Source organism: Coregonus lavaretus (assembly GCF_964263955.1).
Source record: "Coregonus lavaretus genome assembly, chromosome: 26".
Lineage (NCBI taxonomy): Eukaryota > Metazoa > Chordata > Actinopteri > Salmoniformes > Salmonidae > Coregonus > Coregonus lavaretus.
This window is the reverse complement of record NC_140013.1, coordinates 40,572,150-40,644,238: the sequence shown is the minus strand read 5'-3', so window position 1 is coordinate 40,644,238 and position 72,089 is coordinate 40,572,150. Positions and strand designations below refer to the sequence as shown.

General features: G+C 44.2%; 2 protein-coding genes across 2 annotated transcripts; both read left to right on the top strand.

Annotated features, from left to right (window-relative positions):
* The first annotated feature begins 7,926 nt into the window (after positions 1-7,926).
* On the top strand, positions 7,927-20,001 carry LOC311101406 (protein phosphatase 1D-like). The gene is made up of 6 exons (XM_084142539.1): positions 7,927-8,577; positions 14,361-14,589; positions 17,410-17,534; positions 18,748-18,929; positions 19,182-19,406; positions 19,577-20,001. The coding sequence occupies exons 1-6, from the start codon at positions 8,040-8,042 to the stop codon at positions 19,997-19,999; spliced, it is 1,722 nt and encodes a 573-aa protein (XP_083998665.1). The 5' UTR covers positions 7,927-8,039; the 3' UTR covers positions 20,000-20,001.
* Positions 20,002-33,229: 13,228 nt separating this feature from the next.
* LOC311101751 (amyloid protein-binding protein 2-like) lies at positions 33,230-62,653 on the top strand. The gene is made up of 13 exons (XM_084142934.1): positions 33,230-33,370; positions 49,775-49,863; positions 51,121-51,272; positions 51,558-51,681; positions 51,862-52,030; positions 52,156-52,245; positions 52,799-52,866; positions 55,140-55,245; positions 55,535-55,659; positions 56,292-56,377; positions 59,584-59,774; positions 59,941-60,106; positions 61,569-62,653. The coding sequence occupies exons 1-13, from the start codon at positions 33,233-33,235 to the stop codon at positions 61,829-61,831; spliced, it is 1,767 nt and encodes a 588-aa protein (XP_083999060.1). The 5' UTR covers positions 33,230-33,232; the 3' UTR covers positions 61,832-62,653.
* Positions 62,654-72,089: the final 9,436 nt, after the last annotated feature.

Below are 72,089 nucleotides of genomic sequence, written 5' to 3'. Positions count from 1 at the left end.
GTTCCGGCTCCACGCACCAAGCCAGGGGTGCGCATCGTCAGCCCGGTCCGGCCCGTTGCTGCTCCACGCACCAAGCCAGGGGTGCGAGTCGTCAGCCTGGTAAGGCCCGTTCCGGCTCCACGCACCAAGCCAGGGGTGCGTATCGTCAGCCCGGTCCGGCCCGTTACTGCTCCACGCACCAAGCCAGGGGTGCGAGTCGTTAGCCCGGTCCGGTCCGTTCCTGCTCCACGCACCAAGCCAGGGGTGCGTATCGTCAGCCCGGTCCGGCCAGTTGCTGCTCCACGCACCAAGCCAGGGGTGCGCATCGTCAGCCCGGTCCGGTCCGTTCCTGCTCCACGCACCAAGCCAGGGGTGCGCGTCGTCAGTCCGGCACAACCCGTGCCTGGATCACCGGTGCCTGATCAGGTACCGGTCGGCTGCTCCACACCGGAGCTGAAGCTATCCGCTCCTACTATGTCCAGTCCAGCTCCAGCCAGCGGGGCCAGATCGGACCAGGGGCGCTATGGGGGGATTATTGGAGGGTGGTGGGCAAGCCCGGAGCCAGAACCGCCGCCGAGGAGGAATGCCCACCCAGCCCTCCCCTGTTTTGTTCAAGTTGAGGCGCGGTCGCAGTCCGCGCCTTTAGGGGGGGGTACTGTCACACCCGGGCTCTGGGACTCTATATGTTGAGGCAGGGTGGGGTCATTCTATGTGGTGTATTTCTATGTTGGGAGTTCTGGTTTGTTTATTTCTATGTTGGCTAGAGTGACTCCCAATCAGAGGCAACGAGTGTCAGCTGTGGCTGGTTGTCTCTGATTGGGAGCCATATTTAAACTGTCTGTTTTCCCTTTGTGTTTGTGGGATCTTGTTCGAGTTGGTTTGTGTTTGACCGTTGACTGTCACGTTATCGTTTTGTTGTTTTTTGTCGTTTATTCACTAATAAATGAAGTATGTTCGCAACTAACGCTGCGCATTGGTCTACTCCATACGACGATCGTGACACCGTCAACTATTCCTCTTCTTCGTGCATGTAAAAAGTGCAGTCGGAAAGTATTCAGACCCCTTGACTTTTTCCACATTTTGTTACGTTACAGCCTTATTCTACAATGGATTAAATTGTTCCCCACCCCCCACCCACATCAATCTACACACAATACCCCATAATGACAAAGCAAAAACAGGTTTTTAGAAATTTTTGCAAATTTATTACAAATAAAAAAAACGGAAATATTACATTTACATAAGTATTCAGACCTTATACTCAGTACTTTCTTGAAGCACCTTTGGCAGAGATTACAGCCTTGAGTATGACGCTACAAGCTTGGCACACCTGTATTTGGGGGAGTTTCTCCCATTCTTCTCTGCAGATCCTGTTTGGTGGAGTGCAGCAAAGACCCTTATGTTATACACCCTTATGTTATACTAGTGGATACACCCTTATGTTATACTAGTGGATAATAATAATAATAATAATAATAATATGCCATTTAGCAGACGCTTTTATCCAAAGCGACTTACAGTCATGCGTGCATACATTTTTTGTGTATGGGTGGTCCCGGGGATCGAACCCACTACCTTGGCGTTACAAGCGCCGTGCTCTACCAGCTGAGCTACAGAGGACCACACACCCTTATGTTATACTAGTGGATACACCCTTATGTTATCCTAGTGGATACACCCTTATGTTATATTAGTGGATACACCCTTATGTTATCCTAGTGGATACACCCTTATGTTATACTAGTGGATACACCCTTATGTTATACTAGTGGATACACCCTTATGTTATCCTAGTGGATACACCCTTATGTTATATTAGTGGATACACCCTTATGTTATCCTAGTGGATACACCCTTATGTTATACTAGTGGATACACCCTTATGTTATACTAGTGGATACACCCTTATGTTATCCTAGTGGATACACCCTTATGTTATACTAGTGGATACACCCTTATGTTATCCTAGTGGATACACCCTTATGTTATACTAGTGGATACACCCTTATGTTATCCTAGTGGATACACCCTTATGTTATACTAGTGGATACACCCTTATGTTATCCTAGTGGATACACCCTTATGTTATACTAGTGGATACACCCTTATGTTATACTAGTGGATACACCCTTGTGTTATCCTATTGGATACACCCTTATGTTATACTAGTTGATACACCCTTATGTTATACTAGTGGATACACCCTTATGTTATACTAGTGGATACACCCTTATGTTATCCTAGTGGATACACCCTTATGTTATACTAGGGACATGGTGTTTCCATATCTAGAGCTGACAGTGAGGACTTGTGAAGAGCAGAATCAACAACTCTGCATCATCAAAACAGTTCCTTTGTGAGAAGGTGTTAAAGTTCACAGTTAGTCATTGTTATGTAAATGCTAGCTGAAGAGTACCAGTGGCCTGGCTTTGGCCCCAAGTGAGAGCAGGGGAGAGACAGGGAGATGAGGAGACAGACTTCCAGTGTGTGAAGATAGTCCTGAGGTGAGGGGTGCACTTCTCCTCCTCTCGTCTCTCTACCTCTCCTTCCTCCCCCTGTTCAGGAGTTAGAGCGGGACTGGGTCTGGAGAGATGAGTCTCTCCCTCTGCCTATGGACCCTGGTTGAAAGTAGTGCACTATATAGGGAATAGGGTGCTATTTGGGATGCACACAGACATTGGCCAGGTCTATCACCATCTTATCCTTCCTCTTGGCCAGAGCAGACAGGCCTTTAGTGAAGTGAAGACTTCTCTGGCTCTGTCTGCTCCCTGGGACACCATGGCTGACAGGAAACTCAGGCACTGATTGACAAACCTGGCCCAGAGGAGACAACAACACTATGTTAGATTGAGACACACACACACACTCAAACGATCTGGATTTTGTTCAAACAAAACGTGCTTCCTGTTCCAACGTACCTGTGGTTTTCTGAGTGTAGGGATGTCTGTATGAGTTTCATATAGCTGGAGAGAGTCTTCTTAACTACAGTGGATCCCACCGTGCTGACGTGAGAGAGAATGAACAATGCTGTTCATTGACTACAGCTCAGCATTCAACACCATAGTGCCCTCCAAGCTCATCACAAAGCTCAGGACCCTGGGACTAAACACCTCACCTCTGCAACTGGATCCTGGACTTCCTGACGGGCCGCCACCAGGTGGTGAGGGTAGGCAGCAACACATCCACCACGCTGACCCTCAACACGGGGGCCCCTCAGGGGTGCGTGCTTAGTCCCCTCCTGGACTCCCTGCTCACCCACGACCGCGTGGCCACGCACGACTCCAACACCAGCACAGTCATGAAGAAAGCACGACAACGCCTCTTCCCCCTCAGGAGGCTGAAAAGATTTGGCATGGGACCTCAGATCCTCAAAGTTCTACAGCTGCACCATAGAGAGTATCTTGACTGGCTATATCACCGCCTGGTATGGCAACTGCTTGGCATCCGACCACAAGGCATTCGAGGTTAGTGCCCAGTACATCACCAGGGCCGAGCTCCCTGCCATCCAGGACCTCTCTACCAGGCGGTGTCAGAGGAAGGCCCTAAAAATTGTCAAAGACCCCAGCCATCCATGTCATAGACTGTTCTCTCTGCTAACGCACAGCAAGCTGTACCGATGCGCCAAGTCTGGAACCAACAGGACCCTGAACAGCTTCTAGGGGCGGCAGGTAGCCTAGCGGTTAAGAGCGTTGGGCCAGGAACCTAAAGGTCGCTCGTTTTGAAACCCCGAGCAGGCAAGTTGGAAAAATCTGCTGTTCTGCCCTTGAGCAGGGCAGTTAACCCCCAACAACAACAACTGCTCCCTGGGCGCTGAGGATGTCGATTAAGGAAGCCCCCCGCACCTCTCTGATTCAGAGGGGTTGAGTTAAATGCGTAAGAGACATTTCGGTTGAATGCATTCAGTTGTGCAACTGACTAGGTATCCCCCTTTCCCCCAAGCCTGCTAAATACTTAAGCGAATAGCTACCCGGAGTATCTGCATTGATCCTATTGCTGCATTGATCCAATTGCAGGAACTCTTGACTCATCACATGCGCTACTGTTTATTATCTATCTTGTTGCCTAGTCACTTTACCCCTACCTATATGTCAATGGCGGTTGGTGCCATTTAAGATGAAGGAGGATGATTATAATTTTTTTGCATGGCCTTATTTCTATTCCAGCCTACTGGATGACTGTCATTCATATTCCATTCACCCAGCTCAATGTAACGTCAATTGGTTTAGGCTACTACATGTTCCCTATACCCCATCATGAGGTTGCTACAACCTAGCCTATGAATGAAAGTTTACAACGTAGGAGCACAGGTCGAGAGATTTTTTGAGTAATCAAGGTGACAGACACTGAAACATTCAATACCGCCTTGCACACTCTTGTCTCCATCTAGCTGATATAGGGTGTAATCATTAGTCCAACAGTTGCAAACGAGAGTTTCTATTAGACAAATTCAGGCATGTTTATCCCCTTTTCATTCAGTTTACTTCCATTTAAGAAACGTTTTTCAACAGAATCGTCGGAATGAATACACCCGATGACATGCAAACAGTTCACTTTCATAGCAGCCGCATACAAACAGCATGATCCCTTTGATCTTTGTATAATTACTTCTCGAATCTACGCGCTCTCCTCCTCTCACCTTTTCCCTTCGCTTGTGGACTTCAGTGCACAACACATCAGCTGTCTGTGACCAGGCGAAAAAACATTTTCAAGCCAAACATTCATATCATAACCGCTAACTGCCACACACAGCCTACATCGTTGTCACCATATTAATATCATAGTCAACATAGCTACTAGAACTAACGTGTTAGTAAACCCGCTACAATCATGCAGTAGTATGCAGTCAGCAGCAAGCAGTTTAGCAGTTACTCCGGCGGGCCCCGTGGCAATAAATTAATAAAACCAAAAGCTTACCTTGAATTGGAAGATTTCCAGTGTTGGATAGCAATAGCCAGCTAGCTAACATAGCAGTCCTCTCTGTTTGAGCCGGGTGTTTTAGTAGGCTAAACTAGCTTAGTGAAATTGAAATACTATATCAATTAATTTGTTCAAAACTGTTCAACTATTGTCTTTCTCTTTGAGTCAACTACTCACTACATTTCATGCACTGCAGTGCTAGCTAGCTGTTGCTAATGCTTTCAGTAATAGATTCATTCTCTCCCTTTCCCAGTCTGCTGTTCCCACATGCTTCAAGATGGCCACCATTGTTCCTGTACCCAAGGTAACTGAACTAAATGACTATTGCCCTGTAGTACTCACCTCTGTCATCATGAAGTGCTTTGAGAGACTAGTCAAGGATCATATCACCTCTACCTTACCTGTCACCCTAGACCCACTTCAATTTGCTTACCGCCCCAATAGATCCACAGACGATGCAATCGCCATCACACTGCACACTGCCCTATCCCATCTGGACAAGAGGAATACCTATTTAAGAATGCTGTTCATTGACTATAGCTCAGCATTCAACACCATAGTACCCTCCAAGCTCATCATTAAGCTCGAGGCCCTGGGTCTGAACCCTGCCCTGTGCAACTGGGTTCTGGACTTCCTGACGGGCCGCCCCCAGGTGGTGAAGGTAGGAAACAACATCTCCACTTCGCTGATCCTCAACACTGGGGCCCCACAAGGGTGCGAGCTCAGACCCCTACTGTACTCCCTGTTCACCCATGACTGCGTGGCCAAGCACGCCTCCAACTCAATCATCAAGTTTGCAGACGACACAACAGTAGTAGGCTTCATTACCAACAATGACGAGACCACCTACAGGGAAGAGGTAAGGGCTCTGGGAGTGTGGTTCCAGGAATATAACCTCTCACTCAACATCAACAAAACAAAGGAGATGATCGTGGACTTCAGGAAACAGCAGAGGGTGCACCCCTCTATCCACATCGACGGGAACACAGTGGAGAAGGTGGAAAGATTCAAGTTCCTTGGCGTACACATCACAGACAAACTGAAATGGTCCACCCACGCAGACAGTGTGGTGAAGAAGGCGCAATAGAGCCTCTTCAACCTCAGGAGGCTGAAGAAATTCGGCTTAGCACCTAAAACCCTCACATTTACATTTACATTACATTTTAGTCATTTAGCAGACGCTCTTAGTGAGTGCATACATTATTTTATTTTTTTCATACTGGCCCCCCGTGGGAATCGAACCCACAATCCTGGCGTTGCAAACGCCATGCTCTACCAACTGAGCTACATCCCTGCCGGCCATTCCCTCCCCTACCCTGGACGACGCTGGGCCAATTGTGCGCCGCCCCATGGGTCTCCCGGTCGCGGCGGGCTACGACAGGGCCGAGCTCCCTGCCATCCAGGACCTCTCTACCAGGCGGTGTCAGAGGAAGGCCCTAAAAATTGTCAAAGACCCCAGCCATCCAAGTCATAGACTGTTCTCTCTGCTAACGCACGGCAAGCTGTACCAATGCGCCAAGTCTGGAACCAACAGGACCCTGAACAGATGCACAATTGAGAGCATCCTGTCAGGCTGTATCACCGCCTGGTATGGCAACTGCGCCGCCCACAACCACAGGGCTCTCCAGAGGGTGGTGCGGTCTGCCGAACGCATTACCGGGGGCAAACTACCCGCCCTCCAAGACACATACAGCACCGATGTAACAGGAAGGCCAATAAGATTATCAAAGACTTCAACCACCCGAGCCACTGCCTGTTCACCCCGCTATCATCCAGAAGGCGAGGTCAGTACAGGTGCATCAAAGCTGGGACTGAGAGAATGAAAAACAGCTTCTATCTCAAGGCCATCAGACTGTTATATAGCCATCACTAGCACATTAGAGGCTGCTGCTGCCTATTGAAATCACTGGCCACTTTAAGAAATGGAACACTAGTCACTTTAATAATGTTTACATATCTTGCACTACTCATCTCATATGTATATACTGCATTCTATTCTATAATATTTTACTGTATCTTAGTCCATGCCGCTCTGCCATTGCTTGTCCATATACAGTTGAAGTCGGAAGCCAAATACATTTAAACTCAGTTTTTCACAATTCCTGACATTTAATCCTAGTAAAAATTCCCTGTCTTAGGTCAGTTAGGGTCACCACTTTATTTTAAGAATGTGAAATGTCAGAATAATAGTAGAGAGAATTATTTATTTAAGCTTTTATTTATTTCATCACATTCCCAGTGGGTCAGAAGTTTACATACACTCAATTAGTTTTTGGTAGCATTGCCTTTAAATTCTTTAACTTGGGTCAAATGTTTTGGGTAGCCTTCCACAAGCTTCCCACAATAAGTTGGGTGAATTTTGGCCCATTCCTCCTGACAGAGCTGTTGTAACTGAGTCAGGTTTGTAGGCCTTCAGTTCTGCCCACAAATTACTTGTCATCCACAAAGTAGATGTCCTAACCGACTTGCCAAAACAATAGTTTGTTAAGAAGAAATTTGTGGAGTGGTTGAAAAACGAGTTTTAATGACTCTAACCTAAGTGTATGTAAACTTCCGACTTCAACTGTATTCTTAAATCCCATTCCTTACTAGTTTTGTGTGTATTGGGTATATGAATATGTTGTGAAATTGTTAGATATTACTGCACTGTTGGAGCTAGAAGCACAAGCATTTCGCTACAACCTCTATAACATCTGCTAAACACTTGTATGTGACAAATAACATTTGATTTGATCCTTTGGTTGGGTGGACAACATGTCAATTCATGCTGCAAGGTATTGTTACTGTGTAGGCCTATATATTTTCCTCGTGGTATTATTTTTCTCTGCATTGTTGATTAGGGCCGTAAGTAAGCGATCGGAACCACTGTTTACAGCTGTTGTTTATGAAGCATGTGACAAATAGATTTTAATTTGATTTACACATCCAGTAGGTGGCGCATTATTTTTTCCGGACATTACCCCCAGTTGATATAGGTCTGACGTCAATGCGTTCCTGAGCGTGCCTAAAAGGCTTGAAAATAAACAAAGACCGAAAGCGGGTGATTGATCATTAAGCTGCCATAAACTTAATTTAAAATACTTTTGAAGCCATTTTTAGGTACTACAAACGCCCAGCATCTGAAGCAAGACGTCTCTACAGCCATGGAAAACGCATTGTTGATGCGAGTGAGTGTTTTCTCCGACCAGGGAGGAAGGAAATACATGGAGGATGTTACCGAGGTTGTAATGGAGCCCGAGCCGGGGGAAGACGAGCTGAACTCGGACGAACAAGACGAGACCAAAGGGAATAGCTCGACGGTCCACACTGTGCCGGAAAAGCCTGAAAACGAGCAGCAAGATCGGACTGCACACAACGCACTGAACGATCCTCGATCTGCCTCTACTAAAGTTGCATGGACACAAAATGGGGACCAAAGTTGTGCAGCCGCGGCACTGGCAGTATCGAAAGTGGAGAGTTTACCGGCTGCGATCAAGAGCGATCACCACCCCCAGCGCTCAGTGGCTTTCTTCGCGGTGTTTGATGGCCACGGAGGCCGCGAGGCAGCGCAATTCGCACGGGACTATTTGTGGGAATTCATCAAGAAACAGCGGGGCTTTTGGTCCAAGGATGACGAGGAAGTGTGTGCAGCTATTCGGAAAGGTTTCGTTGCCTGCCACCATGCAATGTGGAAAAAACTACGTGAGTTAAATAATCATCCATGTGTCTAGATAGCTAGTTTTGTATATTGGGATTTGTGTTTTCGCATCTCGTACATTTTAGCTAGCAAGCCTCTAAACGAGCAAACGCTAAGAATTAAATGGCCACCACAGGCTCGATGTGGCTGAATGTGTGGTTTGGGTTCTCTGGCTTGGCTAGCAAAATAAACCTACCATCGCTTTGCCACCTGTCTGTAGTAGAGCAAAGAAAGAGACATCCCATGATTCCTCTCTAAACCCCCAACCTATCAGGTCACACACAAGCGGGCTCGGTGAATTAGTGACGGGAAGTTCGGCTCTATTTACTGAGTCGTTCAGTCAAAAGAACGAATCTTTCGACTCATTTCGTTAATTTGAGTCAGTAATGCCCAGAGCACGTAGGACCCCCCTACCGGCGAACGATGAACTGAAAACTCCCAACGAGTCATGATTCTTCACCATAGGGGGCTTGATTATTGGAGCTGTTATTTGTGACAGACTTGCAAACGTGTGCTTTAAACAATGTACATTTGTTGATTGCTAGGCATACAAATAAGATTATTTCTTGATACATTTGAAACGAGGTCTAGTTGTGTCCGCAACCGGACTAGATTGTGAACGACTCTTGTTGACAATTGGCGGAATGTATTGCTCTGCCTGCGGTGAGCACAGCTGCAGTGAGGGTGATGAGTACAATGTCGTTCGGGAACTGCAGCCCCCCCAAAACAAGTTTGTTGAGCAGAGGCTGTGTATGTTTTGTGTCTGCAAAGACAGTTGGTAGTCGGAGCAGGTGTTTGGAGCCGCCGAGCCTGAGGAATGTGTTTAATCCTACTGTAAAATAGCCGATCTCAGTCCTCTTTTAATAAAGTCAACTCTGGTTGACTACATTTACGTCATTTAGCAGACGCTCTTATCCAGAGCGACTTACAAATTGGTGCATTCACCTTATGATAGCCAGTGGGACAACCACTTTACAATATATATATATCTTTATTTTTTTTTTATTTTTTTTTTTGGGGGGGGGGGGGGTAGAAGGATTACTTTATCCTATCCCAGGTATTCCTTAAAGAGGTGGGGTTTCAAGTGTCTCCGGAAGGTGGTGAGTGACTCCGCTGTCCTGGCGTCGTGGGGGAGCTTGTTCCACCATTGGGGTGCCAGAGCAGCGAACAGTTTTGACTGGGCTGAGCGGGAACTGTGCTTCCGCAGAGGTAGGGGGGCCAGCAGGCCAGAGGTGGATGAACGCAATGCCCTCGTTTGGGTGTAGGGACTGATCAGAGCCTGAAGGTACGGAGGTGCCGTTCCCCTCACAGCTCCGTAGGCAAACACCGTGGTCTTGTAGCAGATGCGGGCTTCAACTGGAAGCCAGTGGAGTTTGCGGAGGAGCGGGGTGACGTGAGAGAACTTGGGAAGGTTGAACACCAGACGGGCTGCAGTGTTCTGGATAAGTTGTAGGGGTTTAATGGCACAGGCAGGGAGCCCAGCCAACAGCGAGTTGCAGTAATCCAGACGGGAGATGACAAGTGCCTGGATTAGGACCTGTGCCGCTTCCTGTGTAAGGTAGGGTCGTACTCTGCGAATGTTGTAGAGCATGAACCTACAGGATCGGGTCACCGCTTTGATGTTAGCGGAGAACGACGGTGTTGTCCAGGGTCACGCCAAGGTTCTTTGCACTCTGGGAGGAGGACACAACGGAGTTGTCAACCGTGATGGTGAGATCATGGAGCGGGCAGTCCTTCCCCGGGAGGAAGAGCAGCTCCGTCTTGCCGAGGTTCAGTTTGAGGTGGTGATCCGTCATCCACACTGATATGTCTGCCAGACATGCAGAGATGCGATTCGCCACCTGGTTATTAGCTATATGGAATTGTTTTAAGAAGGTCATAACAAGGATCATTTTGCTATTTAACTTAGGATTTTAAGACCCCTTGAAGTATATAAAAAAACATTTTTGATGAACATTTTTATTTGGCCTTACTGCTATTAGCCCATACAAACGCATTGAATAACAGATTCACTACATGGAAGAACAGATAGTCCTTACTGCTATTAGCCCATACAAACACATTGAATAACAGATTCACTACATGGAACAACAGATAGTCCTTACTGCTATTAGCCCATACAAACACATTGAATAACAGATTCACTACATGGAACAACAGATAGTCCTTACTGCTATTAGCCCATACAAACACATTGAATAACAGATTCACTACATGGAAGAACAGATAGTCCCACTACATTTTTTAAAAGGAAGTTTGTTCTGAAGTGTATCATATTTGAGAGAGATATAAGAAAGATCAGGAAATATATATATATAACATGTATTTAACCCCTTATTTTTGTCACTAAACAGTCTCCATATATACTTCCATTCCTTTTTTCAACTGGTACAGGGGGACCTTCAAACAAGTCTTGTGAGGCCCATCCTAGAGCAAAACAACCGGTACATACACTACCAGTCAAAAGTTTGGACCCACCTACTCATTCAAGGGTTTTTCTTTATTTTTACTATTTTCTACATTGTAGAATAATAGTGAAGACATCAAAACTATGAAATAACACATATGGAATCATGTAGTAACCAAAAAAGTGTTAAACAAATCCAAATATATGTTATATTTGAGATTCTTCAAATAGCCACCCTTTGCATTGATGACAGCTTTGCACACTCTTGGCATTCTCTCAACCAGCTTCATGAGGTAGTCACACGCTGCTATTTATTGCTGACCAGCAGATGTCACTGTCAACAGATACTGAAGTAATGAACCGTTTTTCAGCACAATTTGGTGAAAGCGCTGAAGTTCATAAAGCCTCGGTTTCCCATCACTAGTTATGGCAGGGGAAACTGTGTTGCAGTAGTCAAGTGTGTGGTGCGGGAATAATGACGAGCGAACCCGGGGAGCTTTGTGTTCACATTGCCCTAAAAAGGGAACCGGACTCAGACCTGGTCTCAGTTCGGTTCGCTTCGGAGGGCTCTTTTTGAGGGGTCTGAGTTCCATTGGAGTGTTCATACTGCACACATTTAGTTTTTAATTGTCTGAAAGGGACGGAGTGTGAAAACACCCAGCACTAGCAGGTCAAACGAACAACTAAAATGAACGAGTCACTCAAAAAAAACGAGTCATGACTCTCGAGTCAGTAAAAAGAGTAGTTAAAAAATAACTAATCGTTCACGAACTGCACGTCACTACCGTGAATGGGATTTTCCCATGGTGCCGTCCTCTGTTTGCCTTCGATACACATGACAATGGTTCAGCTGCTTGTTTGGAAAGAGTTGGCGACGGTTGTTTTGACCTCGACGGCATAACAAATCCGGTTTATTACTGGACTAGGCAGGCCAGGCAGCATGTGAGATCTGATATTGTTGGTTGTAAAGGAGAGTCTGCATGATGCATCATATCTATTGGATTTGGAAAGACCAATGCGCCCACCCCCACTGAGGTATGATGAATGTTCCCCCCTCTTTTTTATTATTTGATGAACAAGTCTCTTGGCCTATCAGCTGTGAGGGCAGTTGTATTTAGGGCGGTCATCAGCGATTCGCTCGGGTTCCTTCGACTGCCCTGTCAAGTCACTAGTACAGTGTACTCTACACACAAGGAGCATCCTGGGAAAACCCAAGGATGGATGTGCACATTTTTGTTCCAGCCCAGTATTAACACACCTGATTCAATTTATCAACTAAATCAAGCCCTTTGATTAGTTGAGTCATGTGTTTGTTAGTGCTGAGTGCTGACCTGGAACAAAAATGTGCAGCAACTATTTGTTATGTCTATGGATGTGTCCCAAATGGTACCCTATACTCTATATCAGGGCTGCCCAATCCTGTTCCTGGAGAGCTACCCTCCTGTAGGTTTTAACTCCAACCCTGTTCCTGGAGAGCTACCCTCCTGTAGGTTTTCGCTTCAACCCCAGTTGTAACTAACCTGATTCAGCTTATCAACCAGCTAATCATTAGAACCAGGGGTTGCAGCGAATAGAGACAGTAGCTCTCCAGGAACAGGGTTGGAGTTAAAACCTACAGGACGGTGGCTCTCCAGGAACAGGGTTGGAGTTAAAACCTACAGGACGGTGGCTCTCCAGGAACAGGGTTGGAGTTAAAACCTACAGGACGGTGGCTCTCCAGGAACAGGGTTGGAGTTAAAACCTACAGGACGGTGGCTCTCCAGGAACAGGGTTGGAGTTAAAACCTACAGGACGGTAGCTCTCCAGGAACAGGGTTGGAGTTAAAACCTACAGGACGGTAGCTCTCCAGGAACAGGGTTGGAGTTAAAACCTACAGTACGGTGGCTCTCCAGGAACAGGGTTGGAGTTAAAACCTACAGTACGGTGGCTCTCCAGGAACAGGGTTGGAGTTAAAACCTACAGGAGGGTAGCTCTCCAGGAACAGGGTTGGAGTGAAAACCTACAGGACGGTGGCTCTCCAGGAACAGGGTTGGAGTGAAAACCTACAGGACGGTAGCTCTCCAGGAACAGGGTTGGGCAGCCATAATTCACTACTTACTTGTTTGTAATCTGGAGAAGCATCTGGCTCTCATCCTGACCCTGTATTGTGTGTTCCTCTGATCTCACTGGCCTGCTGTTCTGCCGGTCTGTCTGTGAAGATGGCAGACAAAGTTGTGTCTTTTTAGTTTAAAGGTCATGAACAGTCAATCATGTTTTTCATGAAATGTGATGATATTTGAAGGAAACCAGATCAACGTATGAAAAATGACTGTTGCTTCTACATTGATGAAGTTTGATCATAAGTTACTGGTCCCCTCCCTCCATGTCAAACACTTGGATTCATTATTAAGCGGACAAGGTGACATCACCTTCATTTTCATTTGAATACACCAATGGTAACTAGATATTCTCTTACCTAATTTAAATAAGTACCGCCTTGTAATCAACATCGGAGAAGGCAGGTTTGCAGAGGGGCGTGGTTTATGTAGCTAGATAGCTACTTTACTGGTGCCAACATTTGACTGTAGGGTGTCAGCAAATATAATTAAAAGTTTACCCTATTCATCTATGGCAAAGATACTTATATGTTTCCCCTTTCATCTGTGTCTGGTGTTAGCTAGTTACTGGCTAGCTAGGTCTTCAGCCAGCATGGAACAAAAGGGGGGGATGGGTCGTTCAAAACTCTGACGCAGTTGTCAAGTCAACATATCCGTCAGTGCTGCTGTGAACCACATCACAAGAAACAAACGGGAGATGTAAATGAAAAACATTATATCATTGATGCAATTTCAATGTTTGAGTTGCTTCGTGTATCACTAAATTTGCTTGAGATACATTTACTGCAACACTGCTCACTGCACCCAAGTTGCTTGACAAAGGCGTTTCAAAGAGCCGTCAGTCAAGGCGAGCTCATGAATATAAGCCCCCTGCCCTCTCAGCCTGTCTTTTCAAACTTCCTGGTAGTTAGACAAAAAAGTCCTTTTCAGAATGACTGTTCAGGACCTTTAAAAGTTTAGTTCCTACCTAACTGTTGTTGTGTTCAGGGGCCATATTATTGCAGGCAGAGACCTCAGGGAAGTAGGTTAGTCTGACTCCGAAGGCTTCTTCTAAGGCTGGGCAGGTTCCAACACTCTCTCTCCCTCCCTCTCTCTCCCTCCCTCACTCTCTCTCCCTCCCTCCCTCCCTCTCTCTCCCTCCCTCTCTCTCCCTCCCTCCCTCACTCTCTCTCCCTCCCTCACTCTCTCTCCCTCCCTCACTCTCTCTCCCTCCCTCTCCCTCCCTCCCTCCCTCTCTCTCCCTCCCTCTCTCTCCCTCCCTCCCTCTCTTTTCCTCCCTCTGCAGCCGATTGGCCCAAGACTTTCACGGGGCTTCCCAGCACCTCAGGCACCACGGCCAGTGTAGTGGTCATCCGGGGGGACCGCATGTACGTGGCCCACGTAGGAGACTCTGCCATAGTGCTAGGGGTCCAGGACGACCCCACTGACCAGTTCATCAGGGCCGTGGAGGTTACACAGGACCACAAGCCTGAGCTGCCTAAGGAGAGAGAGCGCATCGAAGGGCTGGGGGGCAGGTAAGGCTAACTACTACATACTGCACTACTAGGTTAGTTGTCCAGCCAGCCAACTCGAGAACTAACTAACTCAACAATGTAATGTTTTGTTTGTCTGGCGGACTATCCTAACCAACACATAATACTGTGCTAAGGCCCCCAACTGCAACACAACCACAACACAACCGTACCCTCATGTGACTGTGCATCCAAAACAACAGCCCCTATGACAGGGGAATGGGGTCGAGCCAAAGACCATGTCTCTCTCTCTCTCTCTCTCTCTCTCTCTCTCTCTCTCTCTCTCTCTCTCTCTCTCTCTCTCTCTCTCTCTCTCTCTCTCTCTCTCTCTCTCTCTCTCTCTCTCTCTCTCTCTGTCTCTCTTCTCTCTCTCTCTCTCTGTGTCTCTCTCTCTCTCTCTCTCTCTCTCTCTCTCTCTGTGTCTCTCTCTCTCTCTCTGTGTCTCTCTCTCTCTCTCTGTGTCTCTCTCTCTCTCTCTCTCTCTGTGTGTCTGTCTCTCTCTCTCTCTCTCTCTCTCTCTCTCTCTCTCTCTCTCTCTCTCTGTGTCTCTCTCTCTCTCTGTGTCTCTCTCTCTCTCTCTCTGTGTGTCTGTCTCTCTCTCTCTCTCTCTCTCTCTCGCTCTCTCTCTTGCATAAACCACATTGTCTACTCTACTCTACTGCAAGCTCACAATCAGATAAAGCATTGTAGCATCTATGCCTGTTTGGTGTAAAACAACAGAACAACTCTCTGACTGACTGGGTAACTAGACTAGAGGGACAGACAGCCACTGGAGAACTAGACTAGAGGGACGGACAGGCACTGGGTAACTAGACGAGAGGGACGGACAGGCACTGGGTAACTAGACTAGAGGGACGGACAGGCACTGGGTAACTAGACGAGAGGGACGGACAGGCACTGGGGAACTAGACGAGAGGGACGGACAGGCACTGGGGAACTAGACGAGAGGGACGGACAGGCACTGGGTAACTAGACTAGAGGGACGGACAGGCACTGGGTAACTAGACGAGAGGGACGGACAGGCACTGGGGAACTAGACTAGAGGGACGGACAGGCACTGGGTAAACAACACACTACTCTAGAACCATCTCCTTCAGGTAAGGAACACACAGGCTTGCGTCCCGAACTGTCCTGGTCAAAAGTAGTACACTACAAAGAATGGGGTGCAATTTGGGGACATAGCCAGTGACGCCCACAGAGGGAGTGAGTGAGCTTGGAGTGATTTCCAGTGACTTTAAGACTCTTGCCAGATTAGTCATTGGCATCGCAGCAGTTTACTGTCAATAAACGGTGCTGCTCACATACCATAACAGGGTTACTGGATCAACCAGACAGTTGAAATAAAGGTAGGTTATTTTTGGAACACTTTATACTACTTCTGTGAATAAGCCATTAAGGGAGCATTTATAAGGCATGTGTTAATGGTTTATTGAACATTTGTAACACCCCATTCCTTATACAGAGCCTGCCACTATGAAGATAATAGAGGCTTTTTGTGACACTGACCGGCTGAATCATAACTACTACTCCATTACTACCTTACTAAATGCCTGTGATAACGCTCCTGTCTGTCTGTCCCGCCTATCTCCAGAGTGATAACTCTCCTGTCTGTCTGTCCCTCCTATCTCCAGAGTGATAACTCTCCTGTCTGTCTGTCCCTCCTATCTCCAGAGTGATAACTATCCTGTCTTTCTGTCTGTCTGTCCCTCCTATCTCCAGAGTGATAACTCTCCTGTCTGTCTGTCTGTCCCTCCTATCTCCAGAGTGATAGCTCTCCTGTCTGTCTGTCTGTCCCTCCTATCTCCAGAGTGATAACTCTCCTGTCTGTCTGTCTGTCTGTCCCGCCTATCTCCAGAGTGATAACTCTCCTGTCTGTCTGTCTGTCCCTCCTATCTCCAGTGTGATAACTCTCCTGTCTGTCTGTCTGTCCCTCCTATCTCCAGAGTGATAACTCTCCTGTCTGTCTGTCTGTCTGTCCCTTCTATCTCCAGAGTGATAACTCTCCTGTCTGTCTGTCCCTCCTATCTCCAGTGTGATAACTCTCCTGTCTGTCTGTCTGTCCCTCCTATCTCCAGAGTGATAACTCTCCTGTCTGTCTGTCTGTCCCTTCTATCTCCAGAGTGATAACTCTCCTGTCTGTCTGTCCCTCCTATCTCCAGAGTGATAACTATCCTGTCTTTCTGTCTGTCTGTCCCTCCTATCTCCAGAGTGATAACTCTCCTGTCTGTCTGTCCCTCCTATCTCCAGAGTGATAACTATCCTGTCTGTCTGTCTGTCCCTCCTATCTCCAGAGTGATAACTCTCCTGTCTGTCTGTCCCTCCTATCTCCAGAGTGATAACTCTCCTGTCTGTCTGTCTGTCCCTCCTATCTCCAGAGTGATAACTCTCCTGTCTGTCTGTCCCTCCTATCTCCAGAGTGATAACTCTCCTGTCTGTCTGTCCCTCCTATCTCCAGAGTGATAACTCTCCTGTCTGTCTGTCCCTCCTATCTCCAGTGTGATAACTCTCCTGTCTGTCTGTCTGTCCCTCCTATCTCCAGAGTGATAACGCTCCTGTCTGTCTGTCTGTCCCTCCTATCTCCAGAGTGATAACGCTCCTGTCTGTCTGTCTGTCCCTCCTATCTCCAGAGTGGTAACTCCTGTGTCTTTCTGTCTGTCCCTCCTATCTCCATAGTGATAACTCTCCTGTCTGTCTGTCTGTCCCTCCTATCTCCAGAGTGATAACTATCCTGTCTGTCTGTCTGTCTGTCCCTCCCTCCTATCTCCAGTGTGATAACTCTCCTGTCTTTCTGTCTGTCTGTCTGTCTGTCCCTCCTATCTCCAGTGTGATAAAGAAGTCTGGGGTGAACCGGGTGGTGTGGAAGAGACCCAGGCTGACTCACAACGGGCCCGTCCGGAGGAGCACTGTCATAGACCAGATCCCTTTCCTGGCTGTGGCCAGAGCTCTAGGTATGTTGTTGTGGTTGTCTCAAAGATTAAGTTCCTCTAATGTATTTCTATGAGATGTAAATACACTGCTCAAAAAAATAAAGGGAACACTTAAACAACACAATGTAACTCCAAGTCAATCACACTTCTGTGAAATCAAACTGTCCACTTAGGAAGCAACACTGATTGACAATAAATTCCACATGCTGTTGTGCAAATGGAATAGACAACAGGTGGAAATTTTAGGCAATTAGCAAGACACCCCCAATAAAGAAGTGGTTCTGCAGGTGGTGACCACAGACCACTTCTCAGTTCCTATGCTTCCTGGCTGATGTTTTGGTCACTTTTGAATGCTGGCGGTGCTTTCACTCTAGTGGTAGCATGAGACGGAGTCTACAACCCACACAAGTGGCTCAGGTAGTGCAGCTCATCCAGGATGGCACATCAATGCGAGCTGTGGCAAGAAGGTTTGCTGTGTCTGTCAGCGTAGTGTCCAGAGCATGGAGGCGCTACCAGGAGACAGGCCAGTACATCAGGAGACGTGGAGGAGGCCGTAGGAGGGCAACAACCCAGCAGCAGGACTGCTACCTCCGCCTTTGTGCAAGGAGGAGCAGGAGGAGCACTGCCAGAGCCCTGCAGAATTGTTGTAGGGAGGTCATACAGGCACGTGGAGGCCACACACACTACCGAGCCTCATTTTGACTTGTTTTAAGGACATTACATAAAAGTTGGATCAGCCTGTAGTGTGGTTTTCCACTTTAATTTTGAGGATGACTCCAAATCCAGACCTCCATGGGTTGATACATTTGATTTCCATTTTTGTGTGATTTTGTTGTCAGCACATTCAACTATGTAAAGAAAAAAGTTTTTAATAAGATTATTTCATTCATTCAGATCTAGGATGTGTTATTTTAGTGTTCCCTTAATTTTTTTGAGCAGTGTAGTTTATGATTAGTGAATGTCATAAAGCAGTTATTTTGTTAAGTACTTCTCCCTATTAGCTAAAATCTACTTTTTTTTCAAAGTCTTCGAGCTGTCGTGCTAGCTGTTCGGTCCGAACAGATTCACAAATCATGGGAATTTGATGTGCCATGCAGACGTTGCATAGTGTGAGAGACTTGCTAGCAAACTAAATAAATACCCCAATGTGCACAGACGTCAATTCAACGTTGGTTCAACGTCATTTCATTGAAATGGTGAATAACCTTTATTGAATTATCTTCTGTCCCTATAGGGGACCTGTGGAGCTATGACTTCTACAGCGGAGAGTTTGTGGTGTCCCCGGAGCCAGACACCTGTGTGCTGACCCTTGACCCCAATAAACACCGTTACATCATCCTGGGCAGCGACGGGCTGTGGAACATGGTGCCCCCCCAGGACGCCGTCTCCATGTGCCAGGACAACGATGAGGCCATGGTGAGTTGTGGTGCAACGTCCTGTTCAGTAGGGCAAACCGTAGCAAAAAATGTTTTGCAACGGAAAACTAAAGAAATCAGTGTTTCTTATTGGTTTAGGTAGTACCTCCCTGATTCACTCTGTTTTGAAACGTTTTTTTTCCCCTACTGAACATGGCCCAGGGATTTTCAAACTGGGCCACCGAGGCTTGTGTTCAGCCTTGTCTGATTAGTTAACGACTGTAAATATCACCCCTCCCCCCCACCCTCCTAGGCGCCATGCGGGGTGTCCAGCGCTCGCCAGCTGGTGAGCCATGCCCTCCTGAGGTGGCGCCAGAGGATGCTGCGTGCGGACAACACGTCGGCCATCGTGATCGCCCTGCAGGAGCCCGGTGTCCCCCAGGAGCCCCTCCACCATGAGGAGGTGCTGCTCAACCTGGCCGAGGGACAGCACTGTGGCCCCACATCGGGCTCCCGCTCCAACACACCACTCATCAAGGTAAGACTGTGTCCCAAATGGTTTCTATTCCCTATATAGTGCACTGCTTTTGACCAGAGCCCTATGGGGGAAAATAGGGTGCCATTTGGGACAAAAGCTAAATCATAATGACTACTTTATTACTACATGACTACTGTATTAAATGCCTCTCTCTCTCTGTCTCTCTCTAGGTTCCAGACATGGACATGCCGTCTGCTGTGTGTGAGCTCCTCCCGACCCTGGAGAGACGAAACGGCCTATCAGGGAGCAGCCTGTACGCCCTGGCCCTATCAGATCCTTTCGGCCCGCCTCTCTCCGACTCGGACGACGACTCCCGCACCGGGTTTCCCTCGACGACCGACAACCCCGCACCGGGGGAGGAGCTTAGTGATGTCACCGCCAGGACGCCCGGCGCCAAACGGACGCTGGATGAGACGTCGCCCAACCCCGTCCCGTCCGCCAAGAGGACCCGGAGGAAGAATGGCGAGAGAACGCCGGCGGGGGCAAAAGACAGTGGAGGAAAGGACCAGAAACAGTCTCCGACTCCGCCCCCCACCAACGTGTCCCCAGCGCTACTCCAGCAACACGGCAAGACCACCGTGTGTGTGTGCTGAGAGAGACACTCACACACATACATACTCTCTCACACACACACTCTCTCACACACACACTCTCTCACACACACACACACATACTCTCTCACACACACACTCTCTCACACACACACTCTCTCACACACACACACACATACTCTCTCACACACACACTCTCTCTCTCTCACACACACACTCTCTCACACACACACACACATACTCTCTCACACACACTCTCTCTCTCTCACACACACACTCTCTCTCTCTCTCACACACACACTCTCTCACACACACACTCTCTCTCTCACACACACACACACACACACACATACTCTCTCACACACACACTCTCTCTCTCTCTCACACACACACTCTCTCTCTCACACACACACACACATACTCTCTCACACACACACACACATACTCTCTCACACACACACACACATACTCTCTCACACACACACACACATACTCTCTCACACACACACACACATACTCTGCAGATGGACGGACCCTCCTCGTCATACATACAAACATGGATACAAGACAGACAATAACATTCTGCTTCTTCTCCAACCTTTTTTACAAACGACTACTGACTGATAGACCAGTCACTTTCAGTGAGGTCACTACAATGAGGTCATCATGCCAAATGTCCATGTGTCAGTCAGTCCAGTGTTCCAAGAGAACTGAATTCTGTTCACTTTGTCTCCGGTAAGTAACTCCTGTGACGAAAACAAAAGGTAACATTTTCTGGCTGCAAAACAGCTCTTGCAATATAACCACAAAATGCATTTGGGGGTCTACGGGCACATCCAAACAGAGTTTGGAATACTGCATCTGGCGATTGCATCGCATTAAAATGCATTTCCCCAGCCTTTACTTGAAGTCCACATAAAGTTACAAGATACTGTATCTCCCACTCTCACTATGATGTGAAGTAAGGATTGATTTTGTTCAGTGTTGTTTTGTGGACAGAAAATCATCCCAAAGTATGAATTTGTCCAATCTGTAAATATAATCTTGACGTGGGTTCATTCATAAGTACATGTGTTACTTACTTTAAGTAAAGCGATATATTTTTATACATTGTTTCATTTTACTATTGTAGAAGGTACAGAAGAGGATAACGTACCATTTTGGATGAATTTCCTAAATTCACCCTTAGACCTAGTTATTTCGATATTGGTCATAATCTTGATATTCTCTTGATATTGGTCATAATCTTGATATTCTCTTGATATTGGTCATAATCTTGATATTCTCTTGATATTGGTCATAATCTTGATATTCTCTTGATATTGGTCATAATCTTGATATTCTCTTGATATTGGTCATAATCTTGATATTCTCTTGATATTGGTCATAATCTTGATATTCTCTTGATATTGGTCATAATCTTGATATTCTCTTGATATTGGTCATAATCTTGATATTCTCTTGATATTGGTCATAATCTTGATATTCTCTTGATATTGGTCATAATCTTGATATTCTCTTGATATTGGTCATAATCTTGATATTCTCTTGATATTGGTCATAATCTTGATATTCTCTTGATATTGGTCATAATCTTGATATTCTCTTGATATTGGTCATAATCTTGATATTCTCTTGACATTGGTCATAATCTTGATATTCTCTTGATATTGGTCATAATCTTGATATTCTCTTGATATTGGTCATAATCTTGATATTCTCTTGACATTGGTCATAATCTTGATATTCTCTTGATATTGGTCATAATCTTGATATTCTCTTGATATTGGTCATAATCTTGATATTCTCTTGACATTGGTCATAATCTTGATATTCTCTTGACATTGGTCATAATCTTGATATTCTCTTGATATTGGTCATAATCTTGATATTCTCTTGATATTGGTCATAATCTTGATATTCTCTTGATATTGGTCATAATCTTGATATTCTCTTGATATTGGTCATAATCTTGATATTCTCTTGATATTGGTCATAATCTTGATATTCTCTTGATATTGGTCATAATCTTGATATTCTCTTGACATTGGTCATAATCTTGATATTCTCTTGATATTGGTCATAATCTTGATATTCTCTTGATATTGGTCATAATCTTGATATTCTCTTGACATTGGTCATAATCTTGATATTCTCTTGATATTGGTCATAATCTTGATATTCTCTTGATATTGGTCATAATCTTGATATTCTCTTGACATTGGTCATAATCTTGATATTCTCTTGATATTGGTCATAATCTTGATATTCTCTTGATATTGGTCATAATCTTGATATTCTCTTGATATTGGTCATAATCTTGATATTCTCTCACAGCATTTAATCCCCCTATCCTTCATGAATTACTTTTCTGATCTTGGTTCTAAATTGGATTTAAATTTGTTGTGTTTTCTATTGTGTATTCTTAAAAAAAATTTGTTTTACTCAGATTGAATGAGATCAATTGAACGTTCATCCCAAACTGAAGGTGCTGTTACAGTTTAAACCAGTAACCGAATTAACCATACTGAACAAAAAATATAAACGCAACATGAAACAATTTCAAAGATTTTACTGAGTTACAGTTCATATGAGGAAATCAGTCAATTGAAATAAATTAATTAGGCCCTAATCTATGGATTTCACATGACTGGGAATACAGATATGCATCTGTTGGTCACAGATATCTAAAACAAAATGGGCTTCACAATGGGCCTGAGGATCTCATCACAGTATCTCTGTGCATTCAAATTGCCATTGATAAAATGCAATGGTGTTCGTTGTCCATAGCTTATGCCTGCCCATACCATAACCCCACTGCCACCATGGGGCACTCTGTTCACAACGTTGACATCAGAAAACCTCTCATCCGGGTTCGATCCCAGGCAGTGTCACAACCGGCCGTGACCGGGAGTCCTATAGGGCGGCGCACAATTGGCCCAGTGTCGTCCGGGTTAGGGGAGGGTTTTGCCGGAGGGGGCTTTACTTAGCTCATCGCGCTCTAGCGACTCCTTGTGGCGGGCCAGGACTTCGGTCGTCAGTTGAACAGTGTTTCCTCCGACACATTGGTGCGGCTGGCTTCCGGGTTAAGCGGGCGGGTGTTAAGAAGCACGGTTTGGCGGACGTATGTTTCAGAGGACGCATGACTCGACCTTCACCTCTCCCTTGCCCGTTGGGGAGTTGCAGCGATGAGACAAGATCGAAAAAGGGGGTAAAATACACACACAAAAAAATTATAATAAGAAGCCGTACACGTGGTCTGCGGTTGTGAGGCCGGTTGGACATACTGTCAAATTATCTAAAATGATGTTGGAAGTGGCTTATGGTAGAGACAATGAACATTCAATTCTCTGGCAACAGCTCTGGTGGACATTCCTGCAGTCAGCATGCCAATTGCACGCTCCCTCAAAACTTGAGACATCTGTGGCATTGTGTTGTGTGACAAAACTGCACATTTTAGAGTGGCCTTTTATTGTCCCCAGCACAAGGTGCACCTGTGTAATGATCATGCTGTTTAATCAACTTCTTGATATGCCACACCTGTCAGGTGGATGGATTATCTTGGCAAAGGAGAAATGTTTCAGAACAGGAATGTAAACAAATTTGCACAAACTTACGTTTTTTGTGCGTATGGAAAATGTCTGGGATATTTTATTTCTGCTCATGAAACATGGGACCAACACTTTACATGTTGCGTTAATATTTTTGTTCAGTGTAATAATTAATTAATTAATAGTTGATGAAGGTGAACTGTATAATATAGTCAGTCAGGATGTTGTTCCCGCTGTCAGATGAGATCAGATGACACCTTGTGGCCGTTACCTGTAATTGCAATACTTTGCCTATTTTTCCCTTTTGCTGCATTTACCCCAACGACAGTATCTGCATACCAAATGCAGACAATTTAACTGTGTAGGCCAGCATTTCCAAAACTAGGGGTCGCGACCCCATATAGTGTGTCCTGATTTGAAAATGGGGTCACGAGATAAATAAAATCGGGCTTTGTTCATAGAACCGGAGTTACGTCAGTAACCTCCGGTAGCCTCCAGATGAGGTTGTAATAAACAGAGCAGTTTCTGTTTTCTTCCTACAAGTGTGGCTCTATCTTTTGAACCATTTAAGCTACAAAATATTATGACCCAATCATATGTCTTCTGTTTCCCTCTGCAATGTCCACAAGCCTCATTAGAACAGAATGGACAAGACCAGGCACTAAATCAGATTGGAGGGGGGAGAAGAACATCAATGATGATGTTGTTTTCTACACAGAAGATCATACACAATGATCGCCTGATGATCTTCTGAACTTCCCAATACCTTTCCGGTGCGTTTCAGTCACTTCAAACCATACTTCCTTCAGATTGAAATACTGTCAAAAGTTCTGTCAGATTGATTTTTAATAGACTGACATAGCCCCAATTTTCAAAAAGAGAAATGATTTCTATGAGTTCTGATGCAGGGGTCTTATCAGAGAAAATGGTTGTGGCGAACTAGCTAGTTGTCAATACACTGAGTGTACAAAACATTAAGAACACCTTCCTAATATTGAGTTGCACCCCTCCTCCCCCTTTGCCCTCAGAACAGCCTCAGTTCGTCAGGGCATGGACTCTACAAGGTGTTGAAAGCGTTCCACAGGGATGCTGGCCCATGTTGACCCCAATGCTATAGCTTTCACCTGGATTCACCTGGTCAGTCTATGTCATGGAAACAGCAGGCGTTGATAATGTTCTATACACTCAGTGGGTTGTTGTTTTTAGTTTTGAGGGGTTTGAATTCAGGAAGAGCACTTATAAGCTAATACGTTTAATTTGATTCTCATTTTGATTGACTTGGAATAGGACTGAGGCTAGATACAGTGTATATATGACTTATTGACATCTTTTGAATGATATCAATGTTCTATTTGAAAAGCAGTCAGAAGCTTCGTCTTCAGTTACCTACACGGATATGACTTTCATGTATGAATGATGTGATCAAGTTAAAGCATTGTTTTACCTGTTTTCATGTATGAATGATGTGATCAAGTTAAAGCATTGTTTTACCTGTTTTCATGTATGAATGATGTGATCAAGTTAAAGCATTGTTTTACCTGTTTTCATGTATGAATGATGTGATCAAGTTAAAGCATTGTTTTACCTGTTTTCATGTATGAATGATGTGATCAAGGTAAAGCATTGTTTTACCTGTTTTCATGTATGAATGATGTGATAAAAGTTAAAGCATTATTTCATTATGTGACCTGTTGTCCTCACGTAGCTGCTGTTCTGATTACAGTGCATCAGACTTTTGACAGTACTGGTGTTTTTAGAAAGGTCTGCCGACTGCCACATTTGCTTGATGACAAGCTCTTGTTAAATTATTCATTATTTTTAGTATGTCGTTTTTCTAGACCAAAGTGCAATTTTAACTGGACAATTTGTAGCGTTTTTTTGTTTGTTGTTTTCATTTCATAGTGATACTGATGCAGGTGTGTGACATTCTCTGAGAACATATTTTCTGTTACTTTGTTGGTGATTGTTCCTAAAAACATTATGCCCAAAACATTCTTTCTGATAGGTGTCCCAAATTGCACCCTATTCCATATGTAGTGCACTACTTTTTGACCAGAACCCTGGTCAAAAGTAGTGCCATATATATATATATGGTACAATTATGAGATGCGTCCTTTGTTTTTCCAGGTGAAGTGAGTCATTTTACAGGTTCATTCAGTTATGGCATCCTGTCCTGCTTGACACTGACAAAGCTGTGCTGACAGCAATTCGTGCATGTGTACAGTGTTCCTGTGGAAAAGAAACACCACTTGTTTTGAATTGAAAATATATTAAATAAAAATGTTTTCTGAGTGGTGTCTTCTTGACTTATTGGGGGTTTAAAAGTACACCATGTAGCTCAAGTGGATTTTGTGATTAATATTACCTCCAAGTCTCCAGCCTTTATTACACATCACCAATAACAACTACTGTATATACACTTTTATAAACATGGAATTTAAGATTGAAATCTAGTTTAAAGAATACCAGTTGCAACACATTTTGGCACAGGACCAAACGAGACATTTAGTATTTACGCTACCATTCAAAAGTTTGGGGTCACTTAGAAATGTCCTTGTTTTTGAAAGAAAAGCTATTTTTTTTGTCCATTAAAATAACATCAAATTGATCAGAAATACAGTGTAGACATTGTTAATGTTGTAAATGGCTATTGCAGCTGGAAACGGCTGATTTTTAATGGAATATCTACATAGGCGTACAGAGGCCCATTATCAGCAACCATCAGTCCTGTGTTCCAATGGCACATTGTGTTTGCTAATCCAAGTTTATCATTTTAAAAGGCAAATTGATCATTAGAAAACCCTTTTGCAATTATGTTAGCACAGCTGAAAACTGTTGTGCTGATTAAAGAAGCAATAAAACTGGCCTTCTTGAGACTAGTTGAGTATCTGTAGCTGGTGCATCCTGTAGCACTAACTCCAAAAAGTTTTGGGACACTGTAAAGTCCATGGAGAATAAGAGCACTTCCTCCCAGCTGCCCACTGCACTGAGGCTAGGAAACACTATCACCACCGATAAATCTACAATAATCGAGAATTTCAACAAGCATTTTGCTACAGCTGGCCATGCTTTCCATCTGGCTGCCACTACCCCGGCCACCAACTCTGCACCCTCCGCTGCAACTTGCCCATGCCCCCCCCGCTTCTCCTTCACACAAATTCAGACAGCTGATGTTTTGAAGGCGCTGCAAAATCTGGACCCCTACAAATCAGCTGGGCTAGACAATCTGGACCCTTTCTTTCTAAAACTAGCCGCCGAAATTGTCGCAACCCCTATTACTAGTCTGTTCAACCTCTCTTTCATAACGTCTGAGATCCCCAGAGATTGGAAAGCTGCCGCGGTCATCCCGCTCTTCAAAGGGGGTGACACTCTAGATACAAACTGCTACAAACCTATATCCATCCTGCCCTGCCTTTCGAAAGTATTTGAAAGCCAAGTTAACAAACAGAACACCGACCATTTCGAAAACCACTGTACCTTCTCCGCTATGCAATCCGGTTTCCGAGCTGGTCATGGGTGCACTTCAGCCACGCTCAAGGTCCTAAACGATATTATAACCGCGATTGATAATAGACAGTACTGTGCAGCCGTCTTCATCGACCTGGCCAAGGCTTTCGACTCTGTCAACCACCGCATTCTTATTGGCAGACTAAATAGCCTTGGTTTCTCAAATGACTGCCTCGCCTGGTTCACCAACTACTTCTCAGATAGAGTTCAGTGTGTCAAATCGGAGGGCCTGTTGTCTGGACCTATGGCAGTCTCTATGGGGGTGCCACAGGGTTCAATTCTTGGGCCGACACTTTTCTCTGTGTATATCAATGATGTCGCTCTTGCTGCTGGTGACTCTCAGATCCACCTCTACGCAGATGACACCATTTTGTATACATCTGGCCCTTCATTGGACACTGTGTTAACAAACCTCCAAACGAGCTTCAATGCCATACAACACTCCTTCAGTAGCCTCCAACTGCTCTTAAACACTAGTAAAACTAAATGCATGCTTTTCAATCGAACGCTGCTGGCACCCGCCCACCCGACTAGAATCACCACTCTCGACGGGTCTGACCTAGAGTATGTGGACAACTACAAATACCTAGGTGTCTGGTTAGACTGTAAACTCTCCTTCCAGACTCACATAAAGAATCTCCAATCCAAAGTTAAATCTAGAATCGGCTTCCTATTTCGCAACAAAGCCTCCTTCACTCATGCTGCCAAACATGCCCTCGTAAAACTGACTATCCTACCGATCCTTGACTTTGGCGATGTCATTTACAAAATAGCCTCCAACACTCTACTCAGCAAATTGGATGTAGTCTATCACAGTGCCATCCGTTTTGTCTCCAAAGCCCCATACACTACCCACCACTGTGACCTGTACGCTCTTGTTGGCTGGTCCTCACTACATGTTCGTCGTCAAACCCACTGGCTCCAGGCCATCTATAAATCACTGCTAGGCAAATCCCCGCCTTATCTTAGCTCATTGGTCACCATAGCAGCACCCACCCGTAGTCTGCGCTCCAGCAGGTATATCTCACTGGTCATTCCCAAAGCCAACACCTCCTTTGGCCGCCATTCCTTCCAGTTCTCTGCTGCCAATGACTGGAACGAATTGCAAAAATCTCTGAAGCTGGAGACTCTTATCTCCCTCAATAACTTTAAGCATCAGTTGTCAGAGCACCTTACCAATCACTGCACCTGTACACAGCCCATCTGAAATTAGCCCACCCAACTACCTCATCCCTATATTGTTATTTATTTTGCTCTTTTGCACCCCAGTATCTCTATTTGCACATAATCTCTTGCACATCTAGCATTCCAGTGTTAATACTATTGTAATTATTTTGCACTATAGCCTATTTATTGCCTTACCTCCATAACTTGCTACATTTGCACACACTGTATATATACACTGCTCAAAAAAATAAAGGGAACACTTAAACAACACATCCTAGATCTGAATGAATGAAATAATCTTATTAAATACTTTTTTCTTTACATAGTTGAATGTGCTGACAACAAAATCACACAAAAATTATCAATGGAAATCAAATGTATCAACCCATGGAGGTCTGGATTTGGAGTCACCCTCAAAATTAAAGTGGAAAACCACACTACAGGCTGATCCAACTTTGATGTAATGTCCTTAAAACAAGTCAAAATTAGGCTCAGTAGTGTGTGTGGCCTCCACGTGCCTGTATGACCTCCCTACAACGCCTGGGCATGCTCCTGAGGAGGTGGCGGATGGTCTCCTGAGGGATCTCCTCCCAGACCTGGACTAAAGCATCCGCCAACTCCTGGACAGTCTGTGGTGCAACGTGGCGTTGGTGGATGGAGCGAGACATGATGTCCCAGATGTGCTCAATTGGATTCAGGTCTGGGGAACGGGCGGGCCAGTCCATAGCATCAATGCCTTCCTCTTGCAGGAACTGCTGACACACTCCAGCCACATGAGGTCTAGCATTGTCTTGCATTAGGAGGAACCCAGGGCCAACCGCACCAGCATATGGTCTCACAAGGGGTCTGAGGATCTCATCTCGGTACCTAATGGCAGTCAGGCTACCTCTGGCGAGCACATGGAGGGCTGTGCGGCCCCCCAAAGAAATGCCACCCCACACCATGACTGACCCACCGCCAAACCGGTCATGCTGGAGGATGTTGCAGGCAGCAGAACGTTCTCCACGGCGTCTCCAGACTCTGTCACGTCTGTCACATGTGCTCAGTGTGAACCTGCTTTCATCTGTGAAGAGCACAGGGCGCCAGTGGCGAATTTGCCAATCTTGGTGTTCTCTGGCAAATGCCAAACGTCCTGCACGGTGTTGGGCTGTAAGCACAACCCCCACCTGTGGATGTCGGGCCCTCATACCACCCTCATGGAGTCTGTTTCTGACCGTTTGAGCAGACACATGCACATTTGTGGCCTGCTGGAGGTCATTTTGCAGGGCTCTGGCAGTGCTCCTCCTGCTCCTTCTTGCACAAAGGCGGAGGTAGCGGTCCTGCTGCTGGGTTGTTGCCCTCCTACGGCCTCCTCCACGTCTCCTGATGTACTGGCCTGTCTCCTGGTAGCGCCTCCATGCTCTGGACACTATGCTGACAGACACAGCAAACCTTCTCACCACAGCTCGCATTGATGTGCCATCCTGGATGAGCTGCACTACCTGAGCCACTTGTGTGGGTTGTAGACTCCGTCTCATGCTACCACTAGAGTGAAAGCACCGGCAGCATTCAAAAGTGACCAAAACATCAGCCAGGAAGCATAGGAACTGAGAAGTGGTCTGTGGTCACCACCTGCAGAACCACTTCTTTATTGGGGGTGTCTTGCTAATTGCCTATAATTTCCACCTGTTGTCTATTCCATTTGCACAACAGCATGTGAAATTTATTGTTAATCAGTGTTGCTTCCTAAGTGGACAGTTTGATTTCACAGAAGTGTGATTGACTTGGAGTTACATTGTGTTGTTTAAGTGTTCCCTTTATTTTTTTGAGCAGTGTATTTTCTGTTGTATTTTTGACTTGATGTTTTTTTACCCCATATGTAACTCTGTGTTGTTTTTATTGCACTGCTTTGCTTTATCTTGGCCAGGTCGCAGTTGTAAATGAGAACCTGTTCTCAACTGGCTTACCTGGTTAAATAAAGGTGAAATAAATAAATAAAAAATAAAAAAAATAATCTGGAGCATCAGCAATTGTGGGTTCGATTACAGGCTCAAAATGGCCAGAAACAAATAACTCTCTTCTTCTATTCTTGTTCTGAGAAATGAAGGCTATTCCATGCGAGGAATTGCCAAGAAACTGAAGATCTCATACAACGCTGTGTACTACTCCCTTCACAGAACAGCGCAAACTGGCTCTAACCAGAATAGAAAGAGGAGTGGGAGGCCCCGGTGCACAACTGAGCAAGAGGACAAATACATTTGTGTCTAGTTTGAGAAACAGACGCCTCACAGGTCCTCAACTGGCAGCTTCATTAAATAGTACCCACAAAACACCAGTCTCAACGTCAACAGTGAAGAGGCGATGCTGACCTTCTAGGCAGAGTTGCAAAGAAAAAGCCATATCTCAGACTGGCCAATAAAAAGAAGAGTTTAAGATTGGCAAAAGAACACAGACACTGGACAGAGGAAGATTGGAAAAAAGTGTTATGGACAGACGAATTGAAGTTTGAGGTGTTCGGATCACAAAGAAGAACATTTGTGAGACGCAGACCAAATGAAAAGATTCTGGAGGAGTGCTTGATGCCATCTGTCAAGCGTGGTGGAGGCAATGTGATGGTCTGGGGGTGCTTTGATAGTGGTAAAGTGGGAGATTTGTACAGGGTAAAAGGGATCTTGAAGAAGGGAGGCTATCACTCCATTTTGTAACGCCATGCCATACCCTATGGACGGCGCTTGATTGGACCCAATTTTCTACTACAACAGGACAATGACCAAAAGCACAGCTCCAAACTATGCAATAACTATTTAGGGAAGAAGCAGTCAGCTGGTATTCTGTCTATAATGGAGTGGCCAGCATAGTCACCAGATCTCAACTCTATTGAGCTGTTGTGGGGCGGAAGGTAGCTTAGTGGTTAAGAGCGTTGTGCCAGTAACCGAAAGGTCGCTGGTTCTAATCCCCGAGCCGACTAGGTGAAAAATCTGTCGATGTGCCCTTGAGCAAGGCACTTAACCCTAATTGCTCCTGTAAGTTGCTCTGGATAAGAGCGTCTGCTAAAAAAGTGCCCATCAAGCCAATTCAATTTGTGGGAGGTGCTTCAGGAAGCATGGGGTGAAATCTCTTCAGATTACCTCAACAACTAGAATGCCAAAGGTCTGCAAGGCTGTAATTGCTGCAAATGGAGGATTCTTTGACAAAAGCAAAGTTTGAAGGACACAATTATTATTTCAATTAAAAATCATTTTTTCTAACCTAATGACTACATTTCCTATGCATTTTCCTATATTTCCTATTAAAACTCATTTCATGTATGTTTTCATGGAAAATAAGGACATTGCTAAACTTTTGAATGGTAGTGTACATATCACCCACAAACTCAGGACATTAAACTGTCCCAGAAGAAAGCGTATGTACGTCACGAATGGCACCCTATTCCTAATGACCGGCGAGACTGCAAAAAAAGTCAACCTGGAACGCCACCTAATCTGTACCAACGATACTGTATTATACCTGTCCTCTACCAACGATACTGTATTATACCTGTCCTCTACCAACAATACTGTATTATACCTGTCCTCTACCAACGATACTGTATTATACCTGTCCTCTACCAACGATACTGTATTATACCTGTCCTCTACCAACGATACTGTATTATACCTGTCCTCTACCAACGATACTGTATTATACCTGTCCTGTACCAACGATACTGTATTATACCTGTCCTGTACCAACAATACTGTATTATACCTGTCCTCTACCAACGATACTGTATTATACCTGTCCTCTACCAACGATACTGTATTATACCTGTCCTCTACCAACGATACCTGTGTCTGTAGCAGTACCAGACAGAAGGTGGCAACCGCAGGCAAGTTACAAAAAATATATCACCCATTGCGCAATAAAGTCATTGGTCGGGAGTTTTGTATAAAGTTTTTGGGCGGATTCGATTATGCTGAGCCGCAGGGCGCTGGTTCTAGACGTCAACAGTAATCTGCGCCGCACTGTCATGTTGTCAACAAGGCAGCATGGTGCATCGTCCAGAAACATACATCTCTTTAGCATAAAATAAAAGTTTGAATTTTCTAACTAGTTTTAATTGGGAAGTCAGCTAAAGCGTTTCTATAAAAAAACTATCACTTTGCATGTGAAAACACAAAACCCTACTCATTACTACACGTGCTTAATTACGTAACTTTTGTTTTGAGCCGACTTCACCATCGGACAGAGCTGGACACCTGGCTCACGCCAGGAAGCAGCCCAGTTCTAAATCGAATGCAATCAACTTTTAGCCATGCAAAACACGCATGCACGGGCGAGATTAATCGAACCCCCTCATTGGTCGGGAGCAGAGAGCGAGCGCAGTAGAGAGGTTGTCTTGCAAATGATCTGGGATGAGGGACAAAACATGGGATTGTGACAGCCAGTGGTTGTTTTTGTGCAATCCCCTTGAATCGATCTCTGTTTTCCTCTGAGCTGAAGCTAAAGGGTGTATGAGGAGTTGCCGAGAAAGTGTTTTTACCCCAGTTAGGGAGTGAAGGGTATGTAGTGAGAGTTGTAACAAAGATGTTTTAACTAAACCAAGATAGACCACAGCCTGTCGTTTCCAAATGGGAACAAGCAAGGAGGTGGGCAGAGCTAAGCACGAGCTAGCGAGATCCTATTAGCGCGTTCTAGTAGACATTTGCATTTTTCCGTTAGGGAACGCCTACTCTGAATTGCGCGTGTGCAATAACTCATTTGGTTTTGCACGCTTTCTAAACAACGCAATTTTTTAAAACTTTGACAAAGGGTAAAGTCTACAAAACTTAGTTCACTCTGTTCGTAACAGATTCTAGTTTTGGGGACAGAAAACGGTATTGAGATCAAATGTTTCATCGATGAGAAAATTAGCAGAATGTCGGCCAGAGTCTCCTTCCAACATCTCCAACTTCCAGCCACTGGGCTTCCTCTCACTACCATATTTGTGAGTGGAAACGAAAGCGGATGCTTCTCATTTATACATCCGGTGAAATATCTGTCTCGTTGTTCTGTGGTTTGAAGGGGTTTGTTGCTGAAGAAGGAAAACAATATGGCGGCGGTGGAGCTAGAATGGATCCCTGAAACCCTGTACAACACTGCTATATCTGCAGTGGTGGACAACTACAGTCGATCTCGAAGGGACATACGCTCCCTTCCTGAAAATATACAGTTTGATGTGTACTATAAGGTAAGGACTGTCACGCCAAACTTTAGCTAGTTAGTCTTGTGATTTTAGCTAGCTACCGTTAGTTAGCTCAGTTTCTTGCTTGTTATTGTGCCTAGCTAGCTAACATTATCTCGCTAGTTGTTTACTCTAAATAGCTTGCTAGCAGACAGACATTATGCTGCATATTTTGTCAAATTAAGAACTTTGCTAGCTGAAGTGTTTTCACAATTTTATTTCGTTCAGCAGCAGCAACAAAGTCTGTGTGTTCAGGTAATGAGGCCACATTGTTGAAAAACAAATACAGCCAAATATAATACTTCATAATAGATCAATCATTTCATAATATTAATATAATCGCTCTGGATAAGAGCGTCTGCTAAATGATGTAAATTAATCAACATTTCTCATAGTAGTTGGCACAAATGTCATTAATCGCACACGGACTGGTTCATAATAATTAATGACCTAGTGTCACTGACAGAGTTGCCGTGCATTATTAAATACAATATGATTGCAAACGTGACTTACATTGAAATTAAGCTGCAGCGATGAGGTGCTTTCAGAGCGTGGCAGAAAAAATAAAACAGAATTTTAACTGAAAATTACCAAAGTTAACGCATTTCTTGAGTAAAAAGACAGGTGCTGCTAATACTGCCATCTTCGTGGAGGCAGAGGACATGTACAGTGCATTTAGGAAGTATTCAGACCCCTCGACTTTTTCAACATTTTGTTAAATTACAGCCTTATTCTAAAATGTATTATAGTTTTTTTTTGTTATTCCCCCCGCATCAATCTACACACAATACCCCATAATGACAAAGCAAAAACAGGTTTTTAGAAATGTTTGCTAAATATGTAAGTATTCAGACCCTTTACTCAGTACTTTGTTGAAGCACCTTTGGCAGCGATTACAGCCTCGAGTCTTCTTGGGTATGACGCTACAAGCTTGGCACACCTGTATTTGGTGTTTCTCCCATTCTTCTCTGCAGATCCTCTCAAGCTCTGTCAGGTTGGATGGGGAGCGTCGGCTGCACAGCTATTTTCAGGTCTCCAGAGATTATCGATCAGGTTCAAGTCTGGGCTCTGGCTGGGCCACTCAAGGACATTCAGAGACTAGTCCCGAAGCCACTCGTGCATTGTCTTGGCTGTGTGCTTAGGGTCGTTGTCCTGTTGGAAGGTGAACCTTCGCCACAGTCTGAAGTTCTGAGTGCTCTGGAGCAGGTTTTCATCAAGGATCTCTCTGTACTTTGCTCCGTTGGTGCCAGGTTTCCTCCAGACGTGGCACTTGGCATTCAGGCCAAAGAGTTCAATCTTGTTTCTCATGGTCAGAATCCTTTAGGTGCCTTTTGGCAAACTCCAAGCAGGCTGTCATGTGCCTTTCACTGAGGAGTCGCTTCCGTCTGGCCACTCTACCATAAGGCCTGATTGGTGGAGTACTGCAGAGATGGTTGTCCTTCTGGAAAGTTCTACCATCTCCACAGAGGAACTCTGGAGCTCTGTCAGTGACCATCGGGTTCTTGGTCACCTCCCTGACCAAGGTCCTTCTCCCCCGATTGCTCAATTTGGCTAGGTGGCCAGCTCTAAGAAGAGTCTTGGTGGTTCCAAACTTCTTCCATATAAGAATGATGCAGGCCACTGTGTTCGTCGGGACCTTCAATGCTGCTTACATTTTTTGGTACCCTTTCCCAGATCTGTGCCTCGACACAATCCTGTCTCGGAGCTCTACGGACAATTCCTTCGACCTCATGGCTTGGTTTTTGCTCTGACATGCACTGTCAACTGTGGGACCTTATATAGACCGGTGTGTGCCTTTCCAAATCATGTCCAATCAATTGAATTGACCACAGGTGGACTCCAATCAAGTTGTAGAAACATCTGAAGGATGATCAATGGAAACAGGATGCACCTGAGCTCAATTTCGAGTGTCATAGTAAATGGTCTGAATACTTATGTAAATAAGGTATTTCTGTTTTTTAATACATTTTACAAAAAATTCAAAAAACCTGTTTTCGCTTTGTCAATATGGGGTATTGTGTGTAGATTGAGGGGAAACAACGATTCAATCAATTGTAGAATAAGGCTGTAACGTAACAAAATGTGGAAAAAGTCAAGGGGTCTGAATACTTTCAGAATGTACTGTATGTGTAGCCCATGTACACTGTATCTGATGCTGTCTGGACAAAAAGAGCAATAGTGTGCAACTGCAGCCTGCAATTCGGGGCGTTCCTGCATGTGGGCATCCCATTGGTTCCTGCTTGTGACACTTTTTGAATGTGGGTCAAAACGGAATTAAAGGTATTATCAACGTTTTTTCCCCGCCCCTCATCTTTCTAGTTAGCGGGTGCGAAACCGGTAGACGGTGTCCTTCGCTCCCGCCTGCTGAACACCTGCACCCACCGTCGTTAACAGAACTGCGGGAAAATAGTGCCAGACAGGCGGGGGCGAAGGACACAGTCTACCGGTCGCCCCTGCTAACACAGCATACAGGAGCCTGGGGCGACACTATGTGCTAGCTACCTAGGTAGCTTGTTAGCGACACTATGTGCTAGTAAGCCAGCTAGCACACGATGTCGCCTCCGTCTGCTGTGTACTGAAGAAACCGTGCCCGATAGGCAGGGGGCGAAGGACACTGTCTACCGGTGGGAGACCCGCCTGCTGTGTACCGGACTAGCTGGTTAAGCTAGCACACAGTGTCCTTCGCTCCCGCCTGCCGAATACCTGCCCTCGCCGTCGTTAGCAGAACTGCGGGAAAACCGTGCCCGACAGGCGGGGGACGAAAGTCTCTGTCTATTGGTGTATGGCTAGCTAGCTACCGTTGTCGTCCCCGCCCCTTTCTTCTGTGGGGTTTATCGGCAGCTGTCATTAAACATTATAGTGCATTAACGCCACCTACTGCACTGGAGCACCCCCGCCTCCCGCCTGTCCTAGCTTAAAATGGACCAATAGAAGTATAAAGAGGGGTTCCTGCAAATGCAGGAACGCCCTTAATTGCAGGCCGCAATTGCACCCTTCTCAAAAAGACTTGGGCAATTCATACTCTTTTTGACCAGACAACATCAGATACATGGGCTAGATCTAGTAAGACAGAGGGGCGCTGTTTCGCTCGCATGCTTTCTCCGGTCAGGTGTTTCAATTGAAGGAAAGTTGGCAGGTGCTGAGTGCACCTGTTCGGATGATGGAATTATTTTTGGATGAACGTGCGAAGGTAACCTAGCTTTTGAATTGATTTGTTTGACAATCAGATGAAAAGGGGGGAGCTCTGCCTGGGGCCTCCAAATCACTAAGTCTGCCCCTGCCCCCCTGGAAATTAAAGTTAGATTTAGTGGTTCATTCTTAATCGTCACAGTGGAGTGTTTTTCTCAGGGACACTCATCCTAGCCCCTACCTAATGAATGGTATGGGGACAAACTGCTCTATTGTGTACCTACAAAGGCTATGTTTGTAATGTTCTTAGAATAGCCTATATTTTCATAGTAAACATGATATTTACAAGCATTTCGCTACACCTGCAATAACATCTGCTAAATATATTTGTATGTGACCAATAGCATTTGATTTGATTTGATATGCTGTGCTACTTTGCCACAAAAACTTGCATTTCAACTTCTTTTTAGTGCTTTGAGAGGGTGTGAGAGTCAAGCTCAGTCACTGGGCTGTAGCAGAGAGGAAGAGGCAAAGCGAGTTGTCGACTCCGCCCAAAATCTGACCGTGCAGATTAAGCAGACTTGGTTTTGTATGGGGGGGCAATGAATGGGGGGTGTTGAATTTGGACAAGATAAAAGTGAATTGCTATTTTGATAAGTGAATCTTATTTGATCAAATAAAAGTTAGATAATAGTTAGGTTGTTACGAGTGTATTGATATGTTTTCTACAAAAGATAATTGGCTAGAATGTTCCCACCTGATCGCACCGCCTCCCACGTGCCTTTCGCCTTTGCAGACATTTATTTATATTGTTAGAGCGGTCAGTTGACCATCTTGTCAGTATAATAGATCATCTTTGGCTGTAGTCTGTGTGGAATACCAGCTTCCAGCTCAGCACATTTTGATGACATGCCAGACATCAGCCATTCGCTTTGTTTGAACCTCTGTGAGACTGTGCCAAATTGCACCCTATTCCCTATATAGTGCAGAAGTTTTGACCAGGGCAAAAGTAGTGCACTATATAGGGAATAGGGTGCCATTTGGGACATGGATTTGTTTGCTGCGGGCGGGCAGTGTCTGTGTCCCAAATGGCACCCTATTCCCTATATAGTGCACTACTTTTGACCAGATCCTTATGGGCCACTATATATGGAAAAGGGTGCCCTTTGGAGTAACCCTGGACTGGGCCTAGTTATCCCAGAAGTAGTGTGTTTTTTTAAAGTCATATTCGAGGCACAAGTGGGGCATTGTATGCTGATTTCACCAGTCCATCATGATGAGGGAGAGATCGGTCTTCACTATTTGACTACATCAGAGTGTAGGCTATCTTTTACTATGTAGGCCTACTTGAAATTTCTCCGATTTTAGGGGTGGTTTCTCAGACACAGAGAAAGCCTAGTCTCTGGTTAAAAAGAAAGCTCAACGGAGAATCTCCAGAGAAAATTATTTTTGGTCCAGGGCTAGCTTTAGGCTTCATCTGTGTCTGGGGGAAAATGGCCCCGTATTAAGAGTTTTGTAACTTTGACAAACAAGAATCCTGTAAGTGAGTATCTGTCAGAGAGATTTCACAACCGCTGTCTTGTAGTGCTGAGCGATTTAGTTATTTTTGAGGTCTGTTCAGGTTCGGTTAGATTATTAAAAAAAAAAGAATCACGGTTTTTGGTTTTCTATCATTTTTGACATTACAATGATTTTAGAGCTTTTTAATGGAAATTCCAAAGCCCAAAACATTGAAAATATTCCATTGTCTTTGTCAGGTCCACATTGGGTAAACATCAATAGGAAAATAACTATGAAATAATTAAATATTTCAGTTGTGTATATTACTTAGTTTTTATTTGATGACTTTATTCTTTTTGATTCTTTAAAGCAGGGGTCTCCAACCCAGTTCCTGGAGAGCTACCCTCCTGTAGGTTTTCGCTCCAACCCCAGGTGTTACTAACCTGATTCATCTTATCAACCTGCTAATTATTTGAATCAGGTGTGCTAGATTAGGGCTGGAATGAACCTACAGGACGGTGGCTCTCCAGGAACAGGGTTGGAGTGAAAACCTACAGGACGGTAGCTCTCCAGGAACAGGGTTGGAGTGAAAACCTACAGGACGGTAGCTCTCCAGGAACAGGGTTGGAGTGAAAACCTACAGGACGGTGGCTCTCCAGGAACAGGGTTGGAGTGAAAACCTACAGGACGGTAGCTCTCCAGGAACAGGGTTGGAGTGAAAACCTACAGGACGGTAGCTCTCCAGGAACAGGGTTGGAGTGAAAACCTACAGGACGGTGGCTCTCCAGGAACAGGGTTGGAGTGAAAACCTACAGGACGGTAGCTCTCCAGGAACAGGGTTGGAGTTAAAACCTACAGGACGGTAGCTCTCCAGGAACAGGGTTGGAGTTAAAACCTACAGGACGGTAGCTCTCCAGGAACAGGGTTGGAGAGCCCTGCCTTAAAGTAACCATCTAATCTCTGCTCAATTAGTAGCAGTCCGACAGCCAGCCAGGCCATCTAACATTATGTGCTCCCAATACTGTACTGTCTTTAGTCATCCTATTTAGCTAGCCTGCCTAAGTGTGCTGCAGAGCTGTTTGACAAAATCCATTTGACTAGTTCTTCAATGTAGATCAGGTACACTTTCACCAACTGTCTGTGTACATTCCTCTCTCATGCGGTCTGTGTGTATCTAACCTAACGTAGCAGGCGTAAAAGTGTATCCGTCCAGAGATTTTGTCTACACTGATTGAAGTGGATTTAAAAAGTGACATAAGGGTTCATAGCTTTCACCTGGTCAGTCTGTCATGGAAAGGGCAGGTGTTCCAAATGCTTTGTACACAGTGCCATTTGGGACGCAAACCAGGAAGTACGGGAGCAGTAGATCTATACTAGTAGTTATAGGGCTAGAGACAGACAGCTAACCACAGTAGATCTATACTAGTAGTTATAGGGCTAGAGACAGACAGCTAACCACAGTAGATCTATACTAGTAGTTATAGGGCTAGAGACAGACAGCTAACCACAGTAGATCTATACTAGTAGTTATAGGACTAGAGACAGACAGCTAACCACAGTAGATCTATACTAGTAGTTATAGGACTAGAGACAGACAGCTAACCACAGTAGATCTATACTAGTAGTTATAGGACTAGAGACAGACAGCTAACCACAGTAGATCTATACTAGTAGTTATAGGGCTAGAGACAGACAGCTAACCACAGTAGATCTATACTAGTAGTTATAGGGCTAGAGACAGACAGCTAACCACAGTAGATCTATACTAGTAGTTATAGGGCTAGAGACAGACAGCTAACCACAGTAGATCTATACTAGTAGTTATAGGGCTAGAGACAGACAGCTAACCACAGTAGATCTATACTAGTAGTTATAGGGCTAGAGACAGACAGCTAACCACAGTAGATCTATACTAGTAGTTATAGGGCTAGAGACAGACCGCTAACCACAGTAGATCTATACTAGTAGTTATAGGGCTAGAGACAGACAGCTAACCACAGTAGATCTATACTAGTAGTTATAGGGCTAGAGACAGACAGCTAACCACAGTAGATCTATACTAGTAGTTATAGGGCTAGAGACAGACAGCTAACCACAGTAGATCTATACTAGTAGTTATAGGGCTAGAGACAGACGGCTAACCACAGTAGATCTATACTAGTAGTTATAGGGCTAGAGACAGACAGCTAACCACAGTAGATCTATACTAGTAGTTATAGGGCTAGAGACAGACAGCTAACCACAGTAGATCTATACTAGTAGTTATAGGGCTAGAGACAGACAGCTAACCACAGTAGATCTATACTAGTAGTTATAGGGCTAGAGACAGACAGCTAACCACAGTAGATATATACTAGTAGTTATAGGGCTAGAGACAGACAGCTAACCACAGTAGATCTATACTAGTAGTTATAGGGCTAGAGACAGACAGCTAACCACAGTAGATCTATACTAGTAGTTATAGGGCTAGAGACAGACAGCTAACCACAGTAGATCTATACTAGTAGTTATAGGGCTAGAGACAGACAGCTAACCACAGTAGATCTATACTAGTAGTTATAGGGCTAGAGACAGACAGCTAACCACAGTAGATCTATACTAGTAGTTATAGGGCTAGAGACAGACAGCTAACCACAGTAGATCTATACTAGTAGTTATAGGGCTAGAGACAGACAGCTAACCACAGTAGATCTATACTAGTAGTTATAGGGCTAGAGACAGACAGCTAACCACAGTAGATCTATACTAGTAGTAATAGGGCTAGAGACAGACAGCTAACCACAGTAGATCTATACTAGTAGTTATAGGGCTAGAGACAGACGGCTAACCACAGTAGATCTATACTAGTAGTTATAGGGCTAGAGACAGACAGCTAACCACAGTAGATCTATACTAGTAGTTATAGGGCTAGAGACAGACAGCTAACCACAGTAGATCTATACTAGTAGTTATAGGGCTAGAGACAGACAGCTAACCACAGTAGATCTATACTAGTAGTTATAGGGCTAGAGACAGACAGCTAACCACAGTAGATCTATACTAGTAGTTATAGGGCTAGAGACAGACAGCTAACCACAGTAGATCTATACTAGTAGTTATAGGGCTAGAGACAGACAGCTAACCACAGTAGATCTATACTAGTAGTTATAGGGCTAGAGACAGACAGCTAACCACAGTAGATCTATACTAGTAGTTATAGGACTAGAGACAGACAGCTAACCACAGTAGATCTATACTAGTAGTTATAGGGCTAGAGACAGACAGCTAACCACAGTAGATCTATACTAGTAGTTATAGGGCTAGAGACAGACGGCTAACCACAGTAGATCTATACTAGTAGTTATAGGGCTAGAGACAGACAGCTAACCACAGTAGATCTATACTAGTAGTTATAGGGCTAGAGACAGACAGCTAACCACAGTAGATCTATACTAGTAGTTATAGGGCTAGAGACAGACAGCTAACCACAGTAGATCTATACTAGTAGTTATAGGGCTAGAGACAGACAGCTAACCACAGTAGATATATACTAGTAGTTATAGGACTAGAGACAGACAGCTAACCACAGTAGATCTATACTAGTAGTTATAGGGCTAGAGACAGACAGCTAACCACAGGAGATCTATACTAGTAGTTATAGGGCTAGAGACAGACAGCTAACCACAGTAGATCTATACTAGTAGTTATAGGGCTAGAGACAGACAGCTAACCACAGTAGATCTATACTAGTAGTTATAGGGCTAGAGACAGACGGCTAACCACAGTAGATCTATACTAGTAGTTATAGGGCTAGAGACAGACAGCTAACCACAGTAGATCTATACTAGTAGTTATAGGGCTAGAGACAGACAGCTAACCACAGTAGATCTATACTAGTAGTTATAGGGCTAGAGACAGACAGCTAACCACAGTAGATCTATACTAGTAGTTATAGGGCTAGAGACAGACAGCTAACCACAGTAGATCTATACTAGTAGTTATAGGGCTAGAGACAGACAGCTAACCACAGTAGATCTATACTAGTAGTTATAGGGCCAGAGACAGACAGCTAACCACAGTAGATCTATACTAGTAGTTATAGGGCTAGAGACAGACAGCTAACCACATTAGATCTATACTAGTAGTTATAGGGCCAGAGACAGACAGCTAACCACAGTAGATCTATACTAGTAGTTATAGGGCTAGAGACAGACAGCTAACCACAGTAGATCTATACTAGTAGTTATAGGGCTAGAGGCAGACAGCTAACCACAGGAGATCTATACTAGTAGTTATAGGGCTAGAGACAGACAGCTAACCACAGTAGATCTATACTAGTAGTTATAGGGCTAGAGACAGACAGCTAACCACAGTAGATCTATACTAGTAGTTATAGGGCTAGAGACAGACAGCTAACCACAGTAGATCTATACTAGTAGTTATAGGGCTAGAGACAGACAGCTAACCACAGTAGATCTATACTAGTAGTTATAGGGCTAGAGACAGACAGCTAACCACAGGAGATCTATACTAGTAGTTATAGGGCTAGAGACAGACAGCTAACCACAGTAGATCTATACTAGTAGTAATAGGGCTAGAGACAGACAGCTAACCACAGTAGATCTATACTAGTAGTTATAGGGCTAGAGACAGACAGCTAACCACAGTAGATCTATACTAGTAGTTATAGGGCTAGAGACAGACAGCTAACCACGGTAGATCTATACTAGTAGTTATAGGGCTAGAGACAGACAGCTAACCACAGGAGATCTATACTAGTAGTTATAGGGCTAGAGACAGACAGCTAACCACAGTAGATCTATACTAGTAGTAATAGGGCTAGAGACAGACAGCTAACCACAGGAGATCTATACTAGTAGTTATAGGGCTAGAGACAGACAGCTAACCACAGTAGATCTATACTAGTAGTTATAGGGCTAGAGACAGACAGCTAACCACAGTAGATCTATACTAGTAGTTATAGGGCTAGAGACAGACAGCTAACCACAGTAGATCTATACTAGTAGTTATAGAGCTAGAGACAGACAGCTAACCACAGGAGATCTATACTAGTAGTTATAGGGCTAGAGACAGACAGCTAACCACAGTAGATCTATACTAGTAGTTATAGGGCTAGAGACAGACAGCTAACCACAGTAGATCTATACTAGTAGTTATAGGGCTAGAGACAGACAGCTAACCACAGTAGATCTATACTAGTAGTTATAGGGCTAGAGACAGACAGCTAACCACAGTAGATATATACTAGTAGTTATAGGGCTAGAGACAGACAGCTAACCACAGTAGATCTATACTAGTAGTTATAGGGCTAGAGACAGACAGCTAACCACAGTAGATCTATACTAGTAGTTATAGGGCTAGAGACAGACAGCTAACCACAGGAGATCTATACTAGTAGTTATAGGGCTAGAGACAGACAGCTAACCACAGGAGATCTATACTAGTAGTTATAGGGCTAGAGACAGACAGCTAACCACAGTAGATCTATACTAGTAGTTATAGGGCTAGAGACAGACAGCTAACCACAGTAGATCTATACTAGTAGTTATAGGGCTAGAGACAGACAGCTAACCACAGTAGATCTATACTAGTAGTTATAGGGCTAGAGGCAGACAGCTAACCACAGTAGATCTATACTAGTAGTTATAGGGCTAGAGACAGACAGCTAACCACAGTAGATCTATACTAGTAGTTATAGGGCTAGAGACAGACAGCTAACCACAGTAGATCTATACTAGTAGTTATAGGGCTAGAGACAGACAGCTAACCACAGTAGATCTATACTAGTAGTTATAGGGCTAGAGACAGACAGCTAACCACAGTAGATCTATACTAGTAGTTATAGGGCTAGAGACAGACAGCTAACCACAGTAGATCTATACTAGTAGTTATAGGGCTAGAGACAGACAGCTAACCACAGTAGATCTATACTAGTAGTTATAGGGCTAGAGACAGACGGCTAACCACAGTAGATCTATACTAGTAGTTATAGGACTAGAGACAGACAGCTAACCACAGTAGATCTATACTAGTAGTTATAGGGCTAGAGACAGACAGCCAACCACAGTAGATCTATACTAGTAGTTGTAGGGCTAGAGACAGACAGCTAACCACAGTAGATCTATACTAGTAGTTATAGGGCTAGAGACAGACAGCTAACCACAGTAGATCTATACTAGTAGTTATAGGGCTAGAGACAGACAGCTAACCACAGTAGATCTATACTAGTAGTTATAGGGCTAGAGACAGACAGCTAACCACAGTAGATATATACTAGTAGTTATAGGGCTAGAGACAGACAGCTAACCACAGTAGATCTATACTAGTAGTTATAGGGCTAGAGACAGACAGCTAACCACAGTAGATCTATACTAGTAGTTATAGGGCTAGAGACAGACAGCTAACCACAGTAGATCTATACTAGTAGTTATAGGGCTAGAGACAGACAGCTAACCACAGTAGATCTATACTAGTAGTTATAGGGCTAGAGACAGACGGCTAACCACAGTAGATCTATACTAGTAGTTATAGGGCTAGAGACAGACAGCTAACCACAGTAGATCTATACTAGTAGTTATAGGGCTAGAGACAGACAGCTAACCACAGTAGATCTATACTAGTAGTTATAGGGCTAGAGACAGACCGCTAACCACAGTAGATCTATACTAGTAGTTATAGGGCTAGAGACAGACAGCTAACCACAGTAGATCTATACTAGTAGTTATAGGGCTAGAGACAGACAGCTAACCACAGTAGATCTATACTAGTAGTTATAGGGCTAGAGACAGACAGCTAACCACAGTAGATCTATACTAGTAGTTATAGGGCTAGAGACAGACAGCTAACCACAGTAGATCTATACTAGTAGTTATAGGGCCAGAGACAGACAGCTAACCACAGTAGATCTATACTAGTAGTTATAGGGCTAGAGACAGACAGCTAACCACAGTAGATCTATACTAGTAGTTATAGGGCTAGAGACAGACAGCTAACCACAGTAGATCTATACTAGTAGTTATAGGGCTAGAGACAGACAGCTAACCACAGTAGATCTATACTAGTAGTTATAGGGCTAGAGACAGACAGCTAACCACAGTAGATCTATACTAGTAGTTATAGGGCTAGAGACAGACAGCTAACCACAGTAGATCTATACTAGTAGTTATAGGGCTAGAGACAGACAGCTAACCACAGTAGATCTATACTAGTAGTTATAGGGCTAGAGACAGACAGCTAACCACAGTAGATATATACTAGTAGTTATAGGGCTAGAGACAGACAGCTAACCACAGTAGATCTATACTAGTAGTTATAGGGCTAGAGACAGACAGCTAACCACAGTAGATCTATACTAGTAGTTATAGGGCTAGAGACAGACAGCTAACCACAGTAGATATATACTAGTAGTTATAGGGCTAGAGACAGACAGCTAACCACAGTAGATCTATACTAGTAGTTATAGGGCTAGAGACAGACAGCTAACCACAGTAGATCTATACTAGTAGTTATAGGGCTAGAGACAGACAGCTAACCACAGTAGATCTATACTAGTAGTTATAGGGCTAGAGACAGACAGCTAACCACAGTAGATCTATACTAGTAGTTATAGGGCTAGAGACAGACAGCTAACCACAGTAGATCTATACTAGTAGTTATAGGGCTAGAGACAGACAGCTAACCACAGTAGATCTATACTAGTAGTTATAGGGCTAGAGACAGACAGCTAACCACAGTAGATCTATACTAGTAGTTATAGGGCTAGAGACAGACAGCTAACCACAGTAGATCTATACTAGTAGTTATAGGGCTAGAGACAGACAGCTAACCACAGTAGATCTATACTAGTAGTTATAGGGCTAGAGACAGACAGCTAACCACAGTAGATCTATACTAGTAGTTATAGGGCTAGAGACAGACAGCTAACCACAGTAGATCTATACTAGTAGTTATAGGGCTAGAGACAGACAGCTAACCACAGTAGATCTATACTAGTAGTTATAGGGCTAGAGACAGACAGCTAACCACAGTAGATCTATACTAGTAGTTATAGGGCTAGAGACAGACAGCTAACCACAGTAGATCTATACTAGTAGTTATAGGGCTAGAGACAGACAGCTAACCACAGTAGATCTATACTAGTAGTTATAGGGCTAGAGACAGACAGCTAACCACAGTAGATCTATACTAGTAGTTATAGGGCTAGAGACAGACAGCTAACCACAGTAGATCTATACTAGTAGTTATAGGGCTAGAGACAGACAGCTAACCACAGTAGATCTATACTAGTAGTTATAGGGCTAGAGACAGACAGCTAACCACAGTAGATCTATACTAGTAGTTATAGGGCTAGAGACAGACAGCTAACCACAGTAGATCTATACTAGTAGTTATAGGGCTAGAGACAGACAGCTAACCACAGTAGATATATACTAGTAGTTATAGGGCTAGAGACAGACGGCTAACCACAGTAGATCTATACTAGTAGTTATAGGGCTAGAGACAGACAGCTAACCACAGTAGATCTATACTAGTAGTTATAGGGCTAGAGACAGACAGCTAACCACAGTAGATCTATACTAGTAGTTATAGGGCTAGAGACAGACAGCTAACCACAGTAGATCTATACTAGTAGTTATAGGGCTAGAGACAGACAGCTAACCACAGTAGATCTATACTAGTAGTTATAGGGCTAGAGACAGACAGCTAACCACAGTAGATCTATACTAGTAGTTATAGGGCCAGAGACAGACAGCTAACCACAGTAGATCTATACTAGTAGTTATAGGGCCAGAGACAGACAGCTAACCACAGTAGATCTATACTAGTAGTTATAGGGCTAGAGACAGACAGCTAACCACAGTAGATCTATACTAGTAGTTATAGGGCCAGAGACAGACAGCTAACCACAGTAGATCTATACTAGTAGTTATAGGGCTAGAGACAGACAGCTAACCACAGTAGATCTATACTAGTAGTTATAGGGCTAGAGACAGACAGCTAACCACAGTAGATCTATACTAGTAGTTATAGGGCTAGAGACAGACAGCTAACCACAGTAGATCTATACTAGTAGTTATAGGGCTAGAGACAGACAGCTAACCACAAGGTAAAGCTTCTGAAAAACAACTTATGGTTGTTCAAAGAAATACTTGAAATTCAGACTCGTTCAGGCAGCATTCTAGTATTCTAGTTTGCTCAGTTTTTTTTGTTAATTCTTTCCAATGTGTCAAGTAATTATCTTTTTGTTTTCTCATGATTTGGTTGGGTCTAAATGTGTTGCTATCCTGGGGCTCTGTTTGTTTGTGAACAGAGCCCCAGGACCAGCTTGCTTAGGGGACTCTTCTCCAGGTTCATCTCTCTGTAAGTGATGGCTTTGTTTGGGAATCACTTCCTTTTAGGTGGTTTTAACAGCTATTTTCTGGATTTTGATAATTAGCGGGTATCGGCCTAATTCTGCTCTGCATGCATTATTTGGTGTTTTACGTTGTACACTGATGATATTTTTGCAGAATTCTGCATGTAGACTCTCAATTTGGTGTTTGTCCCATTTTGTTAATTGTTGGTTGGTGAGCGGACCCCAGACCTCACAACTATAAAGGGCAATGGGGTTTTATAACTGATTCAAGTATTTTTAGCCAGATCCAAATTGGTATGTCAAATTTTATGTTCCTTTTGATGGTGTAGAAGGCCCTTCTTGCCTTGTCTCTCAGATAGTTCACAGCTTTGTGGAAGTTACCTGTGGCGCTGATGTTTAGGCCGAGGAAGGTATAGTTTTTTTTGTGTGCTCTAGGGCAACTGTGTCTAAATTGAATTTGTATTTATGGTCCTGGCAACTGGACCTTTTTTGGAACACTGTTATTTTTGTCTTACTGAGATTTACTGTCAGGGCCCAGGTCTGACAGAATCTGTGCAGAAGATCTAGGTGCTGCTGAAGGCCCTCTTTGGTTGGTGACAAGCACCAGATCATCAGCAAACAGTAGACATTTGACTTCAGATTCTAGTAGGGTGAGGCCGGGTGCTGCAGACTGTTCTAGTGCCCTCGCCAATTCGTTGATATATATGTTGAAGAGGGTGGGGCTTAAGCTGCATCCCTGTCTCACCCCCCGGCCCTGTGGAAAGAAATGTGTGTGTTTTTTGCCAATTTTAACCGCACACTTTTTGTTTGTGTACATAGATTTTATAATGTTGAATGTTTTTCCCCCAACACCGCTTTCCATCATTTTGTAAAGCTTTTTTGCAATCAACAAAGCATGAGAAGACTATGCCTTTGTTTTGTTTTGTTTGTCAATTAGGGTGTGCAGGGTGAATACATGGTCTGTCGTACGGTAATTTGGTGAGGAAATGTACGAGTCTGCTGTTAATAATAGGATTTCCCCAAGGTTGCTGTTGACGCATATCCCACGGTAGTTATTGGGGTCAAATTTGTCTCCACTTTTGTGGATTGGAGTGATCAGTCCTTGGTTCCAAATATTGGGGAAGAGCTGAGGATGATGTTAAAGAGTTTAAGGATAGACAATTGGAATTTGTGGTCTGTATATTTTATCATTTCATTGAGGATACCATCAACACCACAGGCCTTTTTGGGTTGGAGGGTTTGTATTTTGTCCTGTAGTTAATTCAATGTAATTGGAGAATCCAGTGGGTTCCAGTAGTCTTTAATAGTTGATTCTAAGGTTTGTATTTGATCATGTATATGTTTTTGCTGTTTGTTCTTTGTTATAGAGCCAAAAAGATTGGAGAAGTGGTTTATCCATACATCTCCGTTTTGGATAGATAACTCTTCGTGTTGTTTGTTTAGTGTTTTCCAATTTTCCCAGAAGTGGTTAGATTCTATGGATTCTTCAACTACATTGAGCTGATTTCTGACGTGCTGTTCCTTTTTCCGTAGTGTATTTCTGTATTGTTTGAGTGATTCACCATAGTGAAGGCGTAGGCTCAGGTTTTCTGGGTCTCTATGTTTTTGGTTGGATAGGTTTCTCAATTTCTTTCTTAGGTTTTTGCATTCTTCATCAAACCATTTATCACTGTTGTTACTTTTCTTAGGTTACATTTTTTGATTTGATAGGGAAGCTGAGAGGTCAAATGTACTGTTTAGGTTTTCTACTGCCAAGTTTTGCAACATTTTGTCCAGGAAATTGTCTAGAAGGGATGGAATTTGTTGTTGCCTAATAGTTTTTTGGTAGGTTTCGACACTACTTTGTTTCCATCTATAGCATTTCCTAATATTATTCAGTTCCTTTGGCTTTGATGCCTCATGATTTGAGCATAGCTCTGTTCAAGTAGAGTGTGATTTTGCTGTGATCTGATAGGGGTGTCAGTGGACTGACTGAACGCTCTAAGAGACTGGGTTGAGGTCAGTTTAGGGGCTTTATTGGCATGAGAAACGTATGTTAACATTGCCAAAGCAAGTGAAGTAGATAGTAAACAAAAGTGAAAAAACAATAAAAATCTCTCACTCCGCCCTCACTCCCCCTCCACCCATCTCACTCTCCCCCCCCCTATCTCACACTCTCTCTTTCTCTCGCTCTCTCCCTCCCCCTCTCTTCCTGCCTCCCCCTCTCTCTGTCTATCTATCTCTCTTTCACTCTCTCCCCCCCTATCCCTCTCCTCTCTCAATTCAATTCAAAGGGGCTTTATTGGCATGGTAAATATGTTTACATTGCCAAAACAAGTGAAATAAACAAAAGTGAGAAGACCCAACAGATTAGAACAGTAAATATTGCACTCGAGAAGGTTTCAAAAGGTTTCTCTCTCCTCTCTCTCTCTGTCTCTTGCTCTCAGCTATACCAACAGGGCCAGCTCTGCCAGCTGGGAGGGGAGTTCTGTGAGCTGGAGGTTTTTGCCAAAGTTCTGCGAGCTTCTGACAAAAGGTAGGCACCAAATGGACTGAGGCCTAGATGGGTAGTAACCCCGCACACAGACATCAGTGTTTCCTTCCCACTGTGTCGTCTCCGAGGTGGTTCCCCCCCCAACGGCCCCTGAAGCAAGGTCTGCGCCTAAAATGGCACCCTATTCCCTATACAGTGAACTACTTTTCAAAAGTAGTGCACTATGTAGGGAATAGGGTGATGACATGACCTACCTAAGGCCACTGCAGTTTGACAGCCCCACACACTCTGGCCTGGCCTGCTTAACATCACTCTGACGTCATGATGTGGAGGAAAGGTGACCTGCTGAGACGCATGCTGCCTGGCTGGAGTGACTGAGTGGTTAATTGCCAGAGAGAATGAGAGTGAGACAGAGGGAGTGAAAGTGCGTTTGTGTGTGTTCTAATGGGTATGAATCTGTGTGTGTGTGTTCTAATGGGTATGAGTGTGTGTGTGTGTGTGTTACTCACCCCTAGAAAGGTAACTCCTGTCTCCCATGACTGTGGGTGCAATTGCAGCCTGGCCTTCAGTTTACGCTAGTGATGGGGGGGGAAACATCGAAACAGTTACATATCGCAATATTATTTTAGATGATATTGTATCCATACTTTGACTCCAAGTAACGATTTGTAAAAAACAACAAATACAATTTGCGTTAGCTAGCGCTAGTCAGTTTTACCTACCCCAAAACTCCAGTATTTGTTATCTTATAGCTTGTTCTCCATCTTCTATTTAAGTAGTGAGCCAACATGTTTTCAGCACTTTAATTCCATGATTTCCATTTTCTCATCCTGTCGTCTCTCTGCAGCAGACATCTGGTCAGCAATATGTTTGGAACATCGAATCGCAAAATAAAATCACAGTATCGAATCGCAATACATATAGAATCGTGAGAATCGCGATACATATAGAATCGTAAGTATCGTGAGAATCGCAAAATACATGTCATATCGGCACCTAAGTATAGTGATAATATCGTATCGTGAGGTCCCTGCCATGTGGTGTTGAACCACTATGTCCCCGGGCCTTTCAGACTAATGGCAGTTCTAATTGGAATTGACGTTGATCATATCAATGTTTTAATGTGTTAAACTGTCTGTTCTGCTTTTGGGTGGCAGAGCCATGGTTTAGTGGTAACACTCCCCGCTCTCAACACACATGCGACTCATCCGTAGACCCTTCTGCCTTTCCTCTGCTTCTATAACTAAACATGTCAAATGAAAGCTTAGAAATCCTTCCCTGCTCTGTCCGTCCTGCCAGGCACCTGCTGCACCACTGTTTCCAGGCACTGATGGACCATGGGGTGAAGGTGGCTTCCGTACTGGCCAACTCCTTCAGTCGCCGCTGCTCCTACATCGCTGAGTCAGACGCCCACGTCAAAGAGAAGGCCATTCAGTTCGGCTTCATTTTAGGTGAACAAGCTTGTAATGTCTCGGGGTGTGTCCCAAATAGCACCCTTTTTTTACCTACTTTTGACCAGAACTCATAGCGCTTTTGGGCAAAAGTAGTGCACTATATAGGGAATACGGTGCCATTTGGGATGCACAAAATGGGCTATCTTTATCGATCTTCTGAGATACTCGGTGCAACTGCAAACAAGACGACTTGCAACGCCCACGCCATACTGTGGTCTGAGCCTTTTTCTGGGAGGTTAACCCAGTTGATTCTTTTGTTGGAACGGTCGGTTCTGTCCCTAGGTGGCTTCCTGTCTGACGCAGGCTGGTACTGTGATGCAGAGAAGGTGTTCCTGTCGTGCCTGCAGCTGTGTACGCTCCACGACGAGGTGCTGCACTGGTACCGAGCTGTGGAGTGCTGCGTCAGGTAGGTCTGGCTGGCCAGCTGGCAGTCTGCCTGTTCCTGTCTGGCTGTCTGTCATAGTTTATGAATAAAGGTGTTATTGCACCAACCAGTGCTAGCTCCGTTTCATTTGACTCATTGCGGGTAGGTACAGGAGCCTCTTTCCCCCTCTCACCTCTTCTCTGTGGTGTCCTTGTTCCTCAGGCTTCTCCATGTCCGTAATGGGAACTGTAAGTACCACCAGGGAGAAGAGACGTTCAAGCTGGCCCAGTCCTACATGGACAAACTAGCCAAACACGGCCACCAGGCCAACAAAGCGGCCCTGTATGGAGAGCTGTGCGCCTTGCTCTTCGCTAAGAGTCACTACGATGAGGTAGACATTCCTCTTATTTAAACAGAAAATCTTTCAGATAATTTAAGAAGAAGAAAAACGTTTTTTTTATTATCCGAAAATGTAAATGATGAGTCTATTGGTTGGTTCCTGCTCCTGTGTGTCAGGCATACAGCTGGTGCATAGAGGCCATGAAGGAGATCACTGAGGGCCTGCCTGTCAAAGTGGTGGTGGACGTCCTCAGGCAAGCCTCCAAGGTAACAGAAATGTCATGGGGACGGTGGCTGTGTCCCAAACGGCACCCTATTCCCTACGTAGGGGCACTACTTTAGACCAGGGCCCATTTGGGACGCATACTACTTTTTTCACCAGGCTCTGGTCGAAAGTAGTGCCCTATGTAGGGAATTTGGGTGCCGTTTGGGACACAGGTGAAATATAATGGAGACGGTGTTGTTGAGACGATATGGAAATATTAGTGTCTGCTAAAGGATAACATCACTCCTACTCCGTCCCCTGCTCTCGGCAAGGAACTAGCCTTGTATCCATACAGTACAGCAGTTTTCCCATCTCTGGCCTTTGTGTCTGTGGCTGACAGCAGAACAACTCTGGAGGTAATATAGAGAACAGCCAGAACAGAACGACTTTTTTTTCCAGAAGGAACTTCAGTTGTGGCAAGTCTGATTAGATAAAGATATACAGGGTCTACGTGGCGCTCTGGTCGAAAGTAGTGCACTCTATAGGGACTAGGTTGCCATTTTGAAACGTAAATGGTGATTTGTGATGTCTGTTTTGCTGTGTGTCTTTTAACAGGCCTGTGTTGTGAAGAGGGAGTTCAGGAAAGCCGAACAGTTGATCAAGCACTCCGTCTTTCTGGCACGGTAAGACTTGCTTTTTTTAATAGACTCCTTTTTATGGTAACACTTTACATTAAAGTATCCTTTATAACCTATCTATACATTTAAAATAAACTGTTTATAAACTATTGTTTAATCCTTTATAAATCCTTTTATAGGTTGGCCCACCTCGGTGTGTTATATACAGTATATATACAGTCGTGGTCAAAAGTTTTGAGAATGACACAAGTACTGGTCTTCACAAAGTTCGCTGCTTCAGTGTTATGAGATATTTTTGTCAGATGTTACTATGGTATACTGAAGTATAATTACAAGCATTCCATAAGTGTCAAAGGCTTTTATTGAGAATTACATTACGTTTATGCAAAGAGTCAATATTTTCAGTGTTGACCCTTCTTTTTCAAGACCTCTGCAATCTGCCCTGGCATGCTGTCAATTAACTTCTGGGCCACATCCTGACTGATGGCAGCCCATTCTTGCATAATCAATGCTTGGAGTTTTTGTTTGTCCACCCGCATCTTGACGATCGACCACAAGTTCTCAATGGGATTAAGGTCTGGGGAGTTTCCTGGCCATGGACCCAAAATGTCGATGTTTTGTTCCCCGAGCCACTTAGTTATCACTTTTGCCTTATGGCAAGGTGCTCCATCATGCTGGAAAAGGCATTGTTCGTCACCAAACTGTTCTTGGATGGTTGGGAGAAGTTGCTCTCGGAGGATGTGTTGGTACCATTCTTTATTCATGGCTGTGTTCTTCTGCAAAATTGTGAGTGAGCCCACTCCCTTGGCTGAGAAGCAACCCCACACATGAATGGTCTCAGGATGCTTTACTGTTGGCATGACACAGGACTGATGGTAGCGCTCACCTTGTCTTCTCCGGACAAGGTGTTTTCCGGATGCCCCAAACAATCGGAAAGGGGATTCATCAGAGAAAATGACTTTACCCCAGTCCTCAGCAGTCCAATCCCTGTACCTTTGGCAGAATATCAGTCTGTCCCTGATGTTTTTCCTGGAGAGAAGTGGCTTCCTCGCTTCCCTGTCTGTCCTCCAAAAGTCTTTGCCTCCCTGTGCGTGCAGATGAACTCGCAGCTGAATCAACTTTAGGAGACGGTCCTGGCGCTTGCTGGACTTTCTTGGGCGCCCTGACGCCTTCTTCACAACAATTGAACCTCTCTCCTTGAAGTTCTTGATGATCCGATTAAATGGTTGATTTAGGTGCAATCTTAATAGCAGCAATATCCTTGCCTGTGAAGCCCTTTTTGTGCAAAGCAATGATGACGGCACGTGTTTCCTTGCAGGTAACCATGGTTAACAGAGGAAGAACAATGATTTCAAGCACCACCCTCCTTTTAAAGCTTCCAGTCTGTTATTCTAACTCAATCAGCATGACAGAGTGATCTCCAGCCTTGTCCTCGTCGACACTCTCTCACTTGTGTTAACGAGAGAATCACTGACATGATGTCAGCTGGTCCTTTTGTGGCAGGGATGAAATGCAGTGGAAATGTTTTTTGGGGATTAAGTTCATTTTCATGGCAAAGAGGGACTTTGCAATTAATTGCAATTCATCTGATCACTCTTAATGACATTCTGGAGTATATGCAAATTGCCATTCTCAAAACCTTTGACCACGACTGTACACAAACCATAGGAACACCTTCCTAATATTGAGTTGGACCCCCTTTTGCCCTCAGAACAGCCTCAGTTCGTCGGGGCATGGACTCTACAAGGTGTCGAAAGCGTTCCACAGGGATGCTGGCCCATGTTGACTCCAATGCTTCCCACAGTTGTGTCAATTTGTCTGGATGTCCTTTGGGTGGTGGACCATTCTTGATACACACGGGAAACTGTTGATCGTGAAAAACCCAGCAGCGTTGCAGGTCTTGACACAAACCGGTGCGCCTGGCACCTTCTACGGTGCCTGTTCAAAGGCACTTAAATATTTTTTTCTTGCCCATTCACCCTCTGAATGGCACACATACACAATCCATGTCTCAATTGTCTCAAGGCTTAAACGTCCTTCTTTAACCTGTCTCCTCCCCTTCATCTACACTGATTGAAGTGGATTTAACAAGTGACATCAATAAGGGATCATAGCTTTCACCTGGTCAGTCTGTCATGGAAAGGGCAGGTGCTCCTAATGTTTTATCCAGTATATTCTATCTATCTCTCTCTCTCTCTCGCTCTTTCTCTCTATCTCTCTATCTATATCTCTATCTATCTCTCTATTAATAATAAACAGGTAAACCACTGATTCCATTTCTCTATAATTATTCACATGCCTGGATCACTCTATTTCAGGGAGCATTTTGGACATAAGCATCCCAAATACTCAGACGCTCTGCTAGACTATGGCTTCTACCTACTGAACGTAGATAACATCTGCCAGTCAGTGGCCATCTACCAGGTGGGTCATTCATTTAGGGTGGCAAAATTTCACAAACACTTTACCAAAATTACCAGATTTTCCCCAAATCCTGGTTGGACAATTCCTGGAATCAGGAGGGGAAAAAGCAGGAAATAATTTCAGGAAAACCTGGGAATTTTGGGAAAGTTACCAGAATTTTTTGCAACCCTAAAATCCTCATTAGTTAGCTCCCTGGTGTGAGACCGTAATGGTCAAAAGTAGTTCACTGCATAGAGAACAGACCGCCATTGGGGACACATCCAGATGCTGGTTTCTCTCTCGTGTGCAGACGGCGCTGGACATCAGGCAGTCTGTATTCGGGGGGAAGAACATCCACGTAGCGACGGCTCACGAGGACCTGGCCTACTCCTCCTATGTACACCAGTACAGTTCTGGGAAATTTGACAACGCGCTGTGAGTAGCTACACCCCCCCCCGATCCTCGTCCCTCTGCTATTCCTGGACTGAGTTTGACCCTGCTAGATAATTACATTAGACTCCCTTTTAGACATGCCAGAATACTATTTTTTGTATTCCTAAATGGCACCCTATTCCCTAATATAATGCACTACTTTTGACAAGAATAGGGGTGAACTATGAAGGTAATAGGGTGTACCATTTGGGACGCAGTCTTGAATAACACTTCCGTGGTTTCCATGCTGCTATAGTTTGCTGGTACTGTGAAGTCTTAAGTCATTCAAGGTTACTGTAGGTGTAATGCTCTGGCCATGTGCCATGTAATAGCAATAGAAGCATTATGACGGAATAGGAACTAGGAATAGTCCATTCTGAAGATATAGCTGACATCAGGACTAGAGGAAGGGTTGTAGCGCTTTGTCTGTCATTTGTGGTGTGGCAAAACCAGCGCCACCCTTCACGTGTATGTTGCTACTGTTGATTTGGTCAGTTGTAGTAGCCCCATTTCCTAACCTAGACATAGTACTTCTAAAGTAATCAGTTTTCTTGGAAATGTTGTGGATTCTTTATGTTCTGAGCAGTGTGTCTTAGTGTCAGCCTCTTACCCAAGCGTTCTGTTTGTTTCTCCAGATTCCACGCAGAACGTGCCATAGACATCATAACTCACATTCTCCCCGAAGACCATCTACTGCTGGCCTCGTCCAAGAGGGTCAAAGGTAATTCATTCCACCATTCTAACTGCTGAGTCACTCCTAGCTCGAACATCTGAGTCAATCACACGGCTATGTAGTGTCTCTGTAACACTGCTATGTAGTGTCTCTGTAACACTGCTATGTAGTGTCTTTGTAACACGGCTATGTAGTGTCTCTGTAATACTGCTATGTAGTGCCTCTGTAACACTGTCTCTGTAACGCTGCTATGTAGTGTCTCTGTAACACGGCTATGTAGTGTCTCTGTAACACGGCTATATAGTGTCTCTGTAACACTGCTATGTAGTGTCTCTGTAACACTGCTATGTAGTGTCTCTGTAACACTGCTATGTAGTGTCTCTAACACTGCTATGTAGTGTCTCTGTAACACTGCTATGTAGTGTCTCTGTAACGCTGCTATGTAGTGTCTCTGTAACGCTGCTATGTAGTGTCTCTGTAACGCTGCTATGTAGTGTCTCTGTAACGCTGCTATGTAGTGTCTCTGTAACGCTGCTATGTAGTGTCTCTGTAACACTGCTATGTAGTGTCTCTGTAACACTGCTATGTAGTGTCTCTGTAACACTGCTATGTAGTGTCTCTGTAACACGGCTATGTAGTGTCTCTGTAACACGGCTATGTAGTGTCTCTGTAACACGGCTATGTAGTGTCTCTGTAACACTGTCTCTGTAACGCTGCTATGTAGTGTCTCTGTAACACTGCTATGTAGTGTCTCTGTAACACGGCTATGTAGTGTCTCTGTAACACGGCTATGTAGTGTCTCTGTAACACGGCTATGTAGTGTCTCTGTAACACGGCTATGTAGTGTCTCTGTAACACTGCTATGTAGTGTCTCTGTAACACTGCTATGTAGTGTCTCTGTAACACTGTCTCTGTAACACTGCTATGTAGTGTCTCTGTAACACGGCTATATAGTGTCTCTGTAACACTGCTATGTAGTGTCTCTGTAACACTGCTATGTAGTGTCTCTGTAACACGGCTATGTAGTGTCTCTGTAACGCTGCTATGTAGTGTCTCTGTAACACTGCTATGTAGTGTCTCTGTAACGCTGCTATGTAGTGTCTCTGTAACGCTGCTATGTAGTGTCTCTGTAACGCTGCTATGTAGTGTCTCTGTAACGCTGCTATGTAGTGTCTCTGTAACGCTGCTATGTAGTGTCTCTGTAACACTGCTATGTAGTGTCTCTGTAACACTGCTATGTAGTGTCTCTGTAACACTGCTATGTAGTGTCTCTGTAACACGGCTATGTAGTGTCTCTGTAACGCTGCTATGTAGTGTCTCTGTAACACTGCTATGTAGTGTCTCTGTAACACTGTCTCTGTAACGCTGCTATGTAGTGTCTCTGTAACACTGCTATGTAGTGTCTCTGTAACACGGCTATGTAGTGTCTCTGTAACACGGCTATGTAGTGTCTCTGTAACACGGCTATGTAGTGTCTCTGTAACACGGCTATGTAGTGTCTCTGTAACACTGCTATGTAGTGTCTCTGTAACACTGCTATGTAGTGTCTCTGTAACACTGTCTCTGTAACACTGCTATGTAGTGTCTCTGTAACACGGCTATGTAGTGTCTCTGTAACACTGTCTCTGTAACGCTGCTATGTAGTGTCTCTGTAACACTGCTATGTAGTGTCTCTGTAACACGGCTATGTAGTGTCTCTGTAACACGGCTATGTAGTGTCTCTGTAACACGGCTATGTAGTGTCTCTGTAACACTGCTATGTAGTGTCTCTGTAACACTGCTATGTAGTGTCTCTGTAACACTGCTATGTAGTGTCTCTGTAACACTGTCTCTGTAACACTGCTATGTAGTGTCTCTGTGACACTGCTATGTAGTGTCTCTGTGACACTGCTATGTAGTGTCTCTGTAACACGGCTATGTAGTGTCTCTGTAACACGGCTATGACCACAGTCAGTCATGAGATTAGGAGAAACCGCATGGTCCTATCTGACTTCCTCTAATACAACTCTTCCTAGTAGGATTATTGAGATGTTATTGACTGTTTCTGGCTCAGGGCCAGATTGTGTGGGTGTTGGTGGTGTGATGTGGCAAACTTGGGCCCTAGCCCTCACCCACCGATCCAACAGGTCCCAGACGTGCTCAATGGGATTGAGATCCGGGCTCTTCGCTGGCCATGGCAGAACACTGACATTCCTGTCTTGCAGGAAATCACGCACAGAACAAGCAGTATGGCTGGTGGCATTGTCATGCTGGAGGGTCATGTCAGGATGAGCCTGCAGGAAGGGTACCACATGAGGGAGGAGGATGTCTTCCCTGTAACGCACAGCGTTGAGATTGCCTGCAATGACAACAAGCTCAGTCCGATGATGCTGTAACACACCGCCCCAGACCATGACAGACCCTCCACCTCCAAATCGATCCCGCTCCAGAGTACAGGCCTCGGTGTAACGCTCATTCCTTCGACGATAAACGCGAATCCGACCATCACCCCTGGTGAGACAAAACCGTGACTCGTCAGTGAAGAGCACTTTTTGCCAGTCCTGTCTGGTCCAGCGACGGTGGGTTTGTGCCCATACACGACGTTGTTGCCGGTGATGTCTGGTGAGGACCTGCCTTACAACAGGCCTACAAGCCCTCAGTCCAGCCTCTCTCAGCCGATTGCGGACAGTCTGAGCACTGATGGAGGGATTGTGCGTTCCTGGTGTAACTCAGGCAGTTGTTGTTGCCATCCTGTACCTGTCCCGCAGGTGTGATGTTCGGATGTACCGATCCTGTGCTGGTGTTGTTACACGTGGACGGACTGCTGTCCGTCCTGTCTCCCTGTAGCGCTGTCTTAGGCGTCTCACAGTACGGACATTGCAATTTATTGCCCTGGCCACATCTGCAGTCCTCATGCCTCCTTGCAGCATGCCTAAGGCACGTTCACGCAGATGAGCAGGGACCCTGGGCATCTTTCTTTTGGTGTTTTTCAGAGTCAGTAGAAAGGCCTCTTTAGTGTCCTAAGTTTTCATAACTGTGACCTTAATTGCCTACCGTCTGTAAACTGTTAGTGTCTTAACGACCGTTCCACAGGTGCATGTTCATTAATTGTTTATGGTTCATTGAACAAGCATGGGGAAACAGTGTTTAAACCCTTTACAATGAAGATCTGTGAAGTTATTTGGATTTTTACGAATTATATTTGAAAGACAGGGTCCTGAAAAAGGGACGTTTCTTTTTTTTTTTTGCTGAGTTTTTATATACTGTCTCCCCAGCTCTGATCCTGGAGGAGATAGCCATCGACTGCCACAACAAGGAGACAGAGGAGCGCCTGCTGCAGGAGGCCTATGACCTGCACCTGTCTTCTCTGCAGCTGGCCAAGAAGGCCTTCGGAGAGTTCAACGTCCAGACAGCCAAACACTACGGAAACCTGGGACGGCTCTACCAGTCCATGAGGAAGTTCAAGGTCAGAGGGGGCGAGACACACACACACACACACACACACACACACTAGTGTCCGGTGGGAAGTGCTGCAGCCCCTGGAGGCAGCAGCTTCTCTACCGTTATTTCTCATCTACATCATCTTATCCTACCTCTCTCGATACCATTTTAAAACACGGTGTGTGTTGTAGGAGGCTGAAGAGATGCACATCAAAGCTATTCAGATCAAGGAGCAGCTGCTGGGGCAGGAGGACTATGAGGTGGCTCTGTCTGTGGGTCATCTGGCCTCTCTCTATAACTATGACATGAACCAGTATGAAGACGCTGAGAGACTCTACCGACGATCCATCGCCATCGGTAAGTGTGTATATGTATGTATGTACTGTATGTACATAATTACAAAGCGAAAAATGGTTTTTAGAAATGTTAGCAAATTTATTAAAAATATAAAACGGAAATACCTTATTTGCATAAGTATTCAGACCCTTTGCTACGAGACTCGAAATTGAGCTCAGGTGCATCCTGTTTCCATTGATCATCCTTGAGATGTTTCTACAACTTCATTGGAGTCCACCTGTGGTAAATTCAATTGATTGGACATGATTTGGAAAGGCACACACTTGTCTATATAAGGTCCCACAGTTGACAGTGCATGTCAGAGCAAAAACCAAGCCATGAGGTCGAAGGAATTGTCCGTAGACCTCCGAGACAGGATTGTGTCGAGGCACAGATCTGGGGAAGGGTACCAAAAAATGTCTGCAGCATTGAAGGTCACCAAGAATACAGTGGCCTCCATCATTCTTAAATGGAAAAAGTTTGGAAGCACCAAGACTCTTCCTAGAGCTGGCCGCCCGGCCAAACTGAGCAATCGGGGGAGAAGGGCCTTGGTCAGGTAGGTGACCAAGAACCCGATGGTCACTCTGACAGAGCTCCAGAGTTCCTCTGTGGAGATGGGAGAACCTTCCAGAAGGACAACCATCTCTGCAGCACTCCAGCAATCAGTTACAGAGTTTAATGGCTGTAATATGAGAACTGAGCATGGATCAACAACATTGTAGTTACTCCACAATACTAACCTAAATGACAGAGTGAAAAGAAGAAAGCCTGTACAGAATAAAAATATTTCAAAACACTCATCCTGTTTACAAGGCACTTAAGTAATACTGCAAAACAAATTGGCAAAGAAATTCGTTTTTTTGTCCTGAATACGTTATGTTTGGGGCAAATCCAACACAACACATCACTGAGTACCACTCTTCATATTTTCATGCATAGTGGTGGCTGCATAATGTTATGGGTATGCTTGTCAGCGGCAAGGACTAGGGAGTTTTTCAGGATAAAAAGAAACAGAATAAGTTCAGGCAAAATCCTAGAGGATAACCTGGTTAAGTCTGCTTTCGGCAGGACAATAACCTAAAACACAAGGCCACATCTACACAGGAGTTGCTTACCAAGACGATGTTGAATGTTCCTGAGAGGCCTAGTTACAGTTTTGACTTAAATCGGCTTGAAAATCAATGGCAAGACTTGAAAATAGCTGTCTAGCAATGATCAGCAACCAACTTGACAGAGCTTGAAGAATTTAAAAAGAATAATGGGCAAATATATTTTACGATCCAGGTGTGGAAAGCTCTAGAGACTTACCCAGAAAGACTCACTGCTGTAATCGCTGCCAAAGGTGACTCGGGGTTGAATACTTATCTAATCAAGCTAGTGTTTTATTTTTTTTATAAATGTTAGAATTGTTCTTCCACTTTGACATTAGAGTATTAGGTCTTTATCTCTGTGTTTGTTCTTACCTGTGTATCTTTCCCGTCAGGTAAGAAACTATTCGGTGAGGGCTACAGCGGTCTGGAGTATGACTACCGGGGTCTGATCAAGCTCTACAACTCAGTAGGGAACTATGAGAAGGTGTTTGAGTACCACAACGTTCTGTCTAACTGGAACCGACTCAGGGACAGGCAGTTTGCTGTGGCAGATGCCCTGGAGGATGTTAATACTAGTCCCCAGCAGACACAGGAGGTGGTACAGGCCTTCCTACTGGCCCAGAGATATGGGCCCACACGACCCTGCCTGGGCTGAGACACACACACACAGCAAGGAGCATCCAGGATGGGACTGGTTCACCAACCCCCTCACACCAATCCAATCCAAGGAGCTAACTATTTATTTGACTTTAAGAAGAGAACAGAGATTTTCAAAAAATACTTATGTTTCTTCATGGAAGTCCCACAAACCGTTTTTAAGTTAAAAAAATTTCTTTGCCTTTTTTTTTTCTTTTTTCTTTTGGGTTTTGACGACTTCTTTTGTATCTGAACCAGTGTAGCTCTGACCACCACGAGAATTCACTGTGTCTCGCTCTCGCTCTCTCTGTTGGAGACATGGAATACCCCACTGTGTTATTTTGCCCCCCACAGCCCCCCTCGTCGTAGTCACTCAACGGCCACGGGGACCACACACCAGTGACTGGGGATGCGTCCCCAAATGGCACCCTATTTCCTACGTAGTGGGAACAGCGGGAGTATTTCCAATGGGCCCTGGTTAAAAAGTAGTACATTTTATATAGGGAATAGTGTGCCATTTAGGATACAGACTGAGAAATGTTTCTACCAACGTCCCTCCCCAGGTGTCACCACAAAGGAGGGCAATTTTAAACAAAATGTGCAATGATTTATATATACACTAGATGACTGTGCTGTGTTGAAGCCACGTGCCTCCAATTTGGCACTCCCCAACCGTTGTAAGAAAATATATTTAGGAAGTTATAGAAATGCATTTAGTTAATGTCTACATCTAGTTTTTGCCACGTTTATTATATTATAGACCCCTTAATGCATACTTTTAGATTAGATTATGTGAGCTAAATATAAAAATGTACAAATAAAACATTTTTCCTCAAAGTATAATTTTCTGAAAGTTCTAATATTACTGCCCCCGCTACAACAACAAAATGCCGAAATACATGTAATTTTGTCCTTGAAACATTTAATTGAAATACTGTAGAATTCCATTCATTCCTATGGAGGACTGCTGCTAGTGGGGAGTGGCAATATGGCCGACCGACGGCTTCAAAGACTTTCATTGGCCAATACATAGCATCAGCAATCCAGGGTTTATATACATCATTTGTCATGTGCTTGTTGTGACTCCTACAGTGGACAATGTTACAGATTTATTATCCCATCAGTTTGTTGCGTTCTGAAAACAAAACACTTCAGTTCCATTTTACGGATGAACTCTTTGGTCCTCAGGAAAGTATTGGTGGTCCTTTATTGAAGCATAGATTTGACTTTTAAAGAAATACACTTTATTTTTTTGGGACCATTATTGGAGGGGGACTGTAATCAGTGGAACACACAAGGACCAGTGGGTTTATTGTTACTGTAGTCTAGACACACGACTAGTTTTTTATTTTGTTTATTTTGTTTCATTTAATATTGCTTTACGTGCAGCGTAGTTCTGACATAGCTTAATTGAAATGCCGATATTATAATTTATGCAAAGTGTGTTTTAAAGCCCTACGTTATGGTTTCAGAAGGATGAGCCAAATTGATTTGTGACCGAGGTGGGAGACCTCAAAGTGGTCTATCGTTACCATCCTACAGTCTCAATTAAAGGGTTTCCGGGCCTTTCCGGGCCACTCTTTTTACATTGGAGTGAGTTTACAAGCAATCCTCACCTTGCCTGCTTCTTCAGAACCACATTGAAAGTGTGTAGCAGTGGAGAGATGAAGCCTTCAGAAAGTTGGTGACATTGGGTTAAATGCCACAGCGTTTTAATATGACGCCTTCAGAAAGTAGGGGGTGACGATTGGGTTGAATGCCACAGCATTTTCACATTTGCTAGATTACATGTCACACCTTTGTCTAACTGTGAAGCCAATGTTTTCTTTCATTTCGTCTTTTATTTTATATATAACAAAAAAAGCTTGGCCTTGCTCTCTCTCTCTCTCTCTCCTCTACCTTTCTCTCTCTCCTCTACCTTTCTCTCTCTCTCTCTCTCTCCTCTACCTCTCTGTCTCTCTCTCTCTCCTCAGTGCGAAGCGCTGTAGGTATCTGTTGGATGTCCGTTTTGTGCTTGTAGTAAGTGTGTCTGCAGCAGCAGAGTGTTATTACTCCCCGTGCTGAAGTCCAAGCCTTAGCCCTTAAAGGACGCCCAGCTACAACAGTGCTCTGTCCTTCTCTGGCTCCATGTACTCTTCATTTTCTATGCTTGCTTCTAAACCCCCACCCAACCCCTCTTCTTAATGCTTCCTTCCAATGTAACAACCTGACAAGCTGTCTGTTGGCAAGCATCACAGACTTTGACATCACCCCAAGACCTTAACTATTGGAGTAGACCTACAGTACCTACCTGCCAGGGACCATTTGGCCAGCAGGCTGCTCCAAGGTCTCCTCAAATGACCAACTGACCACTCTCTAGAACTAACCATCTATTCTAGAACTGTGGAGGGTATGAAATAGAACGGACCCAGACATATTATAGACAACTTTGCAATGTCATCTTCTGAATGTAAGGGAATACCTTTATAAAGATGTGTGTGTGTGTGTGTGTGTGTGTGCATCATGTGACAAGACTGGTGGTCCACAATGTGACCTGCTGTGTGCGAAAGGGAACAGGAGACCAGCCGGGTTGAGGATGGGGGAGGGGACTCCCTGGCTTGATAAAGATTGATGACAAGTGGAAGAAAAAGCTAAATAAAGCTGTGAGCTCTAAAAAAGAGTGGAAGTGCATTTCTGTCTTTCGAGTCCCTCGATGTTGTATTCTTCTACCAAATCAAATCTGTGACACCGTGTACCATGTGTTGATGACTTAGAATTCTGTATTTTATCTATACTGAACAAAAATATAAACACAACATAAAGTGTTGGTCCCATGTTTCATGAGCTGAAATAAAAGATCCCAGAAATGTAACATGCACAAAAAGCTTATTTCTCTCAAATGTTGTGCACAAATTTGTTTACATCCCTGTTAGTGAGCATTTCTCCTTTGCCAAGATAATCCATCCACCTGACAGGTGTGGCTTATCAAGAAGCTGATTAAACAGCACGATCATTACACAGCTGCACCTTGTGCTGGGGACAATAAAAGGCAACTCTAAAATGTGCAGTTTTGTCACGCAACACAATGTCTCAGGTTTTGAGGGAGCATGCAATTGGCATGCTGACTGCATGAATGTCCACCAGAGCTGTTGCCAGAGAATTTTATGTTAATTTCTAATATAGGGATGTCATTTTAGAGAATTTGGCAGTACATCCAACTGGCCTCACAACCGCAGACCACGTGTAACCACGCCAGCCCAGGACCTCCACATCCATCTTCTTCACCTGCGGGATCGTCTGAGACCAGCCACCCGGACAGCTGATGAAACTGTGGGTTTGCACAACAGAAGAATTTCTGCACAAACTGTCAGAAACCGTCTCAGGGAAGCTCATCTGCGTGCTCGCCATCCTTACCAGGGTCGACCTGACTGCAGTTCGGCATCGTAACCGACTTCAGTGGGCAAATGCTCACCTTCGATGGCCACTGGCACGCTGGAGACATGTGCTCTTCACGGATTAATCCCAGTTTAAACTGTACCAGGCAGATGGTAGACAGTGTGTATGGCGTTGTGTGGGCGAGCTTTTTGCTGATGTCAACGTTGTGAACAGAGTGCCCCATGGTGGTGATGGGGTTATGGTATGGGCAGGCATAATCTACGGACAACTAACACAATTGCATTTTATCGATGGCAATTTGAATGCACAGAGATGCCGTGACGAGATCCTGAGGCCCATTGTCGTGCCATTCATCCGCCGCCATCACCTCATGTTTCAGCATGATAATGCACGGCCCCATTTCGCAAAGATTTGTACACAATTCCTGGAAGCTGAATATAACGCAGTTCTTCCATGGCCTGCATACTCACCAGACATGTCACCCATTGAGCATGTTTGGGATGCTCTGGATCGACGTGTACGACAGCGTGTTCCAGTTCCCACCAATATCCAGTAACTTCGCCCGGCCATTGAATAGGAGTGGGACAACATTCCACAGGCCACGATCAACAGCCGGGTCAACTCAATGTGAAGGAGATGTGTCGCGCTGCATGAGGCAAATGGTCACACCAGATACTGACTGGTTTTCTGATCCACGCCCGTACTTTTTTTTTTTTAGGTATCTGTGACCAACAGATGCAGATCTGTACTCCCAGTCATGTGAAATCCATAGATTAGGGCCTCATTTATTTATTTAAATTGACTGATTTCCTTACATGAACTGTAACTCTCAGAAATTGTTGCATGTTGCGTTTATATTTATATTCAGTGTAAATGTTTTTTCTTACCCCAGCTGTGCATTTAGTTGCTAAGATGATAGTAATGTACATACTAGGCATAAAGGGATCAGATTCAATACACTGATGCCATAGTAACAGAGGAACACCACCAGGATCAGATTCAATACACTGATGCCATAGTAACGGAGGAACACCACCAGGATCAGATTCAATACACTGATGCCATAGTAACGGAGGAACACCACCAGGATCAGATTCAATACACTGATGCCATAGTAACGGAGGAACACCACCAGGATCAGATTCAATACACTGATGCCATAGTAACGGAGGAACACCACCAGGATCAGATTCAATACACTGATGCCATAGTAACGGAGGAACACCACCAGGATCAGATTCAATACACTGATGCCATAGTAACGGAGGAACTACACCAGGCACTACATCTCCAATCCACAACTCTTTATGTTACATTACAATATCAACATGCAGCTCTAAAAGCTTTCTCACAAATATGTTGTGACCAGATTTCCTTCCTTTATGCAAATTATGTCACAGCTATTCTTTCAAAATTATATTTATTTATTTATTTATTGTAAAACACATTGATGTAATCAGTCAATGGTGCCACCTGTCAGTGATTTTAGGGGGTGGAATAATTATGATTTTATACTGAACTAAAATATAAACACAACATGAAAAGTGTTGGTCCCATGTTTCATGAGCTGAAATAAAAATAAATGTTTCCTGCTTCTTCACCTGCGAGATCGTCGAGACCAGCCACCCGGATAGATGATGAAACTGAGGAGTATTTCTGTCTGTAATAAAGCCCTTTTGTGTGGAAAAACATATTCTGATTGGTTGGGCCTGGCTCCGTAGTGGGTGGGCCTGGCTCCGTAGTGGGTGGGCCTGGCTCCGTAGTGGGTGGGCCTATGCCATCCCACGCCCTCCCAAGGCCCAACCAATCAGAATGTGATATACATAGATTAGGGCCTAATGAATTTATTTCAGTTTACTGATTTCCTTATATGAACTGTAACTCAGTAAAATCGTTGAAATTGTTGCACGTTGCGTTTTATATATTTTTGTTCAGTGTAAATGGTTTCTCTGTCCAGACTTTTATTAATTATTATTAGACTTGTAAGATATCCAGACACAATACGTGTCTGACTACCTCCGGAGGTGGTCAGGAAGATCTGATCACAATCAGGTCACAACGTGTGTCTTAATCGTCTACACCTCGTCTAAAAATGTCGGCACAATCAGAGTGTGGACAAGATCAGAACTAAGGACGCAAGTTAGAACCAGGTATAAACGGGGCCAGAAAACCCAAGACACAACAAAGATCTTTAATTGGAATGTTTTAAGGAAAATGATAAAGTGCATTGCCAGCCTGGCTACCAGTCTGATTGTGCCGTCATGCCCCTCCTTGTCATGCCAAGGCGTTGACACGATGGCACAAACAGATCTGGATTGCTTCGTACAGCCAATGAAGCAGTGCCAGTGAGTGAACCCCCACCACACGTCAGACGATGATGTCAAACTCCTGAGCCAAATAAACAGAAAGCATATGGGATAATTAGTCATGATTGGTGGATATGATATTACTGAACTCCTGTGCCTCCTCCAATTAAAATTACATTGTATGTTCAGAACAGAATTGTTTTGTCTGTATAAAATAATGTGTCAGAGCTACATAGTAAAGTATATCTATATAGGGATACATATAGTCTAACTACAGTATATCTATATAGGGATACATATTGTCTAACTACAGTATATCCATATAGGGATACATATTGTCTAACTACAGTATATCCATATAGGGATACATATTGTCTAACTACAGTATATCCATATAGGGATACATATTGTCTAACTACAGTATATCCATATAGGGATACATATTGTCTAACTACAGTATATCCATATAGGGATACATATTGTCTAACTACAGTATATCCATATAGGGAGACATATTGTCTAACTACAGTATATCCATATAGGGATACATATTGTCTAACTACAGTATATCCATATAGGGATACATATTGTCTAACTACAGAGTGTCAACGTGTGTGAGTATGTGTTTACATCAGTGTAATCCCAGGAGACAGTTGTGTCTTACCTCCACTGAGACACCCAGGAGCCTCCCTGCTGCCAGGATCAGAGTCCCCAGTGTCTGCAGCCAGAGGGGGGCACAGAGGGGGTGGGTGAGGACCCCCCGCTGGTACCCATACAGCCACAGGGGTAGGCCGTGTAAACCACCAATCACCAACGTCCCCAGGGGCATCCGAAACCCTAGCAACATGAGAGAGAATGTTCCAGGATCTCTCTAGCAACATGAGAGAGAATGTTCCAGGATCTCCCTAGCAACATGAGAGAGAATGTTCCAGGATCTCCCTAGCAACATGAGAGAGAATGTTCCAGGATCTCCCTAGCAACATGAGAGAGAATGTTCCAGGATCTCCCTAGCAACATGAGAAAGAATGTTCCAGGATCTCCCTAGCAACATGAGAGAGAATGTTCCAGGATCTCCCTAGCAACATGAGAGAGAATGTTCCAGGATCTCCCTAGCAACATGAGAGAGAATGTTCCAGGATCTCTCTAGCAACATGAGAGAGAATGTTCCAGGATCTCACTAGCAACATGAGAGAGAATGTTCCAGGATCTCCCTAGCAACATGAGAAAGAATGTTCCAGGATCTCCCTAGCAACATGAGAGAGAATGTTCCAGGATCTTTCCATTCACTTCAGTCTGAAAACCAGGGCCTGTATTCAGAAGTGTCTCAGTGTCTAGAATCAGGTCCCAGGTCCATCTGATTCTATTTTCTATGTTCTAATATATTGCTCATTGAGATGAACCAAAACATGACTGGTAGCTACAGCAGAGAACCCCTTCTTAGAACGGCTTACTTTGGCAGACCACTTCTGTGAAACGTTTATGAAAAACATGTCATAGACTAAAGACTGGCTTCAGACATACAGTATAGGGGATTAGCCCTTTACCTTTGGCCATGATGGTCTGTACCCACAGAGGGCTGTCTGTGAAGCAGATTTTTTTATTACTTTTAAAAAAAATGAAAAATAACTATTTTAAACAACATCAACTGTGAACTGATTTGGGCGTGTGTGTGTTAAAGAGACAGACAGGGAGGGACAAAGAGAGAGAGAGGCTACATTACTTGTACTGAAACTGTTCTCTTCTCTGTTTCAATACAGCAAAGCGTTCAATGACTTTCTCATTGAAATCAGGCATGCTGAGGACTAGTTCCCTCTCCATGGAAAGCATGGCCAGTGCATTCAGACGTTCCTGGCCCATTGAATTTCGCAGGAATGTCTTAACTCGTGTCAAAGTTGAGAAACATCTCTCAGCTTCAGCTGTTGTCATGGGAGTAGTTATGAGGATGTTCAACAGAGTCACAGTCTCAGAGAACGTCTCCTGGAGGTTGTAGCTCATGAGAACCTGGTACAGTGCCAGTGCACCACAGCATCCCTTGAATTCAGGATTCTCATAGATCAGAGATAGTTCTGTCTTGAGCTTTGCCTTGCTCAGCATGGGGTATGCATTCACAGTGGCATTCAGAGCCTCATCAGGAAATGAATGGCAGTACCTTTCAAACATGTCTGCTTGCAGTAAGGTAGCACTCACAAGGTGGCCAGAGAAAGAGAACCTTTCTTTGGTGTGATCCAGGATGGTGTTGCAGACCTCTTCAGACAGCCTCTGCTTCTCCTCTTCTCTCAAAGCTGTTCTGGGTCTTTTGGCTCCTGTTGCTTCTTGCAGCTGCTGTTGAGAGGAGTCCCTGAAGGCAAACAGACCAATGTGTTTGTTGGCTTTGTACAGTATTGTTGTCTATGTGATGCACAGGTATATGCAATGTATCCATGTATAGTACAAATACTTCAGTTCCACTTAAAATGGGCAGGGATGCATAAAGTATTTAGTGTTTAAGTTAGCCTTTGTGTCTCACATAGCCTGGATGTTCAGCACAGTATACAGTGGTGCTCATAAGCTTATGATCCCATGCTAAAGTTGACTAAAAAGAGGAATAAAAAAGAAAAGAAAATTGGTGTCCTTAAAGGTTGGATTTTCCAACTTTTTTAATTAAGTCATTAAGATCAATTTCCAAAAGATGATTTTTTTATTTTTTTATTCCTCTTTTTAGTCAACTTTAGAATGTGTTCATACACTTATGAGCACCACTGTACAGTACACATAGTATATAAAATAAGCTAGATTACACCACTGGCCATATATAATGAGAATAATGTAATTTCAAACACAAATGCAGTCTCCTTTCATGCATACATTTTCAAATAAAGCTCTGCTTTGAGAAAGATCGAATGATATTGTTTAATCTTACCTTATGGCCTGCACACTGCTTGTGAAGCTGTCGAGGGCACGTTTGATAAAGACAGCATCGATGTCCTTCTTCTGTAGCTTCTGGTACAGAATGTCGACGTGGGGCATGATTTTGTGAAAAAGCCGCAGGAAAAAAATAAAATCTTCATCATGTAGCATCCTCACGTAGCCAGATGCCTCTCTCACGGTGGGCTGGTCAAATGAACCCAATGAACCCGTCCGAATGGCTTCAAAACATTCTATGAGGTCGTCTCGATTCTCGTAGACAGTGTTCACGACTCTGCTTAGTAGAAACCTGTTGAATTATTAAATTTGGTCTGGGAGGTCCTAATTGTTTCGTTGCCAATTTATCTTGATTTGTTCGCCGACAAAAAGGAACTTCTTTCAAAGAGACAATCGAGTTGCACTGAAGGCTAGCCATTTTGACAGTAGTAGTGAATTGATTGATGAGGCTACCCGCTCTTTTCTTAGTTACGTTCATGGTTATGTTACGTATGACGAAAGCGCGTAAGTGCAAGCCCTCAGAAACCCATAGAGATTGTATTGAAAGCTCTGATATTTGAAAAAAATTGATTTTACATTAGAGGCTATGAGAGACTTCTGGGCGATTTTCAACCTGACTGAAATCGCCCCAAAACGGGCGGGGACATTTGAAGCACGACTTTAGCCTGATTGGACATTTATTGGCAGATCAGACGTCTAGATTAGAACACTGATAACTACTGTTGCCGTGATATAATTGATTAGAAAAAAAAGCCCTTCCTTTTCCCGTTTGGCAGTGCGTCGCCCATATCGCCCTAATGAACACACCGCCCCTGCTTCCTATACATTACACTAGCCATTGGTCTCTGGACGAATGACAGTAGAACACCTGCCCATTGCTACCAAACAACCACAAAAAGTATTTCTCTCACCTATGATGTTGGGCCAATAAACCAAAACCTCTTGTCCCATATTCAGTCAGTTACTACTGGCTGTCACCAAGGTAATCTGAATTGTCGGCCTGTCATTGTGGCTCCAGATCAGACAGCGCGCTCCCGCCTCATTCGGAACAAAGATGATGCAACTGTTCAGCGACCTCTAGCCACCAAAAGCGAAAATACCTCGAAATATATTCGACATTTATTTATGAACTCATATTACAGTATATACGGTAATAGAATCCCGAATCCGTTGTATCCGGATGTACACTTGATGATGATCACTCATTATGGCAGTCACGTAGGGGTTAGCTGTCTAATGGTGAATACAAGACAACTGGGAACTCGGGAAAAGAACGAGGTGAAATCATGACATTAGTGATCTTCAGGTCGGAAAGTCGGAGCTCTAGAAAGCTGTAAGAGTTTCAATTTTGATGACCGTTCAAAACGATTTTTCCCAGTCGTACCGCGTTTTTTTTTCTCGAGTTGCCAGTTGTCTTGAACGCACTGAAGTCGGAGATTTCCGAGTTTCGATTTCCTTGTTGTTTTGAACGCAGCATCACTGGTCGAATTGCTCTTCCAATGAGGTCACAGGGAACTCTCTGACGTAGAAACATAAATTGTTCCTCTACCACGCTGGCGACAGGTTTCCACTAGATATCACAGCCACAAAGTCAAAACTGGCTATACAGTAAGAATTAACGAAATCAAAAATGTAAGGGTTGGGTATAAGGTTAGCAGTGTGGTTAAGGTTAGGTTGAAATCACATTTTAACCAA

Excerpts from the sequence above, each read along its gene's own strand:
- LOC311101406 (XM_084142539.1), top strand. The coding sequence starts at position 8,040 with ATGGAAAACGCATTGTTGATGCGAGTGAGTGTTTTCTCCGACCAGGGA. Across the intron at positions 17,535-18,747 it reads GGCTGTGGCCAGAGCTCTAG|GGGACCTGTGGAGCTATGAC; the intron begins GTATGTTGTTGT and ends CTGTCCCTATAG. Across the intron at positions 18,930-19,181 it reads AGGACAACGATGAGGCCATG|GCGCCATGCGGGGTGTCCAG; the intron begins GTGAGTTGTGGT and ends CCACCCTCCTAG.
- LOC311101751 (XM_084142934.1), top strand. The coding sequence starts at position 33,233 with ATGGCGGCGGTGGAGCTAGAATGGATCCCTGAAACCCTGTACAACACT. Across the intron at positions 52,867-55,139 it reads CACTCCGTCTTTCTGGCACG|GGAGCATTTTGGACATAAGC; the intron begins GTAAGACTTGCT and ends ACTCTATTTCAG. Across the intron at positions 56,378-59,583 it reads CTCGTCCAAGAGGGTCAAAG|CTCTGATCCTGGAGGAGATA; the intron begins GTAATTCATTCC and ends CTGTCTCCCCAG.